The sequence below is a fragment of the Balaenoptera ricei genome, chromosome 17 (genome assembly GCF_028023285.1).
Source record: "Balaenoptera ricei isolate mBalRic1 chromosome 17, mBalRic1.hap2, whole genome shotgun sequence".
NCBI lineage: Eukaryota > Metazoa > Chordata > Mammalia > Artiodactyla > Balaenopteridae > Balaenoptera > Balaenoptera ricei.
Genome location: NC_082655.1, coordinates 34,047,064 through 34,119,152, shown reverse-complemented (window position 1 = coordinate 34,119,152; position 72,089 = coordinate 34,047,064). Strand labels below are relative to the sequence as shown.

Genomic DNA, 72,089 nt, shown 5'->3' with positions numbered 1-72,089 from the left:
TCAGCAGATGGTTCTAAGCCCATAAGGCTGGCAGTTTCTGGGCGGTGTGATCCGTGGAATCCATGGTCATGGTCCATTTCCACACCTCCTTTCCTGTTCAGTCGACCCCCTGGTCTGACACAATGTTATATGGGATCTGGTGCTGGTGAGTCACATCCTCTAAGTCCTCAGAGATAGTGCTGGATGAGGCTCTACAGGCAGGAAAAGAAAGCTTCTACCCAAAACACGTGGGAGCAAACTGCTCACCTTTCCAAAATGGAAGGGGCAAACTTGCCATCAAGGGCCAGTTGGTCTCAGTGAGGAATGGCGTCACATGGGGGGCTGGTATCGCCTCTGTTGCAGACAAATTGGACATTGGACAGTAGCAGTAGCTAGATCAGTCTTGGTAAGTGTTGAAAGGACATTTAGTCCTGGCTTTGCACGGTTCCAATATGCACAAACTTCAGTTACTATTATTTAGTTAAATCACACCAGTCCCCTAACAACGTGGTTTAAATTTCAGTTACAACATTGTATTAACCATGCATAACTGTATAGGGTACAAACCTCACTGTTAGCTCTTTAGTTCACAAGTCACTATGTAAATAGAAGATCCTGTCATGATCGATCAGTAACCAATCACATCACTTCTTTCAAAGTCGGTTGGTGATTGGTCACGGCACATCTTTGTTCAGCTCACACATAGCCAGGCGTCTAGTTGTGTTGCCTCTTTCTCTATGAATAAACCCATGTCACAGTTTATAAGAATGAATATTAGAAAGAGGAATTGGCCAACAAAGATGAAAATGCAGCAAAAAATCCAAAAAGTGATAACAACCTGGAAGTGAAATTTGAATGGAATAAAGCAGTAGAAAAAGCAGCTGACTGTGGGAACTTGGACATGGCTGCCCTTTGGGAGACCCTACATGGGCAGCAGAGGAACTCAGTGAAGGCAGACTTAGCGATGTAACTGAGAAACTGTTGTAGCAAAAAGATGAAGATGTTCCAGAGGAGGTGGACCTGGCAAAAATCTCACGTTGAAGCAACTCTTGGAGATTTTTCATGACATTGAAAGTACAAAGGATAAAATGTTGGAAGCTGATCCAGACTTAGTAAGGTATACAATTCTCCTTAGAGGCATAGAAAAGATGCTCTCTCCATATGAAAAATAGCATAACAAGACCAAGATAAGCACTGTCCAAACAATTCTTTTTACTTATTTATTTGGTTGCACAGGGTCTAAGGCTCGCAGGCTCCTTAGTTGTGGCATGCAAACTCTTAGTTGCGGCATGCATGTGGGATCTAGTTCCCTGACCAGGGATTGAACCAGGGCCCCCTGCATTGGGAGTGCGGAATCTTACCCACTGCGCCACCAGGGAAGTCCCTGCCCAAACTATTCTTGCTAAGTGTACTTAGATAGAAATCAACCACTTTAATTTTCAGTGTTTCTAATATTTTAAGTCGCAGTGTACTAACAAATATTAGTTGCACAACTGTTTTTCACTTCCCTATAGTAAAACTGTTTTTAATATTTTGACAAAACTTTTTTAAAGTCACAGAGCAATTGTAATTTTCCCCACTGATTACTAAGATTGCTTTACCTGGTCCCAGGGTGCATGGTCATTTGTACCATCCTGTTCTACTGTGCAAGGTGAGAACTGCCCTCGTGTGCCGTCGGAAGTATCTGCAGTGTCTATCTTGTCACCATGGCCACTCCATTCATGTGCCCAGCATGCCAGTCTGAGGGTGGCTGATGGCTTAGGAAGTACAAAGCCTGTGATGTGGAAACATCTGGGGACATCCACCAAGATGTCTTCATTCCATCTGTGAGGATTAAAGATTTTTCTAACCTAGGCCCTCACCTTGACACAAAGCTGCCTTGATTTTTTATGAAGTTCAGTATCTTGGCTGGGCAAGTCCAAACCTTTTTTTTCCCTGCCATTGCAGGGCCAAAGAAGCATCTTTGTATATCCTATGAGCCTCCTGGCTTTCACACCTGGTTTCATACTTGGCTTTCGCCCCCAGCTTCTTCTTATCTGTCTGTAGCACATCAGTGCTTCTTCTTATCTGTCTGTAGCACATCAGTGCTTCTTCTTATCTGTCTATAGCACATCAGTGGCACTTAACCATAGCTACTCAATCTTGTCATCCTTACATCTACCTTTTCCTTCAGAGTTGCACATACCTGATACACTGCACCTGCTAGTGTATTTGCTCTTACTGGTACACACGCCCAGATAACTCCCCATAGAAGATTTAACAGTTCAGTGGCCACTGTGCTACTGGCATCTGGACTCTATTTGCTTCCAGCTGTGGGATCCTCATGGCTAGCCAGATGGTGTGTGATCCACTTCCAAACCCTCACTTTATTGCCTGCTTTCTGAGACCAGTCCTGCAACCACTGCTGCAGGTTAGAGTCGCTGGAAGTTTGCGGTGCAAGATGTTATTAGAGATCCACTCCCGTAAAAGGATGAGAGAGGAAGCAGGATTGCGTTGAGGAAGAAGTTAACTATGACGTCGGCGCAGCAAAATCTTTGGCAACCCAACAGGAAAATCTGGAGCAGTCCCGCTTGTCAGGGTTTCCCCCGTTAGGCCAAAATGGTTATGCCTTTCTATCCCTACTTTCTGCAGTCACTGGATTCAGGCTGTCTTGGGAAGGGCAGGACCTGGGATGAGGCAGCTGAGGCCCACCTTGAAGGAGCTGACAGCTGGATATTGTTTGCTGGACCACAGTCCCACGGCTGGGCAGCACATCCTTCCTTGAGGGGAACCTGGGCAGCACATCTCTGTATCAACCATGCCATCGGGGTCACGTTCCTCACACCCAACTCTGCCTCAAATAACAGCATTGACAAAAGTTCATTCCAGCTGCAAACTAATTGAAGAATACTATAAAACTAGAGTACAGGCCTAACAGCATCAATCTCATCTGAGACTGAAAAAAAAAGAGTCACTTATTCATACATTTTGGGGAAAAAGCCCACTCTTTGCTATTACTTCATTATAGCATGGCTACTTAAAAAGAGAATAGTCATTTATGTCTCCCAATTTTAAATTCTCCTAGAAAAACAAATCTGGAATGATTTTTCCTTTCCAGTTTTGTTGGAAAATCGGAGTCATCCAGTAAACCCTGTTGCTAATATACAGTTAAACTGTACAAAATTAAACACATCTCACATGACTGTCATGGGTTCCCTCTGAAGAGCTGAATCATATATACAAAAGCAACCCCCCCCCAGAAGAATAACAGAAACATGGAAAATGAGAGGAAGTCTTGCTGTTAGAGACCCAGCAGGAAGGGGGCTTGGAGGCTAGCCACGAACTAAATTCCTACGGTGCTGAAATAATAAAATGATTTCAGTCAACCAACAAGCGTTTACTTAGAATCTTCAGTGTTGCCTCTAAGGTTGCACATGGTTCTGAGGCGAAGCTGAGGGTGTGCTGGGTATCCGTATGGAAATAAAACACAGCAAAATCAGAGCTGTATGTTGTTTCCTTTTATGATGCTGCTTCATTTTCAAGATCACCCTGGCAGATGCTGTCAGTGTGGTTCTGGGGGTGGTTTCCACCACCGGCCACAACTTCTCTGCCATAGCCCACTTTACCTGTGCTCCTAAGACAGCCAGATTTCCCTGGTGATTTTCCCCCCTCTACAACACGCAAGAGCAGCCCTTAATCAATGACTGACAGATATGGGGATATAAATGTTCCCATTCCCTTTCCTCTGATGGGACAACTGTGAGATGTGACCCACCCCCTCTCCAAATCACCTCTGCTTCATGTCATTCCCTTATTTGGTCCTCATTTCTTTCCGGCCCCACTTCCTATTTCTCCTAGGGTTCTTCCTGGGAACACTCCCTAATGCATCATTTTCCTATGGATATTCCTTGTCTCAGAATCTGCTTCCAGGGAATACACATGTAAAAACCACCAACTCTGTAATAATAATAATAATAATAATGATCATTATTTGTTATTATTATTATTACAATCACCCTTTTTTGACCACCTACTGTTTACAGATGAGCATCAGACAACAGCAGTTAAAATCCTGGATCCACTACGGACTCGTTGTTTGATTTTAGACATGTTATTGAGCCTCTTGTATCTAAGTTTCTTCCTTTGTAAAACATGGATAATAATCTCTCTCTCTCTCAAGGATATGAAGTGCCTCTTTTTATATGGATGTGTGTTGCAGGCTTGGCACTCAACTAGAGAAGTGGGTCAGGTCAGTGCTTTGGGATCCAGTGAGGCTGCAGCCAAATGACTTGCCGAAGTGTCTTTATCACTGATGCCTGGGACCACAGAGTGAAAAATGTTACTTCCAAACCTGGCTGATCAGTGGGGCCAGAGAAATGGTATTTTTCGGTGTCCCTCATGGGACTAGCGCCTTGAAGGGTTTGTAAGCACCTGTTGACAGACTGGGGAACGCAGCCAGGTTAGCTCCCGGAGGGGACGGGGTGTTTGTAGGGGACACAGTGAAGAGCAGAAGAAGCGGAAGGGGAGGGCGTGGAACAGGCACAAGATGGAGCATCCAGCCTGATAGAGAGGAGGAAAGGGGGCCGGACCGGCAGCTGAAGATTCCAGAGGAGGATGGGATGGGAGCAGGAAGGCCTGGGGGCATCACTGGAATAGATGGAACTGGATGGGGACACAGCACAGATAAACGCCCAAGGTAGAGAAGCTTCCAAAAACTTTCTAATCACTTACTAACTGCCAGGCAATACAGTTAGAGACTTATGGCTAAAAAAATTCACAACACATCCTGTTTGCGTAGGAAGAGTTTGCACTGGCCAGCTGCAGTGACTGGAATTGCTATGATTAATCAAGCCATTTGATTAAGGCAAGATTTCTTAACCTGGACCCACAGCCCAAGGACCTTGAATTCAGCGAGCCCGTGAACTTGGATGAGGAAAACATTGTACTTTTATTTTCACTCTCATCTAACCAAAATTTTAATTATGAATGTACAGAACAAAACTTAGCACTACCTAAGACTTGGTCACCAATAAAAATCACAGATATTTTCATATAACATTACAGTTGCTGTGACTATTTCAAAACATCATTTATACTCATCATACTTTGAAATTAAGAAAACTACTAGACCTGCCTCTAGATCTTGTTTTCTAATGTATTAATAAAGAAGAACATGTGTGTATTACTATTTCACATTTTAAAATATATTTTAAGAATGCTATTTCAATATGATTGATTTCCTTTCCTTATTTTATTTTATGCATTTAAAACCACTATTCTGGGCTTCCCTGGTGGTGCAGTGGTTGAGAATCTGCCTGCTAATGCGGGGGACACGGGTTCGAGCCCTGGTCTGGGAAGATCCCACATGCCGCGGAGCAACTAGGCCCGTGAGCCACAACTACTGAGCCTGCGCGTCTGGAGCCTGTGCTCCGCAACAAGAGAGGCCACGATAGTGAGAGGCCCGTGCACCACGATGAAGAGTGGCCCCCGCTTGCCGCAACTAGAGAAAGCCCTAGCACAGAAACGAAGACCCAACATAGCAATCAATCAATCAATCAATCAATAAAAAATAAATCTTTAAAAAAAAAACAAACCACTATTCTGAAGAGGGGTCCATGGAAGAAAAAAAAAAGGAATTAAGGTATTGAAAGTCACAGATAAAAGCTCACGTGAGTGATGGTTACAGTTTTCCTTTAACACTCATCAGATGAGCTTCATCCCCCAGTGAAGAAATGGTACAACAGAAAAAGTGAATATTGATGAGCAAAAGAGAAGAGAAAGATCTGCTGCAGAGGACAGAGCTGGGGGTTGGCAGTCTTCAGCACCCTGGAAGGACAGGCTTCAAAAAGAGAAAACCAGAGGATCTGTTACCACGACAAACAAACAAACAAATGACAACAGCCTTCTTGCTGCAAAGTGATTTTGGATTGAGGGATGAGTCAACCAAAACGTGGGTTTTTGTTAAAAATACAGATTCCCAGGCCTTGGATTGAGCATGGGGATCTGTACTTTTAACAAGCATCCCAGGTGATCTGGGGATAAAACGTTAAGTAGGGGGTCTTGCCTATATAAAAATGCTGGGATAGAAGAAAATGCTGTGACTTTCCAGGAAAGCTCGTCTGTCCTTGCCAAGCTAATTTATACTGGAATTCCCTGAGAAACGAAGATTGCATTCCCTGGGGGTTATAATCCAGCCCCCTGCTGGGGCAGGCAGGGGGGCGGGGGGTGGGGTAGGGTAGGGGGACATGACTCCATCTCTAGGAACTTTAAATCCTGTGTCATTCATAAATGTATGATGCCATACTTTTCAAAGCACCAGGTTAGCCTTTCCTTGCACTAGAAGAACCATTTTAAGTAGGTCTGAGTTCTAACTACACTTCCCGTCTCAGTGAAATATTTACTTATTAACAGATACTTATGTAAATTATAGCAGACACTTATGTAAATCATACTTATGTCCTAACCTTAGTGTAATTGAATGCAACTTGGGTTTTTTTTTGGGGAAGTGCTGAGGAGTAAGTCCACAGTAGGTTTCAAAGAGAGATTTACATTGCTAATTTCCCAGCGTTGGAATGTAAGGATTGTCACAGATTTAGCCTGAAAGCCACGTATTTAACATTCCTCTGTAGTAACTGTCTCTTAAATTGCGTTTTGGTTTGAGAGGCAGCAAGAACAAATTCACCATGAGGGGGAAATTTTGTTGTTTATTTTAAAGGAGATGAAGGGTTTCTGCTCACCGGAAAAGAGCTTTCTCTCTTTAGTGTCCCACATGATTTTGTACCTCTGGTCGCATCGGAAAGTTCTTTTTTTCTTAATGCTGTCTGAGTTCTGCATTTTGGTGCCCAGAACAAGGAAGTGAAGGGATATGTAAGACACACACACGTAACAGAAATGTAAAGAACAATCATATCGCCAGCCAATATATGCAATTTGCAACAAAGACATTTTTGTTTGCCTAAGGCTCAGAAAGGCGTGCTGGGATACTGTGAGGAACCAGAACTGAGTCTGTCCTTCCCTGATCCCAATGTTGCATCTTAGTCATTTCCTTGGAGCTCATTCTCTTTTGAGTGACCAAGACATGGCATTTTGACTGGGAGCAAAACCCCACTGTGGCATTTCAATGGCATAATTAGCGACAATTCAGCCAATTCTCATTGGGCATCTTCCACATATCTCAGGGTCTGGGCTCAGCCCCGTATGTACATTGACTCACTGGCTCCTCACGGCAACTCCATTAGGTAGTTTTTATCATCCACATTTTACAAGAATGAGATTTTACAGTGGCCGGAATAGAGTAAGCACTAATGAATGGTAGCTATTGTTTTAAATCATCGTTATTACTTTTATGAATAACTTCCATATGAGGTGATCAGGACACATTCAGACTCTTAATTGGGCCTTGGAAAAAGGGTTTAGTTTTGGTAGATGTAGACAGGGAGGAGGGAAAGAGCTGTCTAACAAACCCAAGGCTCAAGGAGGCAACTATAAGGAGTATGTGGGTAATGAGGTGTAAACTAGCTTTTCTGAGTTGAAGAATTTGTAGAGAGGCATATTTGAAACTCTGCCTGAAAGGATAACTTTGAGTCTAATTTTGGAGCCTTGCTAGGCTAGGGAGTTTGGGTACGAATTTAAAGGCAGTGGAAACTCAGTGAAGGTTTCTGACTAGGGATCTGTTCGGGGATGCGTAGGAAGTGTTGGGGGCAGGGCAGGGAGAGAGCACAGATAGGAGTGTATTTTAGAGATATTGCAGTGTTCCAGGTTTAAAGTGATAAAGTCAGAGCCGGAACCAGGATAGTGGCTGTAAGAACAGAAAGGAAGGCAGTGTGTGTGAGAGAAATTATGCAAGAGGACTTGTTAGGACTTGGAACTGGGTGAAAATTACAAGGAAGATGGAGAAAATCAAAGAGGATCTCAAGGTCTTCACCTTGATAAAATTATAGTATCATTTCCAGAAAAAGAAGATGGTTTTCAGATGTGAATTGGTAGGTCTGACTTTGAACACGTTGCTTTTGATTAGAGTGAAACATCTAGGTGAAACTGTCCACTAAGCAATTGCAAATGTGGGATGAGTAAATGGCTTAAACTCTAGTTGAATGGAAGAAACAGAGTTTGAAGAATTCATTCTTTGGAAAGACTCATCCTTTCTGGGTAGAAGAGGGAGGGAGGCATTGAAGGAGAGGGAGGACGGGTTGGTCAGGCAAGAAGAAAATTGACATAATAAGCGAGTGTCAGGTAAACCAAGAGAGGAGACAGAGTGACGCCAGGAAATTCGGGGTGGTCAAAAAAGGGAAAGGACGGTGGCGGCCGCCAGACATTTGTGGGGGTCACTCACCTTCTCCTGACCTTCCTGCTTCCTGATGGCACATAAGGAGACCATTGGGGCTTAGGAGAAAGAGGGTAGCTCTGTGCAGTAAAGATTGTAGGTCTTAACTTCCTTGGTGGTCCAGTAGTTCCACTTCCACTGCACTACACTGCACTTCCACTGCAGAGGGCGTGGGCTCAATCCCTGGTCAGGGAACTAAGATCCTGCATGCCCAGTGGCATGGCTCCACCCCACAAAAAAACAAAAGATTGTAGGACTTGCACCCTTATTTTTATTCACAGATAAATCTCAGCCATGGCTGGTGGCACCATCTTGGAATACGGCAAGTCTACCATTTTGTTTTTTCACATCATTGTCAACATCATCGTGAACTGACATTTCCTGAGCATCAGTGAGGATGTTTTGGCTGCAAGTACAGAAAGACAGACTCAAACTGGTGTTAACAATACATTGTAAGTCCTGAGGCAGAGTGAACATTGCAACTGGTTGATTAGTGGCTCAACAAATTTATTAAGGACCCAGGTTTTTTCCAATTCTTTCCCCTGCTATCCCCATCCCCAGTGGAGGCTTCTTCTTCAGGGAAGTAACAAATGGCTGTAGCAGTTCTAGATATCACAACAGAAATACATGTAACTATTTGGAGGAAAAGAGAGACCACCTTTTCCTGTCACTTTCTCCTGAGAGTGAGGAAACCTCACAGAAGCCCCCAGCTGACTTCTCCTCATGCCTCACTGGCCAGAATTAGGTCACATGCAAGTACATGATGCAGTCATTGGCGAGTGAAATGGCATTGCCTTCAGAGGCATCAGACCCATTTTTCACAATTTCCTCTAAAGTATTTGGCTGTATGAATGGGTCCCTAAACAAAACTGGATTCTCTTAGAAAGGAAGAAGTAGGAAATGGAGGCTGCGTGGGCAACTCTTGAATGGAGGGTATGTTGTCAGCCTCTGGGATTAAAAGGCAGTGTTTACTTAGTACGGTGTTGGGCACACACTAGGACCTAAAAATATTTGTTGGATAAATGAATACATACTAATACACCCTAAATGCTACATAAATAACATCGTCATGCCATAGAGGTTCAGAAGAAGGACTGCTAACATGTTCTAGTGCAATGACTGATCAAATTTAGTGAGGTTCTATTAAAGTGCAGATACCCAGGCCACGACTCCCAGAATTCAGATTGAGTGTTTTTCATGGGCCCCAGTTATTTGCCTTTTTCACGAGAACTTCAGGGGGCTCCAGGACAAGCTCCGTTGGTGTTAGGGAGTGTAGCTCTAGGCTGTGGTTGAGGTAGGTGGGTAAAATTTTTAAAAAATCATTTAATGAATCATCAAATTAAAGAACTAGCGGTTTACCTTCTGATATTTGTAAAGTGGTTGCTAGGATCTATAGTTCATATCAAAGAACCATATGTACAAAGGGAACTTGTGTAAAGTTTCCCTTCTGGGCCTAAACTTGCTGACTGATGAAGAAAAGGTGAATTATGGCTTAACAGTTAAACAGGGTTTCCAAGTTTGAAGATATTTGTTTATTTTAGAATACAATCACATAAAAGTATCAGGTTGCTTTTTAATAATGAATGGAAAACATTGGCTCATGTTTATCCTTCCCTAACACCAATTTTTCTACCCTAGATTTCTTTATAATTTATTGTATCCAGAGAACTTACAGGTGTAGGGAGAGACTATTATTTCCTCTTTGATTGCAAAATGTATGTTCATTGAAAAAAAAAACCTTAGTTTGCTACAGCTCTTATTTAACTGTCTAAAGTAAAGAAAGAGTCTAAATTCCATCCAGCAGCTTCACTCATGCTTGCTTTCATGTTGCCAAGGTCATTTCCATTTATATCCCATTAGTATTTATCTCCCTCTGTTAATTCACCCTTTTACTTCTGAGGTGTAATCACTCCCTTTGCTTGGGGTGTGTATGTGTGCATGTATGTATCTTGTTTTCTCAATGAAAACACTAGTATTGATACACCATTGGATTGGATACTTGTAAAACCTAGTTGGAAAATGTATATAATGATCACAATCATAACAAAAATGATATAGCAAGTCTGATTTCAAAGCACTCTCCCTTTCATTATCTCAAACGTCAACACTTATGAGGTGCTAAAATTAATCTCATTTAACAGGTTAGGAATTTGATATTTTTTCCAGGATCATGCAGGTAGTAGAGCCAGGGAAAAAAAATTTTATTTTAGTATGCCATGGTGGATTTGGTGGTATTATATAAACTGGATTTAATTTTATAGGATTTTTTTTTTAACTTGAAAGATCACCTCATATGCATTTATACAGTATTAGCTACAGCTAGGTGCTGTGTAAGTAAACTGATACTTTGGGGGTGTTATTCATGTCAGGGATTGTTTTGGTTCAAACTGGTGTTTAGTGATACTTTAACCTTTTTTTTTTGATACTTTAACTTTTAAATGTGAAAGTTTTAAAAGTTTTAAGTGTGTGTGTGTATAGAAAATAGGTTATGATCATTCATTTGCTTCTTTAGACACTGCTTGTGTTCAGCTTCTGAGGCAGGTTTTTTCTGGAGTCTCAAGGCTCTGTTCTCTTCTATGAGACCAATGCGTAGGGAGCGGATGCGAGGCCTTCCAGCTCCCCATGCTGAGATTCATGACCACCACCCTGTGCCTAACTGGTTACTGTTCCAGTAACTTGGCTATAGCCTTTTTGAGACTCAATCCCCTTCCTTATGTTCCAATTCTATTCATAAATGATAATGATCATTGTAGGGGAGTCACTGAGTGCTAGGTACTTGCTTAAATGCATTATCTCATTTAATCCTCCTAATAAGCCCATTGGGGTTTATAGATGAGAAAACCCAGAATCATACACAGAAGCAAGTGGCAGAGCCTGATCCAACTTAATCATTGCATCGAGTCCCTGCCTAATATCCAATCCCTCTAAGATTGTGCTTTACAACACTCCTTCCCTTTATCCAGCCCACGTTCACTCCTGATAGTCACAGAACTTTCATGGCCCCCAGAAGATCAGTTATGCCAAGAATATTTTGTCAGATGTCAATTCGTATTAAAAGCATTGTGCCTCCCACCCCAATAAACTGACATTATGATATTAACGGTACTTTTCAAGGTCCATCCCCACCGGTCTGAGGATTCCTATTTTGGAATCCAGGTCCCATATCATTCATGCCTTTGGGAGCTATACAGTTCAGGACTGAAATCCTACTGCTGAACTCCAGGCCAAGAGTCAAGACATGGAAGCAACCTAAATGTCCATTGACAGATGAATGGATAAAGAAGATGTGATTTCTTTTTTTTTGGCCACTCTGCACGGCATACGGGATCTTAGTTCCCCAACCAGGGATTGAACCTGTGCCCCCTGCAGTGGAAGCGTGGAGTCTTAACCACTGGACCACCAGGGAAGTCCCAAAGATGTGATATATTTATACAATGGAATATCACTCAGCCATAAAAAAGAATGAAATAATGCCATTTGCAACAACCTAGAGATTGTTGCAGATCTCTAGGTTGGATGGACCTAGAGATTATCATACTAAGTGAAGTAAATCAGACAGACAAAGACAAATACCATATGACACCACTTATATGTGGAATCTAAAAAAAAAAAAAGGATACAAATGAACTTATACACAAAAGAGAAATAGAGTGACAGACATAGAAAACAAACTTATGGTTACCAAAGGGGAAGGGGGGGGCGATAAATTAGGAGGTTGGGATTAACATATACACACTACTATATATAAAATAGATAACCAACAAGGACCTACTGTATAGCACAGGGAACTATACTCAATATTTTATGATAACCTATAAGTGAAAAGAATTTGAAAAAAATATATATGTATGTATAACTGAATCACTTTGCTGTACACCTGAAACTAACACAACATCGTAAATCAACTATACTCCAATAAAAATAAATAAATAATTTGAAAAAAAAGCTCAAGATCCTTCCAAAGGCTCATAGGCCTCACTGGACGTCTGCTGGGGCTGCCTGTCACGGTGCTCTACTGAGGTGGCTTACTGAGCATTACGGCCCTCCTCATGCGCCCTCATGACCCCATGACAGCAATACCTGAGGGTGGTTCCTGACTTCTCCAGACACCAGGTTTCATCAATTGGCCTATGCTTCCCTCACTCCTTAGCTCTTACCTGTCCAATTCTCCCAACAGTCCGCTTTCTCTCCCCCTTACTCTTAGAATTGCTTTACTCCCATGCGCCGGTAGAGTGTCTTCCATTGTCCTTCAGTTAATAGGCAAAGACTGACTGATTTGATCAAGTTCTATGCAGATAGCAGCCTGACCTCTGACCTCAAATTTATCCTACACAATTGTTAAAATAAATCATTAGCCCATTTTAGTTCAGTTCAATATATATTTATCAAACAGGAACTTGTTCCATGTCTTCAAGGAGTTGAGTTGGTGGAGGGAGAGGGGGGATTGTCAAAAATGTGAGGGGTTTGGGATTTTACCCCGCTTGCAAGCTAACAAGGTAGCCTGCTATATTTTAATGGATGTTGATATAAGACAAAAATCTCTTGGGTCAGAGAAAAGGGACTTTATTACTCCCCACACAGTAAGCAGCATGAGCATACTCATATTTATGTCAGCTCCCCTTGCCTCTGAGTCCCACAGTGTTGATTGATGTGGACAGACCAAGCTGGATGCCTGGACACACAGGGGGTTGCATCACAGGAGAGGATCCTGAGCTTAGGGAACCCACATCTTTCAGACTAAACAGTATAAAAGCTTACCTAGACAAAGGTACCATACTAAGATGATGATAATAGTGGAAACTGAATGTAGGGCTTATGGGAATTCTCTGCTATCTACACAACCTTTCAGTAAATCTAAAACTATTCTAAAATAAATACCTGTTTTAAAAAAATGCTTACTTGACCTTCGCTCTAGAGGGAGGTACTATTTCTACTTTCCAACACTGTTATACAAACATCCTTGGAAAAAGAATCCAGAACAATAGCAGAAATGCAAGAAACCCATGAAGCATTGTCTCTCAGCAATAGCCACCTGTTGTTTCTGGTGAATTTTCCCATAAATATGCCACTCCACTGGCTACTCTGATTAATTTAACTGACAGAGGCTAGGATCAAATCTGTTCAATTTGTCTCATACATCATCTTATTAAGGCTACTATGATCAGGAATTTAGCAACAGGAGTAGGCCATCCTGCAGCAATGACCTCAGCTATGCCTCCCGGGGTCTTAGAACCAACCCACTGAATAAATCCCATAAACTACCAGGGTCTAACTTAAGAAAAGTCATGGGGCTCTCTCCTTAAGTTTCTTTATTGATCTTTCCCCTTGGCCCAAGGCATTAATGCAGACACAGCAGGATTTATTAGTAATCCTATAAGCAATCCTATAGACTCTGCTGTGGCCCATGAGGAAGAAGTTTAAAGCAATTCTACCATCTATAATATCCCTGACCAGTAATTTGAGGCTGGCCTGAATGCCTTCCAGGGCCAAGGTGATGTTATTGATCACTTTAGCTAAAGTTAGGGACAAATTTTGTACTGTTTTTTCTAATTAGATGGCTTCCACTGGAGCAATAACTAGCCACAGATTGTGCATAAATTATGAGTCTGTTATCTCTTTGGGAAGCTCTTCCAGGTAATCAAAGGATGCTTCATTTGGGCCTCACAGTTATTTAAGAGCTATGTGATCTATTAGTGGCATTTCCTTAAATACTTGAAGGTCTCTTATGATCACCTATAAGGTGCAAGTCACCATGTTTGGGGGAATAAGTAAGTCAAGATAATGCTTGGCTTCCATGCAAGAATACATGGGAATTATTGGGAATGCACATGGTAGCCCTGGAAAGAAAGTGTTACTTACAACTGTCGGTGCCACTCAAGTCAGACCTATACTGTTCAGTGGACACAGGTTGGCAGTATCACCAACATGGCCTCTCCATCAGCTGTTAAATCTTGGGGTTCTCAGGTTGCTTTGAATAATCAAGTCTAGTCCTTGTTTATGGAGGAGTTGCCTAGTGCAGTCAGACTAAACTCTCCTGTTTGTCCGTGTCACCAGGTGGGTGACATTTTTCCACCCCAAGGAATGACTGAGCAATGGCTGTAGGAATGGGGGTGGGGAAGACATCCAGAGGTATGGACAGGGTTTTGTGTGTGAGGTGCAGGAGCTGAGGCATCCCTTGTTATTTCAGATAGACGTCTTGGTTAGCTTAAGGGGAAGGGGGATCAAACCTCAAATCCTGCTCAGAGCCATCTGGCAGGGGATGGCAGACCCAGCAGTGAGTTAAATCACGGTGCTTGCAACAGTTTAGGAGAATCACGCTAAGATGTTTTCCTTCCTGAGGAAGGCTCCAGGGACAACTGCAAAGGGCAAAGGTCCTTAAGGTCCTTGCTCCCCGACACTGGATGATCTGTTGAGGTCTAAGGTGTTACTTGCCCAGGTGGTGGGTTGTTGTTCTTCCATCATCCCAAATTCAGTGCGTCCTTTTCCAGTAGCTCCTTTCCGCAATCATTTCCTCCTCTCACCCAGACCTTTCATCTCTAAGAGTAATGCACGAGAGACAAGGCATTTTATAAACTTACAGTGACTTATGATGTCCCCACTTTGGCCCATGGGCCACTGAATGGAGACTTGGTGGGCAGCGTGCTCAACCAAGTGGTCATTACCCTTAGGATCTCTATAACTGTTGTTGGACAGGCTGTGGGACCTTCTGCCTACCCTGGACAAGTATTAGTACCAGTCATTATAAGGGGCAGACCTGAGGCTAACTGCCAGAATGGTGGGAAGAGAGTTAGTAGCGTAGTAACCATGGCCCCGTTTGGAGTCTTTGAGACTACGTGGACCGAAACCACCTCTCCAGTTTTCCTCATTAACAGCCAATATAGCAGAGGACCACTTATTGCTCGGCAGACCATACCGTCTAGCCTACAGCTGATTCCCAGGAACCATACAATTTGCCTTACTATCAATTTCCATGGACTTCTTGCAAATTCCATTAATTGACTTATGAGGTGCTCATGCTTTCTCTTCCAGAAAATTATATCTCTGAGATATTCCATCCTTGTCACCAGCACTATCAGGAACGGGAGTGGTTTGAGATTTTACCCGACAAGTTAGCCTGGCCTGAAAATGTGTTCATTATTTCTGTCGATAATTTTTTTTTTTTTTTTAAAGAATTGGCTGTTCTAATTTCCACTCATTTGCATTTTTTTTAATAGTAATCTTTTATTTATTTATTTTTATATTTATCTTTGGCTGTGTTGGGTCTTTGTTTCTGTGCAAGGGCTTTCTCTAGTTGCAGCAAGCGGGGTCCACTCTTCATCGCGGTGCGCGGGTCTCTCACTGTCGTGGCCTCTCTTGTTGCGGAGCACAGGCTCCAGATGCGCAGGCTCAGTAGTTGTGGCTCACGGGCCTAGTTGCTCTGTGGCATGTGGGATCTTCCCAGACCAGGGTTCGAACCCGTGTGCCCTGCATTAGCAGGCAGATTCTCAACCACTGCGCCACCAGGGAAGCCCATGTTGATAATTTTTTAAACATAGTCTCCCCTCAGTAAATCAGTTACCCTATGTATTATTAACTATTTTTAAAGATGTAAACTGAGGAACTAGGTCTAACAATAAATAGAATAATGATAAAATCTTTATAATTATTAAGTACATCAGTTTTGGTGGCATTTTTAAAAATAAATTTATTTATTTAATTTATTATTTTTTTGGCTGTGCTGGGTCTTTGTTGCTGCACACGGGCTTTCTCTAGTTGCGGTTAGCGGGGGCTACTCTTCGTTGTGGTGTGCGGGCTTCTCATTGAAGTGGCTTCTCTTGTTGCGGAGCATGGGCTCTAGGAGCACGGGCTTCAGTAGTTGTGGCACGTGGGCTCAGTAGCTGTGGCTCGCGGGCTCTAGAGTGCAGGCTTAGTAGTTGTGGCACACGGGCTTAGTTGCTCCGCGGCATGTGGGATCTTTCTGGACCAGGGCTCGAACCCGTGTCCCCTGCATTGGCAGGCGGATTCTTAACCACTGCATGGGGGCATGTTTTTTGCCTTTTTTCACCCTTAACTGATCGGTTCATTATAACTACTGAATAATAACTTCCTGTGCTATTACTTGTAACTAAGATGAAAATTAAATAGATTTAGTCCATAGGCAACTACTTCTCAGTACAGTAGTTCTTCAAAATCTTTCCCACTGTGTCATTTAAAGCTGGGTTGAGAAAATTAGAAGGTAGTAGTAAAGGGAGCAAAATCTTGAAATGAAGGTGACAGGGCAGAACTACTTTAAAAAATATGTTATCTTCCTACTTCTATAACCATTTCCTGCTCCCAAGAAGTTTTCATAACATTTCCAAGGAGATAATGACAAAGATGATAATTTCTATTAATTCAGGGACCAAGAATACAGGGAACAGAAGAAAGAAACTGATAGGTTTAATTACTCAGATAACCTCTTCCCTTCTCCTCTGACATAAAATGTTTGAAAATCTGGCCTTTCCTTTAGTTGTGAAATCTATTTCGTTATCACCTATTGAACGCTTACTATGTACAATGCACACTCAAGACTCTCTGAGCAAAAGGTATTCTTGGTAAAGTTGATAAAATGTAAGTGAAATTAGCTAAATGCCATAAAAGTGCCATGAGAATTCAGAGTATAAAAGGAGTGTGGTTAAGAAACAGTGCAAAGAGGGGCTTTATGCTACAAGGTTAAGAGCATGGACCCAGGAACCAGACAACCTGGGTTCAGAACTCCGATCTGCTGCTTCCTAACTGGTCAAATTATAATCACCCTGTGCCCCAGTTTTCTCATATGTAAAATGGGGATAATAGTAATACATGTCTCAAAGGGTTGTTGTGAGGATTAAATGAGTTATTATATGCAAAGCACAGAAGAGTGTTGGGCACAAAGCTAAGTGCTTTTGAAGTCCAGCTGTTGTTATCATTGTCCTATGTGATTCTGGGGTTCAGAGCGGCTTCATGTATGGGGAGGCATTAGTGGTGACCCTGGTCACCGGCAGGTAACTGGGGCACCAGGAGGACAGATGTCCTTGACTCCTGCTCTGGGGAAGGTTAGACACAGACCCTCTCCATCTGCTGCCCTGAGCCTGTGGCACAGGTGGCATACGTGCATGCATCTGAATAGAAATATTCTCGAAGGATGTACCCTAGTGATCTTGAGTCACAGAATAATGGGTGATGTTTTTCGTCTTTTTGCTTATCTATGCTACCTAATTATTAAATAATTAATATGTATTCATTGTTATAACAGAAATAAATGAAAACATGTTTTAAAAAGCCGTGATTCTGTAAATATTTGGCATGTATTGAAAAAAAATTTTCTGTTTCTATTCTTCCCAAGCAAGGGACATGGTACGTAGAAATTTGTGATTGTGACGAGTTAGGAGTTCACTGAGAGGCTGGCATACAGGAGCCAACCTCCTAGCTAGTGAGTGAGCCTAGCTGACATCTCAAAGCAGCAGTGCGACCATAACTTAGTACATGATTCCACGTAATTCTTACAACAGAGGTTAATATTGTCTCAGTTTCACAGATAAAAAACTGAGAGTATTATATACTACATTGTTTGTCAGGAATTTGGGACTCTGAGAACCTGTGGGTCTAGTACTAGGGTTCTCAGCCTCAGCACTACTGACTTTTTGGATCAGATAATTCTTTGCTGTGGAGCTGTCCTGTGCATTGTAGGATGTTTAGCAGCGTCCTTGATTTCTACCCTGATTTCAGTAGATAACAGTAGCATCTCTCTCCCCACAGGTTGTGACAAGCAAAAACGTCTCCAGACATTGCCAAATGTCCTCTAGCTGAGACACACTGGTCTACTGTATCCTACTCTTTTTTTTTTGGCTGTGCCGCATGGCTTATGGCATCTTAGTTCCCTGACCAGGGATTAAACCCAGGCCCTCAGCAGTGAAAGCATGGAGTCTTAACCACTGGAGCACCAGGGAATTCCCTAGTGTATCCTATTCATTAACCCTGAACATTATACTCTAAAAATTCCAGATATATACATCAAATCATTTTCAATGCTTCATCTTCATTGGGGCTTAGTTCTTCAACTAAATCTTTAATGTTGTTGATGATGAAAACAGACATTATATTGTAATGAATATATTTTGCATAAATATTTTCCTACTTTTCCATTATTTCCATCCTAATATGGATCAAAATGGAATAAGCATTTTTAAGGCTTCTCATCCATACTGTCAAATTGCTGACCATAAAATTTGTACCAGTTTACATTTCCACTAGCAGTGTAAGAGACCGTCTTATCACACCATCACCAGCACTGGCTATTATGTACATATTTCTATCTTTGCTAATACAGGTTCTTATTCATATTTATTTTTATATATTATTTACTTATTTTGATAAATATTTATATTTGCTATCTTATTTATATTTTTGAGCACTAGTAAGAGTGTACATTTCCCTATATGTTTTAGCCAGTGGTATTTCTTTTTTTCTCAATTTTTTGTGCTTTTTGTTCATTTGCATGTTGGGGTCTTAGTATTGTTCTGATTAATTTGTCTGAGATCTTTATATAATGTCACCTGGATACCATAAATTTCTACCAAAAAAAAAATAGCTCATTAAAGCGTTTGAGTTCATTAAACGTCTGGGCAGATGGCAATGGATTTACATCATAGCAAGTGAAGGGATCTCAAACGGGGTTCTAAACAGTCGTGTTTTTCAAGTTCTCTATTGTGTTGCTTTCTTCTTTCTCTGCTCTCTTCACCTTATGCCTTCCTCACATTCCAACACCGCCCCCACCCCATTTCTGTTCCTTTCCAATCTCTATTGGAAACTAGTTTAGTTATGTCTTTTGTTTCTTTGTCTCCATTTACCCAAGCTCTCAGTTTATCTTCCACTATGCTAGTTTATCAAAGTATTTTCCTAAACAAGGACATTTCCTTTTCTAAGAGGAATATCAGTACCAACTTTCAAGATATTTTTAATATTATAGGGGGGTGAAAAATGATTTTGATTCCTATTGTGCTAGTAGTTTCAAATACTTTCCCCACTTTGTTTCATTAAAACATTTATCTTTTTCCCTTGACAAAATTATGAGAAAAAAAAAAATCTTCTCTACGCATTTTTTCAGTGCTTTAAGCCTTAGAAGGTGCTTCCAGATGGGGAGTATTTAGATACCTGGAAATGAAGGAAAAGGTGTGTCATGCCTGTTACACATACTTAGATACCTAGGATGCTCCTATGCATTGTATCAAAAAGCGAGCTTCCCCACTCTTTGTAAAATACGTTCCCTAACTATTAGAAGCCATTAGAAAGCAATCATGCTCTGCTTATTTTAAACATGTTTGCTAGATTTTTAAATGAGATATGCTAGGTCTAATGATAATTAGAGCTAACATTTATCAAGCACTACATTATACTGCCTCTCAAGTATAACATGGTGTTTAAAACATTGGAAAGTGTCTGGACGTCAGAAGTAGATGTACTCGAGTTCAAAAATTAAGAAATGGACATGAGAATTCTGCTTCAGGGCCATATGCAAACATAAAGAAACCAAAAGGTTTTAAATGCAGACCCTAATATTGCACTGCCCAAAGCAGTTGTCACTAGCCTCCTCTGGGTATTTAAATTTTAATTAATTAAAGTGAAATAAATTTTAAAATTCAGTCCTTCAGTCACACTAGCCACATTTCAACTGCTCAGGAGCCATGTAAGTCTAGTGGATATGATATGGACAGCACAGAATACCATTTCCACCACTGAAGAAAGCTGTATTGGACAGTACAGATCTAACAAACCATTGCCTTTAGGCCCACCTTTTGTGATGCCAGATGAAGCCCTTGGAATTCCTGACAAGTTTCCAAAGTTGTGTTACAGAACTGGTTGTTGGAATTGCCTGAACATCACCCAAAACTGGTGAAAAGCATCAGGTTGGGGATAGGTTGGTTGGTTGTTACTTTTTGTCCAATGTATTACTAAGGCTCTAAGAAATTCTGTGGTGAATTTCTGCAGGGACACAACAGCAGAAAAGGCATAAGATAGGTCAGAAAACCTGGGTCCTATAATATATAGTAATAATGGCAACCATTTACTGGGTGTTTCATATGTGCCAGGCACTATGCCAAATGTACACGTCATTTAATTTTCCCAACACCCCTATAAGGGATGTATGATTACCACCATTTTACAGGTGAAGAAGCTGAAGTTTACAGGCCTGAGGTCACACAGCTGGTCAGCAGCGGAGCCAGGATTTAAAACCAGGTATGTCTATTCTCTTGTGCTAAACAGCTCTGTGACCTCTGGCTCTTCACCTTCCCCATTTGTAAATATAAAAGTACTGAATTAGAAAATCACAAAGTTCTTTACCATTTCTAAAACTATGTTCTAAATTAGAATAATACCACCTACCTTCCCCAGCCAATGAAATATGCAGGGCTCAAAAGAGCGGCTTGCTACCTTTTTTTTCCCCAAAGGACATGATTTCTCCTGTCCATGCCTTTGCCGTGTAACCTTCCTTGATTTCCCACTATCTAATGTGGTGCCAACTATTTATGATGTTTATCACACACTTCACATACCCCTGAACTAGATAACAGGCTCTCTCCTGCAAGGAGTGATTCACTCCAGCAGATAATCCTAAGAAAATTCGCACAGTCACTGTCGCACAGTAAATGCTCCATGAACATTTATGGAATTAACCTGAAGTGGACTGCAAGGAAAAGGTGAATCAGCGGCCGAAGTGAACTATTAAGGATATTACTCAGAAAACCGGGCTGTCCGAAGAAAACCCCGAGAGGAGAAGCCTGTATAGGGGCTGGAGACAAATTCCAAACTGCAGAAACCTGAAGAAGTGGGATAACCTTAGGGATGGTGGCATAAACCCTACCCGATCGCGGAACAGCGGCCGCCAGCAGAGACTCCCGGGTCTCCTTGGATCCCCCGGGAGCCTCCCCGCCCCTCCCCGCCCCTCCCGTCCCCTCCCTTCTTCCGAGGGCTCGGCCGCGGCGGCTGCGCAGTGGCGCGCGCGTAGGCGGAGCGGCGCGCGCCGCGGTCAGCTGACTGCTCCGGCTGGCACGTGACTTGCTTCGTGGGCTCTGGGGTCCAGGAAGCCGTGAGGCCGGAGCTTAGGTCGGGTAGGGATGGAACGCTGAGCCGTTAACGTCTGCCAGGCTGTACACCTCTGTACCTGTTACTGCTGCCACTTCCTCGTTTGACACTTCCCTGGGTCAGTGAGCGATGGCTACACCGGCTGGGGAGCCCCGGCCAGGCCGAAGCTTGCGCTGCGGTCGCCGCCGGGGAGGGATGGGGGCGGGCGCGGTGGCCGAGGCTGAGGCGTTGGAGCCAGTTGGGCGGCTGTGTCTGGTTTCTTGGTGCGGGTTCGTGTCCGCCTTGGGCCTAGGTTCTGTTTCTAGGGAAGAGGAAGGAGGGAAAAAGAGAAAGGGCCCCAGGGGGTACTCAATGGCAGAGGCAGAAATAAACACTGCGGGTCTGGGATATTTCTCCTTGGATTGGAGTGAGGGTCACAGCGAATGCTCGTCCCCTTGATTGAGGGGGATGAAAGGTGACTGAGTGGCCCAGATGAGGATCCGGGGTGGTGTGTGTGAGGTCACAGCGACCGCGAGAGCCTCCACTGGGTGTACGCGCTTGCGAGTATGGGGGTGGCAGTTTAAAGGGTCTAGGAGCCCCTCAGAGAGGATGCAGGGTCCCTGTGGGCAGGGGAAAGAACGAGAATCCAGAGAACTGAAACCACTTTTTATTAGAATGGGGGAAGGGTAGGCAAGAAACCCCTGAAAAGGAACTTGAGGGGAGAATCACACGGGCAAATTGAATCACCTGAGAAACAGAGGAGTAAGGGGAAGGAAAGTTTGGTTAGATTCTGTTTGCACCCTTCACTGAGGGTAGTTATAGCTACCGCCAAAGCAGTCCTGAAGTACACAGGGGAGACTGGATCATTTGGGGGTTGAGGGGAGACTCCTTAGCAAAGATCTGTTTTGGCCTTCCAAACTTATCCTTTGGTACTGTCATCTACTCCGGAACATCTTTTATTGAACAATAGTCACAGGAATTACCTTTCATGTTTATTTTGTTCTCACAGGTCTTTGAGAGAAAGTAGATGAAAATGCCATTCATTGTATAGTTAGGGACCTATCTAGACCCTTGGACCTAGAAATGGACATCAAGTGATGTGTCTAAGTCTAGCATAACTTCCATCATCTTCTAATTGCCGATTACCTGCACAGTACTTAACCACAATTACATCTAGAGAGAAGGGTGAGTTTTTTGTAGTGCACTGTAATCTTTGATTCAGCACTTTCGGTGAACTTTTTTGAGTAGGACAGCTTCAAAGGGATTTGGCAGCGGTGGTCAGTGCTTTAAAAACTGCTTTTCTGTTAGCTTGGGTGAAGCGGTTCGGTTTACAGTTCAGCTGGAGGAGATAATGAGCAACAAGGTGGGCAAAAGGCGCTCAGCTTGTCAATCACGGTTCTTTGGCAACAAGCAAGTCTCAAATTGTGCTGAAGACGGAGCCTCGGGTTTGTGTCTCAGAACTCCCGGATCTTTTTCTCTTTTGGTGTATCTTGCAGGGACTAGATAAAATCTAAAGAAACAGTACTCGGGATCTGACTAAAGTAAATGCTGAGAGCTAGGTGGTTAGTGTAATACTGCTTTTAGAACTGGGCAGGAAATGATCATTTTTATTTTTTGGCATATTAGTCTTAAGAGCCTTATTTACATTAGTTTTCTCTACCTAAAAAGAAACGTTTGGGCTTCAAAAATTTGATTCTGTAATTATTTCCACAGCTTGCGAAATAGTTGCATTGGCTAAAGAGCAAAGCTGGTATGCCAAAATAAACCTTTGCCAAAGGATCTTCTTGTGGTCCAGTCCCCAAGCGGTCAGTCTTCCTTTTGCACTTGAGCCTGTTTAGGTGTTGCTGCAGTTTTGACCAAATACCTGCTAGTTAAATTTTATTCTTGTATGTATTCTGATCTATGTGCTGGAGTAAACCTTTTTCACCCTTTGGATGTGGAATTTTATACCATTTTAGTTATAAACTAATTCATGTTCGGTTCGCATTTCACTGATGTTTTGAAGACATAGTAGAAACCATTAGCATGGTGACCTTGGAAAGATAGCTCAGGCAGTGAAGCAGGGCAGTCTAAAATTTCCCTTTGACAAGAGTGAACCTTGGAACTAGAAAATTCAAACTGTACTCTTGATAAGGAAGCAAAATCCTGTTCCAAATGTGTAGCAAATCCGCTATACATTTATTGAGTTCCAAGAGGAGCCCTGTGGGCAGTGGAGGAGATGTACTTTGGTTACATCATAGGATAGAAGATGGAGCCTTAGCTCTCTGTACTTGAAAATAAAATGCAGGTAAATGCAAAAATGATGTTTTATAGAAAGAGATTGATGTATCTTTTAAGATATTTTAAGCAAACTATCCATGAATAGGAAGTTATTTATAAATTAAGCTGGTTAACAGGTGGATTGACTTTACCAAGAAAGGTTTTCTTTGTGAACCAGCCTATAGTTTAGTGTTTCTCAGTGGGTGCTGTTGGCATTTTGGACAGGACTGTCCCTTGTTTGGTCCCCATCTGCTAATGGTGGTGGTGGCCCCCACGTTGGGACAACCTAAAATGCTCCCAGACATTTCCAAACTCCTCCTGGTGGAGAGAGGTACCATTTGGTTGTGAAACACCCCATGTGGTGCCATCCTTTATTTATTGGACACATATCTGAGTGCTTGTTAGTGACAGGCCCTCTACTAGATGATGGGGATATAGAAGTTAAGAGCAGTGTTTTCATAAACTAGCAAGTAAAATGTATGTAGTCACTAGCTCTGTGGCCTTGGGCAAGAAATTTCATTAACTGTTCTCTCATCTGCAAGTGGGGTTGGCGATACCATCTTCTTTGAAGGAATCACCTACGAAATTGCTTAGCATATTGAAGTGCTCATCACATAGCACATATTCAATAAGTGGTTGTCATTACCAGGAAACAGGATCTCAAGCTTACTTGAGTGATGAATTGGGGGCGACACGCTTGTTTTAGGTCTTTGGCTTGTTGAATTTCAGGCTAGAATACATTGTCTTAGAGATATCAGCACCTTCTAGTGGAAAATATGGTGTTGTGGTCCAGTCACTGTTATAAAATAACAGCCTGAAAGAGAAGGGAAGTAACGTTTTGGGAGCCGTGAGTGTAGAATCAGGGAGTTGCCTGGCATGGAAGTAATTGTTTGCTCCCTGGGTCAGTGTTGAGTTGCCTGTAACAGAGAGAAAGTCTCTGGGCCCTCAGAAGGTTCTGATGATTCCTTTAGTAATGGGGGTACAGTGCCCTCCTTGCCTATCGATTCAGCTTGCTTTAGCAGAAATTGCAAGAGATTTTTAACATTGTGTTATGAGTTGTTACCTTTCTAGCTGGTTTCAGTTTTTATGATCAGCATCTATGCCTAAGTAAGGCTTGGTTCTTACACATTTATTTCTAGCCAACTGTAAAATAAAAAGATGGCAGTTGTTTATAAAATACATTAAAGATTAAATTGTCTTTCATATTTCAGTATATTTATGGCATGAAATTCAGGTAATCCTTAAAAGGATTATAGAGCATTTATAGGTACAGTTTCAGTTGAAAACAAAACAACACAAAAGTTAAGATTTATTTAAAGAAGGTGTGTGTCCTGATAATTTAAAAATTTCCTTCTGTATGAATCACGAAAGTCTCTCTTGGAAGGTAAAATCCCCCATTGTTGTTGGAAACTTTTGAAACAAGTTTTATTGTGAGCAAGTCCCTCCCACAATCCCAGTTAAGATGCTTCTGTTTTGAAGGCTAGAATTTTAACATTCAGAGAGGAAACAGTTATTCTTACTCTTTATTTGTATAGTGTTAAAAATTTCTAGGGGAAGGATGTAGCAACTTTTTAAGATGAATGGATTGTGGTAAATGTTTTGCACTGATCAATTCTGTTAAAAGTTGATGTGTCACAATTGGAAGGCTATGTGATATTTCACTGATATCTGAGGTATGCCTTCTTGTGCTTGTTGAAATAAGTCACTTTAGTAAACAACTTGGTATTTTCAAGGACTGAAAAAGGAAGTTGTTTTGCATTTACACCACCTTCAGCCTTTATTGAGAAATTTAATTTACTGTGAAAGGTGGTTGCATTTCAGAGACTAAAATATTGGTTCCTTGAAAGCATTAAAAGGACTTAAGTATTGGAGCACTTATAGGGGTGCTGTACTGTTTTCTGTGGTTGCCCCTATCCTGGGTCAGGCTCATACCTTCATTTACAAAAGAAATGCTAGTTGCTGTTTGGGTTTATTGTCCCCACCTTTTGTGTTGTTGTGATAGTTACTACTTTACTCTTTTTATTTTACATTCAAATCGCTTGCGGTAGGAAAATAATCCACCGCCTTTAAATTCTCATAAGTGGGCAATACAGTAATGAAATAAACAGTCTCAGAGCTTTGGACCCAGGATTTCCTTTCTTCTCTCTTTTCCTTCCTTCCATTTTGAAAAAGAGTTGTTACTGCTTTAAAAACAAAAAAATACTTATTGCAGTCAGACAAGATAGAAGTGTTTAAAAATTTTGACTAGTGTTTCTCTTGTGCCTCCAGTGTATTCTGCCTTGTTTTTTTTTTTTTTATCTTGTCATCTGCATTGTTTTCCTCCTACCTTTCCCTGCACACACAGACCTACCTACTCGTAGAGACCTACACACACATACACACCCACACACACACAAGGATAAGCTCCTTCAAGACAGGGAGTACATTTTGTTTTGCTTCTTACCACAGTTCTGGGAATTTAAGCACCTAAAACATTTGATGAATGATATGACCCTAACTTGAAAGCAGTTACAATCAAACAGATATTTGGGCGGAAAAAAACGTAAAATAGATGTCTGCTTTAATGCAGTCTGTTACGTGGATTTCAGTGGACATGCGGGTTGAGGGAGAAATAATTTGGGATTATATGAATGGATTTGGTGCATGGTTGGACTTGGTTGGGGAAATCTTTTTGTTAAGAGAATTTTGAGTTGGTTGAAATAGGAGGAGAGAGGTTGCTTTCTGCAAAATGGACTGTTGAGCAGAGGCAAGTAAGAAAGAGACTACAAGCAGGCCTGAGGTAAAGATGGATAAAGGGAGGTCAGAACATTGTGAAAATAAGGCAGAAAAACTCAGACAAAGGACATTAGTAGTGATGACTGTGAAGAATGGGAGATTTGAATTTTATTTCTGAGCAGAAGCAGGACTAGGGGCATATGTTTTTGTGAGTAACTCAGCCTCCCATCACCTAGAGCAATGTTTTTAGTGCTGGAAAAGTTTTTAAAGAAGTTTTGGGAATGAATCCGGATTCTAACACTGTGGTCACAAAACCACCTATTTGTATGAAGGGCATTAAAATCCTCTGTCTGTCGTTCATAAATGAAATAAAATTGTGTATTTCTTGAGCAAAGCAGTAGTTTACCCAGATTTCGTATTGTTCTGTACGTGATTTCATATATTGCTTTTCACTTTTTAAGTTTGTAAGCTGCCATAGAAAGCATGCAAAAAGTGGGTTCATGTATTTAAGGTTTCTGAACTCCATAGAACAAAAATCATTCCTGTATTATAGAACTAACAATACTGCGTGATTCTTGATAATGATGGTATGACATTTAGCCATCTTATTAAGGAATATTTGCCATTTCTTGTAACATTTACTATGTAACTCACTATATAATCATGGAAATGCCTATTTTACTATAGTGGTTCTGAAACCTGTCCGATAATCTGATTTATTTGAGGGACTTAACAAGAAAATAGAAAAAAAAAAAAAAGAGTCCTGGGTCTTACCCAGTATAGATTCATGGAATATAAGAGCAAAAAAGATCCTGGATATGGTAATCCGTCCTCTCAGTTTACAAATGAAATTTACGCAGACAGTGATATGCAGAATTGGGATTAGATTCCGTCTTCATATTCTCAGTGCAGTGCTGTGGCCGTTACACTACGCTTCCTGAAGTTGGCATTTAAGTTCTTTCTGACTGAAATTCCCAGTGAGTTAAAAAGGCTGTTTACCAACCTTGATCTCATACTTCAGACACAGCTACTACTAACCAGCTTTACTAACCAGCTTTGCCTTTATCTTTTGTATTTATATCCAGGGTTCTTTGTTGCCATGCCATTTAACGGTCTCTAAACTTTTCAGTGTTTTCAAGTGTGAGGATATTGCCCCAGTTTTTTTTTTTTTTAATGAAGTGTGTGGGGTTTTTTTGGCATTTACCTGTAGTAATTCATTAATAAAAAATTAGGAAACGAATACGCAGAGAGAATGAAAATGAACATTCATAATCCACTCCCAAGAGATAATCTTTAATAGTTTTTTTTAACAATTTAATGTTTATACCTATATATAGTCTTCTTTCTTAAGGCTGTGTCAGCGTTTTTATGGCTTTTGATTAACATTGACAAACTGCCTTCTAGAAATTGTCCCTTTTTAAAAAAGTTACAGAACTTTTTTGGGTTATCCTGTGATATATAATTATTTTAGATTGAGGAAATATTAATGATGGCAAGTTATTGTATCTTTATTAATGCTTTTAAGTGAATTTATATTTTATCAATCATGAGAGCATGCTATACATTTGCAAAATTAATGACACATATGTGTAGGACATTTATTCAAGCTACATCTGTCCTTTTTTTTTTAAAACAGAAATGAACATTTCTCCACCTTACTGCCAAAGCAGTGCTGCATTCTTCCCACACATAGTATTATTACAGTCTTTCTTTCAGCCTAGACTTGTTATATTTCTCATGTTCATTGTTGTTAATCCTGTTTTCTTTTAAATGTTAAAGCATGGGGCTGAGGGGTTGGGAGGTTGTGGTCGAATCCCTAGCAAAACCAAAAACTCAGGAACAATACATACAGCAAAACTAGAGGAGACTTCAGCTTCTGGCCGGCGTGGAATAACTGGTACCCTACTTGCTTTCCCACCATAAACAACTAGAAAATTGGATAAAATATATGAAAAAACTGCTTCCAGTTATTGGACAACAGAGGTAATACAGCAACCAAGAGACAGGAAACAAATGAAATGAGCTCTATAATCCCTCTGGCTTTCTGCCTGGAGTCACTCTCTGGACCATGGTTTAGAGGAGACCAAGCAGAGCATGTTGGTCTTGCTGAGTTGAGGAGACTTGGAGTTGGGGAAGGCTTATCTGGCTAGAATTTGCAGGTTGAATTGGCTGACAGGGGGGAGCTAGACAGAAAACCCACCATCTGTAAAGGAGTCTCTCTCTGTAGGAGGCCCGGCAAAGAATGACTAGAGAGCTTTAGACAGTTGCCAGAGCTCATGGGGCCAGAAGGCATATGAATACCCTATTGAATCCCTGGGGCATCCCATGGAATCCCCGGACGGTCAGATCTTAGTAGAAGGGCTACATTAGCTCTAGAGTAAAGCTTTAGACGTAGCCTAACAAAGTATAAAAACAAGCCTTGAAATGAAGCATGCTAAAGCTCAAGTAAGGTAACCATCAGAACAAAGCACAACATTCTTAAAAGGAAGAAAACAAAATCCAGTGATCAACAACCTAATGTTGTGAATTGTAAATATGCTCAGTGATTTAACAGAAAACATGAACATAATGAGGAAAGAGAAGTTTTAAAAGATGGAACTTATAAAGGTGAAAAATACATCTAAAGCGAAAAATTCACTTCATGAGACAAATAGATTACTTTTAAAGAAAAGGTCAGCCAGCTAGAAGATGTAGCAAGAAAGTATCCAAACTGAAGCCCAGAGAGGAAAACAATTTAAAAAAGTGAATGCAAGCTCAGTGACCTGTGGGACAATATCAGGTGGTTTAATATACATGCCATTTTTGTCTCAAAAAAAAGGGAAAGAGAAGCAAGAAAGAAATTTGAAGAAAATAATGGATGAACATTGAAAACTATAAACACAGATTCAAGAATCTCTCTGAACTCCAAACAGGATAAATCCTTGTGACCCTGAGGGTAGGCAGATTTTTCTTATGTCAGAAATCATATATTATAAAAGAAAAAGTCAGTAAACTGGACATCAGAATTGAAAACTTCTACTCAAAAGCACCATTAAGAAAGGGCAAGACATGAGAAAATACGTAAGAAACACACACACACGCACCTCTCAAATTGTATCAAGATCATACAAAAAATTCCTACAACTCAGTAAGATCAATGCAGCTTTTTAAAAAATTGGGCACAAGATTTGAATAGAAATTTCACAAAAGATTTGAATAGAAACTTCACAAAAGAAGATATACAAATGGTTGATAAGAACATGAAAGGATCCTGAACTTTGTAGTCATTGTGGAAATGTGAGATTCCCCTGCAACCCCCTGGAATGGCTGAAAATAAAAAGGCTGACAGCACTAAGTGTTGGTGGGCATGTGAAACAACTGGAACTGTGTATCTTGCTAATGAGAATATAAAATATTACATCTACTTTGGAAAACAGTTTGGTGGCTTCTTATAAAGTTAAATATATGCTAATCATTCAACTCAGAAATTCCACTTCTAGATGGTTATCCAAGAGGAATGAATGTGTATTTTCACAAAAGCTTTGTAGAGGAATATTCATAGCACCTTTGTTGTTAATGGCCCCAAACCAGTAACCATCCAAATGTCTATCAACAGGTGAATGGATAAGCAAACCATTGTACATTCATGTCATGGAACACTAAGCAATAAAACGGAATGAACTGCTACTGATACACAGGCCATAGACAAATATCACAGACATGCTGAGCAAAAGAAGCCAGATATAAAAGAGTACGCAGCGTGCACTTCCATTTACAATGAAATTCTAGATCGGGCCAAATGAATCTATAGTGTGACAGAAAGCAGATTGGCATCTGCCCAGGGCCAGCAGTAGGGTAGGGATTGACTGGGCCTGGGTGTGAGGGAAGGCTTTGGGAAGACAGAAATGTTCTTAATCTTGATCTTGGTGGTGGTTATACAGGTGTGTATGTTTGTCAAAAACTCATCAAACTGTACTCTTGTAATGGGTGCATTTTATTGTATATAAATTATATTTCAATGAAATTGACTTTTTAAAAAATATGGAGGAAGTGAAGGGAGCGAACCAATTATAAGCCAGGTATTTTTAACTTTATTATCTTACTTAATCTTCACAGTTACTTATTCATTCAAGAATATTCAACAAATACTTTTTGAGGTTCTACATACCAGCCTCTGTACCAGGTACTGAGAGTACGGTTGTGAGCAAAAGCTATCATGGTTTCCACCTACCCTAATGCACAGTTTATTTGGTAGAAAGACATCAATAAAAAGTGTTGCTCAGGGAAATACTTAAAAGGTGCTGTGAGAGCATATAATACATTCATCCTTAGCATGTAATATATGCACTCATGATATATGACATGATACATATTGTAATATATATTTCATGTAATATATGAGGCATTTTCTGTGCCTTGGTTTCTTCATTTGTAACTACTATCCATGCGATATACCAAATGAGTTAATCCATGTAAAGTGTTTTGACTGGTGCTGGTAGATAAGAAGTGCACAATAAGTATTGGCTGCTATCTTGATGACATTTGACAATTCTATTGATAGTTGTCTAATGTTGCAGGGGTACTGTGCTAACTCAGGGAACACTGGAGTAGGACCAGGTTTGGGGGAAGCCATTAGGAGTTTGACTAGAAATGTTGGGTTTTTTTGGAGACATCCAGGTGGAGATGTCTTGTAGTCAGCTGTGGAGACTTGTTGGGTACAGCTCTAGATGCAGCAGAGGAGCCTAGGCTGGAGATACAATTTGGAATAGTGTTCAGCATCTAGACTGGAATTGCCTTGAGTATAAATAAGATCATCAGAGAGCAACTGTATACACACATATAAGAGAGGGACTTAAACCTTGATCTGAGTCTTGAGGAATGCTTTCTAAATCATTTTCTCTTTTGCTTAACATATGATTTGCCTATATTTATGCCTGACTTCCAATATACACGATGAAACAAAGGGAAATAATAAGGCATAAAAACAAGTCAGTTGAAGCAGTCAGCGGAAGTGGAGGTGTCCAGACTTTTGGTGAGATGATAACCAGTGGACACCAGTTTTGACTGTCTGTGTGGCTCAGAAAGGGAAATGTGTTTAGCAACAGGGATTTCATTTTTTGACCTCCCCCCACCCCCAAATATGTTCATCTGCAAAGATAGGGTATTTTTGGAACTGAGCGTAATTTGTACTTCAGTTTCAAAGAGAAATTTTTTATGTAACTTGTTTAAGTGACAGGATAACAATGGACAAAAAAACAGGGATTTTGCAGAAGACTTATTGATGCTCTTCTCATAGGCAGTTCTTACATTTATCCTTAGATACTTAAGTCGCTTGTCTTTCCCATCAGACTCCTCTTATATAGTTTGCTTTGACCAGTGGATAGAAGAATTGAGGTCATGGCTTTGCCGAAAGTACCAACAGGTTCTTTCTCAATCCCTCTCTTTTATATTTCTATATTCACCTGTAAAATAACGAAAGACAAAGGCTTAGTAATCTGCAGCTTTACTGATTTTTAATTTATATACTACTCTAAGGTTAGGATTTGTTTTCTGAAAGACTAAATTTTTAAAAAAAGCTTTATAAAACATTTAAATATTTTTCTTGGCCCTTATTTTTTTTCTCTAATCAGACTTTTTGATTGGTTCAGAGTCATTGTTATAATTATATTTCATTTATTCATAAAACAAGCAAGGACTTATTCATAAAGTCTCTTATTTATTCATAAAGTCCCTGCTGTTGGCAGGAATTGTATATGCTGGGTTTTTAGAGCATCAGAAAAGAAGGTATGATTCTGGCCCTTCAGGATTTCCCAGTCAGGTGGAGAGGAAAAGATGTTATGAAAAAAATGAGGCAGAATAGTGTGATAAATGCATAATTGTGGCATTTACAAGATAGTAAATAAACAAGATATTTCCTATGTGGGACACTGGGAGCAGCCTTTAGAGGCAGGATGGGACTCTAGTTTTGTTTAGAATTACCATGACATTATTTCATTTGATCCTGATGAAAGCTCAGTAGAGTCAGGCAGGTATTTATAAATGAGGAAATATGGTCCTCTTTCTATATTTCTTGAAATCCTTCGGAAACCTGCTGGCTGAAAAAGATTTTCTAGAACTCTAAGTGGTATGATAGTGACATCTACTGTAATAGCTCATATGGTTACAGTCTTTGAAGAAGCTGCAGTTTAGATAATTTAACAGTATCATAAGGAAGACCTTAACAATTGATTCTGTCACCTGCCGTTTTGCAGGGAGAGGAGGTGATCTGCAGGTCATCAGATACTGTTTTTCTGGCCAGGCTGAGTGCTTTGTCTGGGCTTACCATCACTATTAATCCTGTGTTTAGTTTGTTGGCCATTTGAGAGAGTGCAGCTCTTAGTGCAGCCTTTTTAGTAATGTTGGAAAAAATCATCTTAGAGTACAATTCTTGAGATTCATTTAATACCACCATCTGTATTTTCACCAGTTTAACCTTTCTGAGTATGTTTTTAAATCTGTTAAGTGGGGGACTTCCCTGGTGGTGCAGTGGTTAAGAACCCGCCTGCCAATACAGGGCACACGGCTTCGAGTCCTGGTCCGGGAAGATCCCACATGCTGTGGAGCAACTAAGCCCGTGCACCACAGCTACTGAGACCGTGTGCCACAGCTACTGAAGCCCGCACGCCTAGAGCTCGTGCTCTGCAACAAGAGAAGCCACTGCAATGAGAAGCCCGCTCACTGCAACTAGAGAAAGCCCGTGTGCAGCAATGAAGACCCAATGCAGCCAAAAATAAATAAATTTATTTAAAAAAAATCTATAAGTGGGGAGGATGATATGTATCTCGTAGAGGTGTTAGGAAGATTAATTGAAATAATAACGTATAAAACATTTAGAGTGGTACCTAGTACATGGTAGATGCTCTTGAAATGGAAGTTAGAAAAAAATAAGAATATTGAATGGCATATATGTTCAGGTCACCTTCAATTGTGTAATGACCTGGTAGGGTTACTTTATTTATTTTTAAACATTTTTTTAGAAACTATTTATTTATTTATTTATTTATTTTTGGCTGCGTTGGGTCTTCAGTGCTACGTGCGGGCTTTTCTCTAGTCGTGGAGAGTGGGGGCTACTCTTCGTTGTGGTGCGTGGGCTTCTCATTGCAGTGGCTTCTCTTGTGGCAGAGCGTGGGGTCTAGGAGCACGGGCTTCAGTAGTTGTGGCACGTGGGCTCAGTAGCTGTGGCTTGCGGGCTCTAGAGCGCAGGCTCAGTAGTGTGGCCCACGGGCTTAGTTGCTCCACAGCGTGTGAGATCTTCCTGGACCAGGGCTCAAACCGTGTCTTCTGCGTTGGCAGGCGGATTCTTAACCACTGCGCCACCAGGGAAGCCCGGTAGGATTACTTTAATTTCAGTTGCCTTTTGAAATTATGGAAGTCCATTGCGATTAACTATAATGCTTTACATTTTAAAGGAAATTTAAATTTACAAAGTTCTTTCACATTCATTATTTGATTATCAGGACAACTTTATAAGATCGTTATCTTCTACCTAAGACTCCAAATTTCAGGAAAGGTTAAACAAGCAGTGGTAGTAGAAAGTTTATGGTGGTTCTAATGAAAGCATATTGAAGTAGAAATAATGACACTATTATATTATGAGTTCTTCTGTGTTTGTGTGCTTTACCTACTTAGATTCTGAGTAGATTTGGTTTTGGATTTTCTTTTTCTCTGCGCACGTGCGTGCGTGTGTGTCAGGGAGAGAGGGAAAATGGGAGAGGGAGAAAGATTGTGGAAGAGGGTTGGTTGTGTCTTAATGGAACTCTGGAAAGGGAGATCCACAACCTCTTAATTCAGATCCAATAGTGTTGTATTATGCATCCCTCCCGCCCCAAGTCATATTTTAAATAAGAGACTGATTTACAAGGTTGATTGGCAAGTTTTTGTTTTTTGTTTTTGCAAATTTGTAAGCGTTTGATGGCCACTAAGTATATGCTAGGGATTGAGGAGATTCCCTTAGATTGAATATGGATGAAAATTAACCACCAATTTGGCTGACCTTGTAGGATTTGCTAAGCCAGATGTGGCAAATTTATTTGGTGGCTACTGTTCAAATGCATTGATTCAATTCTTTTTCAAAGGTAAGAGTTATGCATGTTTTTTTACTTCCTATTTTGGTTTTATGTTTTAAAAATTTAAGATAAACCTATAAATTTGTGACTCTCCCACCTTCTTTTGTGGAATGAAACTATTGGTGGCTGATATTTTGGGTAGTCTCACTTCTTGACTAATTCCCATTTTAGGATGTTTTGTAATTTAAAAAAATTATGTACTTCATGTATTAGGTCTTTATCATCTCTTTTTCCTAGTATCATAAATAAATCACCATTTACCATTTATATGGATTTACATCCAGGTAAGTAGATTTGACTTTGCTTAGGATTGTATGCCAGTGTTGAATTATTGATAGTTTTCCAACAGGCTATGCTTATCACTCTGAAGTAATTTAGAAACAAGTGATATTAAATGTACTTTTGGTTTGTTTTGTTTTACATTTCAGAGTCTCTATTGATTTTGGAAGAAATATCTGGTAACCAACATGACTGAGTTCTGGCTTATATCAGCTCCTGGGGAGAAAACATGTCAGCAAACATGGGAGAAATTGCATGCGGCAACTACGAAGAACAACAATCTTGCAGTTACTTCAAAGTTCCACATTCCTGACTTAAAGGTAAAACTGTGCTGTGCAAAATCGTTCATCATGAAGGAGAGGACAGTTGTCTCTGCTTACCTTTTGGTAGAAACGAGATATCCAGGTTCCTTCAAAAGAAAACTCTCATCTCTAGGGATTGGCATAATTTAAAACTTATCTTGTTCTTTCTGATCTTCAAATTTTAGATAATAAGGAAATTGAGATGTCTTGAAGGAAACTACCAAAACAAAATAACATTTTTCCTAAACTTTTGTGCTTTTCTAAATTGTAATTTAAATTTTAATGAGAAATCTTATGAAAATACTCGATGTATTACTTAAATATGATTTTTAGAAGTGAAAAATCTTGGGACTATGTATTCTTTTTTTTTTTTTAATAAATTTATTTATTTATTTATTTATTTTTGGCTGTGTTGGGTTTTCGTTTCTGTGCGTGTGCTTTCTCTAGTTGCGGCGAGCAGAGGCTACTCTTCATCGCGGTGCGCGGGCTTCTCATTGTCGTGGCTTCTCTTGTTGCGGAGGACAGGCTCTAGACGCGCAGGCTCAGTAGTTGTGCCTCACGGGCTTACTTGCTCGGCGGCATGTGGGATCTTCCCAGACCAGGGCTCGAACCCGTGTCCCCTGCATTGGCAGGCAGATTCTTAACCACTGCGCCACCAGGGAAGCCCCAAGGGACTATGTATTCTTAAATATCACAGTGAATCCATTTTTCTGTTATTAAATTCATGTAATACTCACTGATGTTGTAAATGTTTTACCATTGCACCTCTTTAATTATACTTGGCAAATCTATCCTAGTTATTTAATCTAGTTTATCTATTTAACATTTATTAAACATCAGTAATCTAGCAGCCTCTAAGTGAAGCAGGCTGCCAGTAATCAGTTGACTGAACTTTTGTAAAGAATGGAAAAGATCATGATACTTATATTTTTCTGGTTAACCAAATGAGGCAGTTACATACAACACTTGTTTAAGAAATACTTAAAACCACTGGTTCTTAGTATTTTGGGACTTAACAAATTCCTTTGATACACTGATACGGACTGTGGACATTTCTTCCAAAACACGCTCATTTACACATGCACAGTTTTGAGTACAACTTCGATTACAGGGAATTCCCTGGCGGTCCAGTGGTTAGGACTGCACGCTTTCACTGCGGGGGCACGGGTTCAGTCCCCGGTCAGGGAACTAAAATCCTGCGTGCCATGCGGCGCGGCCAAAAATAATAATAATCATAAAGTTTCCTTTAAAAAAAAAAACACCACAATTTCAGTTACAGACGCTCTATGCACAGCTCTGGACCCCTGCTTAAGAGCTGCTCTTGTAAACCATGACTTCAAATGATCCACTGCCACTGGGCAGGACCACCAGAGGCACAGGCCTGCTATTGTGGAATCTTCACATCTAAGTGGTGGTTGTGCCCATGAATTAGAGGATTATCTTGTACATATAAATAGCTTTGCAGTGTCTAGCAAACATTTTTTAACCACACTTGCATATTATGAAATAAAATATGGAGAACTTAAGATTTGCAGGCCCTTCAAATCAAGATGTTATATTACCTTGTTTAAAAAAAACAGGATGAAATCTCAGTAATGAAATGTTGTTTTTCCCTTCTAGGTTGGCACACTGGATGTCTTGGTTGGTTTGTCGGATGAACTGGCTAAACTGGATGCATTTGTAGAAGGGTAATGTATTTATATGCATAGGCTAGAGCAAAATTAGAGTCACTATTAGGCTACCTGGGCATTGGGTTTATTATCACATGTGTATTCTGCTTATTGGAATGGTTTTAGAAAACAATGACTTTTTTTTTCTTTGTAAATCAACTTTATGAAGATACAATTAACGTACAATAAAATACACCTGTTTGACGTGTGAAAATGGTGACTCCTTTTAATATTTTTATTGAGATATAATTTACATGCTAGGCAGTTCACCTACTTCAAGTGTACAATTCAATGATTTTTCGTATATTCACAGAGTTGTGCAGCCATCACCATAATCAATTTTAGTACATTTTCATCCCCCTGCCACTATCATAAACATCCTGTTTCCATTAGTAGTTACTCCCTAACCCCCACTGCCCACTAACCTACTTTCTGACACTATACATTTGCTTTTTGTGGACATTTCATATAAATGGAATCATACAATATGTGGTCTCTTGTGACTGGCTTCTTTTCCTTAGTGTAATGTTTTCAAGGTTCATCTGTGTTGTAGCATGGATCAACATTTAATTTCTTTTTATTACCAAATAATATTACATTGTGTGGATATACTGCATTTTGTTAATCCATTCATCAGTTGATGGATATTAAGGTTGTTTCCATTTTTTGGCTCATATGAATAATGCTACTATGAATGTTTGTGTACAAGTATTTGTGAGCTCATGTGTTTTCATTTCTCTTGGGTATGTACCTAGGAGTGGAATTGCTGGGTCAATGTAACTGTACTTTTAACATTTTGAAGAACTGCCAGACTGTTTTCCAAAGTGGTTGTACCATTTTACAGTCTCACCAGCAGTGTACGAAGGTTCTAATTTCTCCACATTGTTGACAATACTTGTTACTATACATCTTTTTGATTATAGCCATCCTGGTGGATATTAAAGAGAATTTCATTGTGTTTTTTTAAAAATTATTTATTTATTTATTTATGGCTGTGTTGGGTCTTCGTTTCTGTGTGAGGGCTTTCTCTAGTTGGGGCAAGTGGGGGCCACTCTTCATCGCGGTGCGCGGGCCTCTCACTATCACGGCCTCTCCTGTTGCGGAGCACAGGCTCCAGACGCGCAGGCTCAGTAGTTGTGGCTCATGGGCCTAGTTGCTCCGCGGCATGTGGGATCTTCCCAGACCAGTGCTTGAACCCGTGTCCCCCGCATTGGCAGGCAGACTCTCAACCACTGCGCCACCAGGGAAGCCCTTCATTGTGTTTTTGATTTGCATTTCCCTGATGGCTAATAACGTGTTAAGCATCTTTTCATGTGTTTGTTAGCCATTTGTGTTTCTTCTTTGGAGAAATGTCTGTTTGAATCCTTTGCCTGTTTTTTAATTGGCTTATTGGTCATTTGATTATTGACTTGTAAGAGTTGTTTATATATTCTAGATACAACTCTCTTATCAGATGTGACTTGCAAATATTTTCTCCCATTCTGTCGGTCGTCTTCACTTTCTAGATAGTGTCCTTTGAAGCACAAAACATTTAATTTTAATGTCCAATTTATCTCTTTTTTGTTGTTGCTTGTGTTTTTGATGTTGTATGGAAGAAAACATTGCCTAATCCAAGGTCACACAGTTTTATGTCTGTATTTTCTCTAAGAGTTTTATAGTTTTAGTTTTTACATTTAGGTCTTTGATCCATTTTGAGTGAATTTTGTATATGGTGTAAGGGAGAAGTCCATGTTCATTCTTTTGCATGTGGATATCCAGTTGTCCATTTGTTGAAAAGACTATTCTCTCTCCATTGAACTGTCCTGACACCCTTGCAAAAATCCATGGAACATAAATGTAAGGGTTCATTTCTGGACTCTCACTTGTATTCCATATTCCTGTCCTTATGCCAGTACCACATTGCCCTCTTTACTGCAGCTTTGTCGTAAGTTTTGAAATTAGGAAATGTGAGCTCTCCAACTTAACTTTGTCTTTTTCAAGATTATTTTGGCTGTTTGGTTCCTTTCATTTCCATTTGAATTTTAGGAACACCATGTCAAATATCTGCTGAAAGTCAGCTGGAATTTTAATGGGGATTGTGTAGAATCTGTAGATAATTTGAGCAGTATTGCCATCCTGACATATTAGGTCTTTGATTCATGAACATGGGCTGTTATGCCATTTATTTGAAGATTTATTTGGTGATGCTTTTGTCTTCAAAATTCAGTTACATTAGAAGATTTTTCTAGGCTACAGGTTTAGTCACTTGAAATTCAGTTACTGTGTATTTTAGCTGAAGATGGGTATGGGATCCTTAATAACTTTCTGAATTTTGATTAATTGACAGACTCAGTCTACAGTCCCTTTGACTCTTGACGTACAGAGCTTTCTAAATATTTAGGGCTTAGGTAACTAGGTATAATTTGTAAAAAACCAGAATTTTGGAGAATCTTAGAAATGTACATCTGATTAAAGCTTTAAGGGAACAGACCTGAATAGAGGGGAACTTATTCTCAAAAATCTGTGCAGAAGGGTTTTCTTGTTTATGCTGTTATGCTTTTCTGAATTGATAGAACCACCATAATGCAGTACTCTGGTAGTAGAGGCTGAGGTGTTGCAGAGAGATCTTTTGACATAACAACATGTGGTAAGTAAATAAATAGACCTAAAGATGTACTCATGAGGCAAAAGGCCAGTTGGGGGCCAGTTTTACAGTAGATTATGCAAGAGATATTGAAAACGTCAGCTAAGGGCAGGCACTAGGCAATAAAAATGGAAAAGAGAATGAAAGCAAAAGTAACAAACTGCTTTTAGGGTTAATAATTCCATGCATTCAGCAGAGCAAATGTGAAAATAATTTTTGATGATAGTCTCAGTTCTTACCATCAGTCAGTTTTTTGTCTCTTGGTTTCTTGATTATAGGTTTTTAATTAAGTAAACTTTTCATGGTCGCCCCCCCTGAGGTGATTGTCCTTTCTGCGGTCCCACCAGCCTCATTGCAATGTTAGGTCATGACAACGAAGAGCACAGTGAGAAGGGAGGTTCCTGAGAATATAATTATTAACACTTACTTAGATCCTTATTAATCACCTCAGTAGCTCTCTAGATCTTTCTTTAAATCATCAGTGGGATGTCCTGAGTATAGTTTAAGGTTTGCGCACATTTTTTAGGGAAGTAAGTATTTAGGGCAAATGCAGTTCATTTGGTCAGAAGCATTGCAAGTTGCCTATGCAGTTTGTCAGCTATTCTTTTCTGCACTGTTACGCAATCTTGTCCCTATCAGTCTTCCTGAAAGATATGAGGAATTTAAAAATCATATGGTTGTTACACCTTGGTAGAGTTGACAGATGCTAGCTTAATGACTGAGTGTTCCAGTTTTTAAAGTCTGAACATTGTGGTGGAGTAAATTATAGTTTATACTTTTTCAGTAATCTAATCATTAGAGCAGTTTGTTTGTTTTTTTTAAGGTCACCATGTGTCATGGATACTCCTCTAGAGATGCATAGGGAGATTGTCAAGGTCTGAGTTATGGGATGTTAAGTTGATAAATTTGACACCAGGCAGTTCTATACTCTGAACTATTTCTGTGGTAAACATGCACATTTTTAAAAAAAATTGAAGTATAGTTGATTTACAATGTTTTGAACATGCACATTTTTGAATGTTCATAGCAGATGGTTCTGTTTACAAGATGCTTGTCAACTTATATGGGAATAATGGTTTGTCTTCTTTGAAGGAATGGGTGAATTTTGGAGACACAGCCAAGTGTATGGACAAATCCCAAGTTAAACATGTTGAAGACTTACGGCTTACATCATTTTTTTCTGAATTTGTTCCACTTTCTTAGGTTTGAGGTCATTCTGCATAGGATTGTCATTCAAATTTTTCCTTCTGTTGCTTTTTTCTGGCCCTTATTGGTTCATGTTGCAGGAGTTTCTTAATTTGTCTTCCAGTTTACACTCCCGGCTGTTGAGCACAAAGTCATTGGAGAAATTGTCCCAAGTCCTGTTTTGACCATATTACACCTCTCCCTAAAGGCTGACATCAGAGGCAATCTACCTGCAGTCTGGCCCCAGCCGGCCGTCCTAGCACAAACTCCTTTCTCCTGAGCATGACACTCCCAGCAGTCTGGACCCCTCATCATTCGTTGCTTTTCTTATCTCTCTGGATCTTGACTCATATGATGCCCTGTGGCAAGAATATACATTCTTCCCACCTAATCAGCCTTTCAAAACCATTCCTGTCCTTCATTGCCCTGCTCCTGATCCATTATGCTTTTTTGATTACAGAAGCTGGAAGTGAATTCTTTTTCTTTTATGCGTTTCTGTCTGTAGCCTGGTCATCTCAGCTGGCGCTCATCACAGATGGCTTTGTGTTTAGTCATCCGTCTTTTTTGGTATCTCTCCATTTTGATTGTAAGCAATGGGAAGCTAGATTTTTGTCTGGTATACTTTTGTATCCCACCCACGGCCCAGAGGCAGGCAAGGAATGGGGGAAAGAACACCAGACTCCAGAGTCAAGACACCACGTTTTTAGTCACAGCTCTGCTGGGAACTGGTTTTGTGAGTTTTGGGGCTAAGTTACTTACTCTCTTTATACCTGGGGGTGTCTTTATTTATAAAGTGAAGGGATCGACAAGGTGATATGCAGGTGCCTCAGTAGTTTTGGCACCATGGTTTCCTCTTTAGCATTGTTTCTCTCAAATAGTAGATGCTCAATAAATAGTTAATGAATAAATAGTGTAGGACCGCATTCTTCATTGTTACCGTTGCTGTATTCTATTGCCTGTGGGATCCCTTTTGTCCTAAGGGGAAGCACATAACTGGTGAATGAAAGCTCCTGCTTCCCCCTTTGTTTTTGCAGTGCAGTGAGATCTGTTGCCCAGTTTTTCAGCTTATTCTCGGTAGCTTTCCACTACTTTCTTTCCAGACTTGGTAAACATGTTGCATGTGGTCTCCTTAAAACTAGTTACTCAGTTGAGTTTGACATATATAATAAGATCTTGGTGCTTTTTGTCCTTAAAACATTATTTTAGAAGTTAGGACCCATTTGTTCTATATTATACAGATAGTGTAATTGGAACAAATAGAGTCCAATTCGTGTCTTTATGTAATGTGTTCATTGTATAGCATGGAATTTAGGTTGTTTTCCTGAAAGTGATTGTTGATTTTTTTCCTCCCAAGGGTGGTTAAGAAAGTGGCTCAGTATATGGCTGACGTACTGGAGGATAGTAAAGATAAAGTTCAGGAGAATCTGTTGGCCAACGGAGGTAAGCTAATGTTTCATGATTTGAAATTGATTTCTATAAAGTGAACGACTTAAAAAAGGTTTATAGGTAAGGATATTAAATGCAATAGAAAGCCATTAAAATAGAATGATTACTACTGAATTTGGTGATATTGCCAGTTACATTCTTTCCTCTGAAACACAACCTCTCATAAGACAGTCCTACATAATATATAATATAGTTTATGATATGGATCCTTCCAAAAGCAATATTATAAAGATTTACCTTAGTTCTTTCCAGAATCTATTTGTCAACTCCCATTAACAACTGTGTTTCCAAGTATGTCTCTCAACATTGTTGCAGTTGAATACTTGTTTTCTCTAGCTTTTTGTGTTTAATAGCATCCAACTGCTAAAGCCTTAAAATAAAAATTATTAATTTTATTGCAGAGTAATGCCTCCTCCCTTCAGATTTGAATGTGACATTTCTTTAGTACCCATAGAATAGTCTACCACCAACCTCTCTATAGCTAGAAACTAGTATTTATGTAGAGTTTGCTCTATGTAATAATGGCTTTATAAAGATGGTTTCAACCGCATTGTTGTCATTTGTTGTTTTCTCCTGAAATATCACTTTAGCACTTGCTTCATTTTCAATTAGGCTGATCTTTAGTGATATGTCATTGTAATAAGAAACAACCCTTTCCTTTCTTTTTGTCCTATATTGCCTACTGTGATAAATAAAGGTCACTGATGTGACTTGGTTAAATTAACGTTTGTTAAGTAAAGCCCTGGGGTGTCATGGGTTGGTGAGCCACGGTTCAACAAAAGACCACAAAGGAAAGAGAAATAGAGAAGTTTATTACTCACAGGTCCTGGAGGAAGGGGGCAAGGCAGGGAGGTCAAGGCGGGGTGCCGGCAGAGAGAGAGCGGCGGGACCTGGGGCACATGCCTTTATTAGGGTCCGTGGGTGGAGTGCTTTGGGGTTCCCAAGCCAGGTCCAGGTTGGTCGATTCAAACCAAAAAGAAGGGTTTCGGTTAACTTCGAGGGGGTCTTATCTAAAGGGTACACTAGCAGGGGAGGCCCTGGGCAGCAGCAGAGAGCGCTTATCATAGGCTCATATCAGGGAAATCATATCAGGAGCTTACATCTACTTGTGATTGCAGGCTGTTATCTAGTATAGCTTCTAGGCCCCTGTAGGCCACTTGGCCACACAGAAATGGATGCTGAGGCAGCAGTATGGAGATGTGGCTAAACTCTCAACAGTCACTGTATTTTAAATCCAGTGTCTCTCTAATCTCATTTCTTCTCCTTGCAAATAATAGATGCTCAGAAGTACTTAATCAGTAAAAAAAAAAAAAATGTAATAATTTATTTTTGCTCTTTGCTAATAATAGCGATCCTGAGCTGCTTACTGTGTCTGTTAACGTGCGGCTGGGGCAGGACGAAAGTTAGGTGTGTTAACAACTTAGGTGCCTTCACTGGTCTCTAGGTACCTGATGAACTAGGGCGGTCAGTCTGCGAGGCCAAATGGGCGATGACAGTCTAGGGGGCATTGCATCCAAAACTGCTTTTGGAGATACCATCTATGTTGTTGACTCGCTGGTATTATGTAGGGAGAAGTTGAGGAGAGAAGATATTTTGGTATGAATTACTTTTGCCAGTTAGCCATAATTGACATTTGGTTTCCCTGACCTTGATCCCATCAGACTTGAGGAGTAAAGTCATCTTGACTACCACACTTCCAGGGAATTAGTGGTTGAGTGTCTCTTTGGCTCTGCATTTCTTATTCTTGTCATTTGAAAGTGAAAAGGTCCATGTTTTGAAGATTACTGAAATATAGACTCCTAGAAACAGTCATCACAAGGTTTTAACAGACAAGTTCATTTTCAATTTGTTTGGGTAAGTTGCAAAGAAAGAACGTACTTTTGTCAAATTCTACTTATTGAGGAGACAGTTTGACGTAGTTTTTTTTTTTTAATATACTATTTTTTAAATTATTTTATTTTATTTATTTTTGGCTGTGTTGGGTCTTTGTTGCTGCACGCGGGCCTTCTCTAGTTGAGGCGAGCGGAGGCTACTCTTCATTGCGGTGCACGGGCTTCTCATTGCTGTGGATTCTCTGGTTACAGAGCACGGGCTCTAGGTGCGCGGGCTCAGTAGTTGTGACACGCGGGCTCTAGAGCACAGGCTCCGCGGCATGTGGGATCTTCCCGGACCAGGGCTCGAACCCGTGTCCCCTGCATTGGCAGGCGGATTCGTAACCACAGTGCCACCAGGGAATCCCCTGAAGTAGATTCTTAATCTTTTTGTGTCTCTTCCTTCTACATATGAGGCATATCATGGGTATGTACATATTCCATTTATTAAGTCATCAGATTAGAAAGGAATATTTTAATATATATTAAATTTTGAGTAAGGAGAAGAGATCCAGTCAGATTACAAGGTAAAAATTTTTATTAATCCATGTTACTTAATACAGTTCCACGTTTACTTAACCAGGACTCTTCACAAATGATGACATCTTTACTGATTTTCTTAATGCCAGTTTCAGCACTAAAATCTATTACTGTGTAGCAAACTATAAAAAATTCTATTGCTTCTCCTCAGTAATTAATTTCTTCCCTTATTTCAGTTGACTTGGTTACTTATATAACAAGGTTTCAATGGGACATGGCTAAATATCCAATCAAGCAGTCCCTGAAAAATATTTCTGAAATAATTGCCAAGGTAAGATAAAAAATGATACAGGTAGGACACATTGATTTATAGTGGCTTTATTTATTTTATAAGTATTTAGTTATTAAATACTTTAATTTAGGTTTTGACAGGGCAGCTTAATTATATGTGACTTACTACAATTTTACTAAAAAAAAAAAAGCGTCAAAAAAGGATAACACTTTCATGTGTACATTATCCAAATTGTGTAGTTTATTTAGGTAGTTAAGTTAAATGTTGCATCAACAATGTTTGAATAAGAAAAGTAACTTTAAAATTTTATAGTTATTTATATAAATTTGAAGTGTAATTGAGATCACATAGAACAGGAAGTTGGAATAGATAAGAGATTTATGAATCATTCAGATGTATGATAATGGTCACTTAAGTATGTTTATGTACAGTACTGATTCAGATTAAACTTTATGGGTTCTCTGACACCTTCCTTTCAGATGTTCAGTATTGATTCTCTACCCAGAAAAATTGCCTGTATTCTTGTACCACATGATTTTATGTACAGTTTCAGGGAGTCCACAGGTGTTAAAGCCCATCCATGAATTCACTGAATTAAGAGCTCCTTTTGTGTTTCAAAGTCCTTGAGCTTGAGAGAAAAATGTAAAAGTCTTACCTGAAACTATAATGAGGCAGTAGACAAAGACCTATTAATTGTTTGACAACATTTCTATGACCTGGCTAGGATGAAAAGTATGGTTTAAATCATCTGGACAGACTTCCTTGGCTCCCACTGGCTTTATTTGTACGTTGTGCTCTATGGTTAAATGTAAATGAATAGCCTATCAAGGATTTTAACTCAAGTCATCATATAATTTAATGAAAATGAGTAGTCAGATAATATAAAGTGGTGCTCTTACTATGACTGAGCCTTGTTTTCTTTTGATCCTTATCAAGGATTTAGTCGTCTTCTTCCTGATACTATTATAGTTGAGGAAAGAGGCTCAGAGAGGTGAAGTAGTTTTACCCCAGTGCTACACAGCTGATGATGGTAGAGCTGAGTTGAAATTAGTTCTTCAAATGTTAAATCTACTGCTTTGTGTTTTCTCCCTAAGTTGTTAGTAGTTTTAATCATCTTTTTGAAAAATCAGCTTGTGTAACATTTATAAATAAATTCAAACATAATTTTAATTTTATTGCAAAAATATTTTGTGGAAGAGTAGTGGTGTTGTGAACAGCAAAACTCTATGTGATGTAGTTCCTTTGGAAATTAATCCTTGAAACTTGTGTTTTAAAGCCTTTTAATTAGTCATCTCTGTAACCAGTGGCCTAGATTCCATTTACATGGTTTAAGAAGTGATATAGTAACAATAATTAAAATACATGTAGACTAAAACATTATCTTTAATAGAAAAGATTATATGAAAATTACCATAGTTATTAAAAATGAAGTAGGTTTTTTTTAATGACCTTTAAAGCCATGCTTTTAAAATAATAGAGTATTTTTACATCAGGAACTAGTGGTGTTTTGGTTTTTAAAGTTTAAGCACAGCTACTTTGATTGTATTAGTAGAGGCAGGTTTAGGAAAATTTTCCCTTTTTCTCTTTTTCTCTTTAAAGGGAGTGACTCAGATTGACAATGACCTGAAATCTCGAGCATCCGCATACAACAACCTGAAAGGGAATCTTCAGAATTTGGAACGAAAGAATGCGTAAGCATGTCAAGTATATGTAAATAATTAAAAATTGGGAGGGACTTCCCTGGAGGTCCAGTAGTTAAGACTCTGTGCTTCCACTGCAGGGGGTGCAGGTTCAATCCTGGTCAGGGAACTAAGATTCCGCGTGCCTCATGGCACAGCCAAAAAAAAAAAGAATTGGGGAAGCACTCTAGCATACACTGAATGAACTATTGTTAGGGGTTGGTAAGTTCCACTTTGTGCTGTTTCTATAATCAAAATGGTGTTTTTTTCACTTCATGGAGAAAAGCTCACTAATTCAGGCTAGTCAAAACAAATGTGAGGCTGATTTATTATACTCGTTTCATACATAATACTTGTGAGTTGGGTCCTGGTTTATCCCTTTATCCATCTGGTTTTTCACTGAAAATGAGCTAAAGTTAATTGTTTTAAATCAAATGATAGTTTAATTACATAGCAATCATCTGCTGCTTAAAAGAATTCTATAGAAGAATCCTTTTGTAATGTAATACTCATTCTTTAATTTTTCTGTTTTCCAAGTTTTGATTTTTTACATATTAGGTTTTCTTAAAATAGACCACTCTTGTTTTGGTTAATATCACTGTAGTATGACTACTACAAGTGTAGCTTTAAGCACTTAACTCTTCCAGTTATGCATTCATATCCCAGAAAGAAAGTTGGTTGGATACTGTCAGTGGTGCAAACAGGGCAAGTCATTTTCACTGTGAAATGTACTAGGAGACCAAATGAAGACTGTGTTAAAAGAGTTGATTATTGGGTTAACTAACCAAAATTGATACCCAGGGAGAGGGAGGATAATCAAAGGTTGTGCTTAGATGATACGATTTCATAATTATGATGAGGTAGACTGTAATTGATACCTAATGAATAACACTTTCTCAGTTAAGATACTATATATGTAATCAAGAGAAGAGCTGAGTTATAATAATTAAAGCAAACACAAAGGGAGACACTAGAGGCAAATTCTGATAAAATGTTTACATTTCTTTGGGTTTGGATGTGGGAAATATTCAGCTAAATTTTGACTTCTTATAAAATAAAATGTTAACTCAGGCTAATCCCTCTCTTGAGATGTATATATAGTATATGTGACTATAATTAGCCTGCTATTTCTTTACTTGTGTTCTGGAAGCACATAATTATCCAGCCTAATGATTTTTTTCTTATTCCTCAGAGGAAGTTTGCTAACTAGAAGTCTAGCAGAAATTGTGAAGAAGGATGACTTTGTTCTTGACTCAGAGTATCTCGTCACATTACTGGTCGTGGTTCCCAAGTATGTCTTTTTATTACAGAAGGTTTTTACCTGTTAAAATACAAGAAAAATATTAGTGTCTGATATTGTAATTTGAAGTTTTCCATAAACCCAAGTGTAAAGGGAGTATCACCTTGTCATTTATTCTGTCAACCAACATGTACTCATATGGCACATACAGTAGAATTTAGTTCATAACCTGGTAATAGAGCTGTCAATTATAAATTGATATTCCAAATCAAAATTTGCTTAGTAGAGTTGGCCCATTAAAAAATTAGATAATGCTAAATTATTGGATTTAAAAAAAATATTGTTCTTAGATTTTTCAAAACAGGGAGCTATTTGTTTTTCCGAAAAATATTTGATGATTGGTTAGGATGAATTAAGCCCTCTAAGAAGCAAAGGATGGATTAGATCAAAGCTTGGCATATTTTTTCTGCAAAAGGCCAGATAGTAAGTATTTTACCCTTTGCAAGGCATATGGTCTCTGATACAACTACTCAGTTCTGCCACTTCAACTTTGTGGTTGTAGCTGAAAGCAGTCACACACAGTGTGTACATGAATTGACGTGGCTGTGTGTCAGTAGAACTTTATTTACAAAGACAGGTGTACAGGTTATGGGCATAGTTTGCTGGGTTAGACCATCCTTTGAAATCTCCTGTAGGTTAGGCCTTCTGTTTTAATTAATATTTGGTAATCTTGGTAAAATGAAACCTTTGGAAGATGAGAACTGTGTGTGTGTGTGTGAGAGAGAGAGGGAGAGGGAGAGAAGGAAAGAGACACTGTTAATGGTTTCCCTTCTGACTTACACTAAAATCTCACTATCAGGGAATCTTCGGGGGATCCAAACTGGGATGGGAGATTTGGGGACTCTTCAGAGCGTTATTCATGAAATCTTTCTTTGCTGTGCTCTCCATTTTTGTCTGGTTAGGACACTGGGAATATTAGAAAATGATGCCTCCTGGAAAGGGGTGGGAAAGGACCTCCATTGAATTTCAGTGGCTACAGTATTACCTGACTTCTGCTTTTCCCCCTTACTGCAGAATACTAGAACACTGATTATTTCTAAAAAATTTCTGTGTCTTTGTGTTTTTATACTATGCAGGAAAATAACCTTTGCCCAGATAAAAGATTTGTCTCATGCAACCTTTATTTAAAATTTGTGTTTAAGACCAGAAGTTTTCATAGTTTTCTGTGCACTGTACTTGAAACCTCGGATAGGACCTAGGATACATTGTATAATGGATTATTCACTATCCTGGCTATAGATACTACAATTCTTTATTTTGTACTGCATATATAATCATCTCTTGCCACACCCACAAAAGCCAGTGGTCTCTAGAGAAGGTTGTTGCACAGTTATCTGTGGCAGCTTGGTTTACTGTCACTTTGTTTACTCAGCACTTCCTGGTACTCTGTGCTTTTGGTAAATGTGGTTTTACCCAGCTCTTCATAATGGCCACTGAATAGAAATGTTAGTGATTCCAGCATGGCTTCTCTCTCTCCCTCTTTCTTTCCTTTTTTTCTTTTTTTAGTGAGGTAATAATGTATATCAACCCTGAAGTTGGAAAGTAATTTAGAATCTGTATTTTGCTTTGCTGCCTTTCCAAACTTAGTTCTAGAATGTGCCTCTTTTGCAATAGTTACTGGATGTAAGAGATGGTGAGCTGTATTTCCTGCTTTACCACTCAGTGTATTTGAAATTCATTCTCTGTAGAAAACTTGATTTTTTTATTGTTGTTGTTAAATAGATTTGAGGTATACCTATTATAGTTGGATTTCCTATTTGTCTCATAATTTTTTCTCTTTCTGGGCTCGGCAGGAAGGTAGGACTTGTTTTTCTCTTCCAGTAACTTAATTGTACCTTTTCTGCAGGTTAAACCACAATGACTGGATTAAGCAGTATGAAACACTAGCTGAAATGGTGGTTCCAAGGTCTAGCAAGTAAGTAGTAGTCTTTGTAAAGCCTGTTTCTTTCGTAGAATTCCTTTGGTAGTTTGGATGTTGGAATAGGAGATATCTTTATCTTTCCTTTGTGGTAAATTTTACAGTTTTGGAGCCATCATTTTCACCTTAAAAATAAGTGAGTTATATTAACTCTAGCTACTGTAGACCTGGAAGGGCCTTTGTACAGTCTGATCAACCCACTCATGTTTATAGATGTAGAAGTTTGAGGCCACAGAGGTGACGTGGTTTGCCCAGAGTCACACATCTCATTAGTGACAGAGCTGTAACTAGAACCCAGATCTCTGGTGTGGTACTTTTTCTGCTGTGCTATCCTCTCAAAATTCTTCCTTCAATATTTATTGTATACCTACTGTGTGTCTATATTTCCTCATTTATCTTGCAAAGGAAGTGTACCAAAATGACTACTAGGGTACTCTGTTGATCTGCAAATGTTTACCATCACTTTCCAGTAAGCATAGATTCTACTGAATCTGTACTTTCCTTTAAAAAAACACCCAAAACTTTTATTAAGCAATTTTAAACTTATGGATTAATATTCACTGTCTAATTTGATATGTGCAGCAATTCCATGAAGTAGTTTTGGCAGTTATACTTTTTCTCATAGATGAAGAAATAAAAATGCAGAAGAGTTAAGTCATTGCCTAAAGCATATATGGCTGTATAAGTGTGCAGTGGCAAAGTTAGGACTAAAACTCAGGTCTTTTAACTCCAAGTCCTGCACTCTTGACACTACATAGCATGTCATTTTTTCCTGCATTCTGCCATTCTACACAAGATACTCTTCAAGAAAATATTAAGTACAGTGTATATGCACCCCCAAAGAATTGTTTTGTATATACATATATATCCCTCAGCGTGTATATATATATATATACCCTCAGCATGGTGAAAGAAAGGTCTAGGAGGTAGTAAAGAAGTGGTGTTAGTAAGGCCAGGCCCATGAAATATTTTCTTTTCCAGTTTCATTGTGTCATATGGGAGGTAGCTTAGTATAATGGAAAGAGTCCTGGACCCAGGGATCTGAGTTCTATTGCTGGTTCTGCTACCAACTTGCTATGTGACCTGCGGTAAGTCTTTTAACTTCTCTGGGCCTCATTTTCTTTGTAAAATGAGCATCGCACCTTCCCTGTACACATTATGAGGTTCTTTTAAGGCTTGATAAGATATATAAAATAGAAGGTAATATGATTATTGTAGTTTCACAAATGTTGATTTTTTGAGAATGAAACCACAAACCTGTGCTCATTGTGAATTTTTTTCCCATTTGGGGGGAATACTTTCCATTCACACTGGCCCTTCACATGGTAAACTGAAGATTGAGGTGTGTCTTAATGCTGGTTTTCCTCCGAAGCTGTTTATCCTGACAGATGACGCCTTCTTAGACCTTTGTGCTCTGGAGACCGTAAAAGTCACAGAGGTTGTCTTTACGTTTGGGGGCAGGGAGAGGAGGAGAGTAAGGACCCAGTGCGCACACAGTGTCCTCCCACCCTGTGGTGTGTGAGCCTAGTCCAGGGGAGTGGCGTGTAGGCCCAGGTTTATTCGGAAAGAAGGGCTTTAGAAATATTGCTTCAGACTTACATCTTTTGAAAAATCACTTTAGTAGTTAAAAGGAAAAAAATTTCAGATGCCAACAGTTGAGTATAGGCAATACCTGTCCTCTGCATGACCCCTGAGCGCTCACTGACCACCTGAGAGTCCCCAGCCCTTCCTCACTCAGTGAAAACATCTGTTCACCTATTTATCAGTCTAAAGACTTTTGGAATCATTGACTTCAAAAGTTATTTAAATTTAGTCATTGAGAATAATGCAGTAGCTCAGCCAGCACCTGAAGAGGATGCTTAGTTCACGTGGGGCAGACAGGTTTTAGTGGGTTAGTCTGGAATTTTGTACTTCTGTTTAGGAAAGATCTCTATGACTTGATGTTGGATTTTTCACTTATCATAATAACTAACATTTTTGAGTGATTACTATGTGCTGGTCATTGTTCTAAGTGCTTTATTTTAAAGTGAATTATAAGTAGTAATACTGTCACTTGTTGCTTTTTGGCACAATACCTGAGTGGTTACTCTTGGAAGCAGTGAAGATGAAAGTGGACTTTTGAGGAAGAAGAATAGATTGAAAACAACCATCTTTAAACCTGAAAGAAATAATTTCACCTAAAAAACACACAAAATCTAACTATTTGCAAAATATTCTACATAAATCTTGAAAGATTGGACCATGTGAAATATTGCCATCATTGAGTGGTTAAGTGCAGGGATGTGTATAAATGCCAAGTCAGAGTTAAAGGCCAAAGAAGCTGAGAGGCTGAGCTGCTGTTCGGCTTCTTTCTGTTGGAAAAACTGTTCAGAAAGAGGTGATTTTCACTTGTACTTTCAGAATTACCACTTAGCTTTTTGTCTGCCTACTTTTGCTTGTTAAGATAATCTGGTTGGGTTACGTCACTGGTTGACTTCGGCCTTTTCTCTGTTGTTGGAAAAACAGCACCACAAACTCATTGGTGCTTCACAGACGCTTTTGTTCAGGGAGCTGGAGTTCCAGATGAACCAGAGGATCCTAGCAAGGAAGGCCTAGAAAAAAACGACACTAGCCATTGTTCAAAGAAAAGTTTCTTTTGTGTTTTGGAGCAGGGGTTGCAAAGATAACTTTTATGAAGAAAAGCAGGAAAGATGCCTTGGCAATGAAGTGGGTAGGTTGACTGGGGAGCAGAGCAGATGGCAGGACTGAGTCTTAGGAGAGAGGTAAGAAGTCAGAAGCAGCAGGAAGAGCTAGTAAGCTCCAGAAGCACTGCCACTCGCATGGGAGACTGAAAATGCCGTGAGGCAGCCGGAAAGCATTGACTTTCAGTTTCCTCTCGGCCTGGTTGCGGGTGTGAGGAGGTAGCATTACTGTTTCTACACAGCAGTAGAACTAAACGAAGAGAGTGAGTTTGGAGACCCAGCCTGCAGCTCACAGACTGTCATCTCCACTTGATTTCTGTAGCTGTTCCCTTGGTCTCACCCTCAACCTCTAGAGAGGCTTTACGTCTGGAATCTTAAACTGTAACCCAGCTCTTGAACCTGAGCCTTCTTTCCATCTTTTTCACTGTCATGGAACCTGCTGTTTGACATTGGCCACATCTCTGTTCCCCACCCCTTTGTTTGCATGGACCTTCAAAACAGCAAAGTACTAAAGTTAAAAAGATCAATTAAGGTTAAGATAAGTTTAAAAGATGAATATGATAGTGGTGGAATATTGTTAGGATCTGAGATAGCCTGTCAAGTTGGATTTGGCTTTGTTGTGTTTTTTTTAACAAATTTATTTATTTATTTATTTATTTTTGGCTGCGTTGGGTCTTCGTTGCTGCGTGTGGGCTTTCTCTAGTTGCAGCGAACGGGGGCTACTCTTCGTTGCGGTGCGTGGGCTTCTCTTGTTGCGGAACACGGGCTCTAGGCGCGCAGGCTCAGTAGTTGTGGCACACAGGCTTAGTTGCTCCGCGGCATGTGGGATCTTCCCGGACCAGGGATCGAACCCATGTCCCCTGCATTGGCAGGTTGATTCTTAACCACTGGGCCACCAGAGAAGTCTCTTGGCTTTGTTTTGATCCCAATCAGTTTGCACATTACTGAGTCAATTCTGGCAAACCTGAGGATCATTAAAGGTTTTTTATCGAGTTCTGTCCACTTTGTAGCTACCTTGCTTTAGATCTGATGGGCACTGGGAACAAGAACGCAGGATAATAGTTTTGAGAGGGCACAAGTTAAAAGGGGTGGGCCAGGACTCATGGGTCAGGGCTGGACTGGAGAGAGGAAGAGAGAATTCAGTCACCAGAAGAGAAGAGGGTGTTTAGCAAGGAAGTAATGAGAGTCTGGAAACCAGCCAGGTGCTGGACAATTTTTCCTCGGCTGGCCTAGTGCTGATACAGATTGAAAAGCATGATTCTTGAGTTTGGATGCTTTACTTGATTTAATGTTTAATTTTGTTGGTTATGAAGAAATGCACTAGGGGGCTGTTAAGGCACCGTAAATGAAAACATCATAAACACTGAGTGTCTTCAGTGTTGAGGCAGTACAGATGAAAAGCACTGAAGTGGTTTGGGAAGGGCTGCCATACCCTCCTCTTCCTCCCCCTGTTTCTGAATTCTGCCCACAATATGAACGTGAGCAATAAATATAAAGCTTTAAATGGACTTGGTCTTTCTTTCTCTAGTGTTCTCTCAGAGGACCAAGACAGTTACCTGTGTAATGTCACCTTGTTTAGGAAGGCAGTTGATGACTTCAGACACAAAGCCAGGGAAAACAAGTAAGATTATTATTTTTTATTTTTTGATTTGTTAGATCACCTATACATGGTGTGGACAATTTTGGTTTTTTCCCCCCCCAATTTAGATTCATCGTTCGTGACTTCCAGTATAATGAAGAGGAGATGAAAGCAGACAAAGAAGAAATGAACAGGCTTTCTACTGACAAGAAAAAGCAATTTGTATGCGTTTTTTAATACTTAGTATTATCAGTGTTAAGCAGAAGAAAAAGTGGTACTGCTTTTCTTTAATTTAAAAGAAAACAAAACTTTTCTGATTTTGCTTTTAAGACATTTGATTCTAGCTTTTTTTCCTACTAAATAATCAAAATAAGTTTTCTCTAAGCAAACTGAGATCTGTGAATCCTTATCTTAAAATATATTATCTTAAAATTAATCCCCCTAAGTCCATATCAGAAATTAATTTTAAATGCAGTGTTTTGATTAATACCCATATAGTGAGGGGTTATTTTAGTTAAGTAGTAGTTCTCTCTCTTCAGTAAGAAATTTCATTTTTTGAGGCAGATTTTTTTAATGCTGCATGCAGTGTTTTATTGGAGGAATTTGTATTTAAACCATTGGTGAGTTAGTATGTTCTAGGCACAATGGAGAACAGGGATGGAATTGTGAGTGAAAGATGGTGTTGACTTTCTTGCCATCTCAAGTGCAGGATTATTGTGAAGACTGAAGCTTGTATGGAAGGGGAAACATGATGAGTGAAAATGTATTTCTCTTGTAATGCAAGAGGAAATAAAAGCAAATTCCATTTAAAATTATTTCCAAGTACTTTATAAGCCATTGCATCTCAGTTGGGAGAAAACTAACCCTAACCAAGTAATGTCGAATAAAACCAACTTGTTAGGGAGGTCCGGATCCCTTTTAAAGAACAGATAATTTTAACCAAAGACTTTCACCTCGTTGTATTATCCTTTTTGCGTAAATTGATTGTTACATCCAAATGAGCCTAATAATGTTACCTAAATAACTATTAGCTGAACTGATCATGTGTGTCCTTTAAGTATGGAGAGGTGGTAATAAGTTATTTGTAATTTGTTTCTTTAAAGAAGTGTTTTTATTTAGAAGTACTGAATAACTAAATTCAGAAAGAATTTATACTACATAATAGAACCATTAAAAATTTAGAACATGATGAACAGCTTTTAGGGATCTAGATCAACCCCCTGATTTTACAGATGAGAAAACTAACACCTAGGGATATTAAATGACTTACTACATAGCTATTTTTCGTTATTTCTGAGAAGTTGTGTGTAATTGAATTCTATTTTAAATGTATAAAATGTTTAAGAGTATTGGATAGTAAATTTAGATTTTTATATTTTGGTTTTCAAACCTGTAGAAGGACACTTCTGTATTCTGTGTCACTTTAAATGACTTTCATTAAAACATAGGCCTTTTTGGGATTTCCCTGGTGCTCCAGTGGTTAGGACTCTGCACTTCCACTGCAAGGGGCGTGGGTTTGATCCCTGGTCGGGGAACTAAGATCCCACAAGCCACTTGGTGTGGCCAAAAAAAAATATATATATATATATACCTTTTTCTGTGTAGTGAATAGATTCAATGGATTTTTGTATCTACTTAGGTTACAGAGTAGTGGCTTAATCTTTTCATCTAATTTAAGGTAAAGTATCCAAGATAATGAGAATAATGAAACATTTTTAAAGTGAATTATAATGTGATTTAATGCTCTTAAAGATTCTTACTGGATAGTTGCTCCTTTAAAAATACTTGATTTATCTAATTTCTAACTGCCATTTTCAGGACCAAATTTGTGGTGATTTTTTTTTTTTTTTCTTTCTTTCTCTAGGGACCACTTGTACGGTGGCTGAAAGTGAATTTCAGTGAGGCGTTTATTGCATGGATTCATGTAAAAGCGTTGAGGGTTTTTGTTGAGTCTGTTTTGAGGTAAAGGAAGTTAATTGAGAAACTTCAACTAAAGAATTTATAGATCCCTTTACATTGGACCTCTTTATTAAAACACACAGTCTACTAATAGGAAATTGATTTGGAGAAACCAAAGGGCCAATCGTGAGGGAGAGATTGTCAGTGTCATACTGCTTATTACATGCACGTTGGTCTTGTCCCTTAATACCGGGTTTGAAGAAAGAGATCACGCTGCTGTGCTCTCTGATTCTTTTCTTATTATGTACTTAAGTTAAATGTAGATTATGAAATATTAGCCAGTGTTTGTTTAAAAAAAGATCGTTCAAATATTTTACATGTAGTTTGGTACGCAGTATACCTAACGATGCCTTATTTGAAGTCCTCATTTCAATTAACCTAAAATATTTTTTTATTTTGAGGTACTTAAAATCTCAGTCATCTTGTGATCCTCTGTACATGTTGCTCATATTAGAAATATTTCAAAATGCTTATCTGCAGTCATGCTCACTATTTGTAAATTTCTTTGAATTTTCATAGTAGATGTGGGTAGTAATCTCATGTTGTTTATTATCATGAAAGCCCTCCATGTTCTTGGGTTCCGAATCCATGGATTCAGTCAACCGTGGATTGAAAATATTCGAAAAAGAAACTCCAGAAAGTTCCAAAAGGCAAAACTTGAATTTACTGAGCCCTAGCAACGATTTACATAGCATTTGCATTTTACTTACAACTAATTACATAGCATTTACATTGTATTATAAGTAATCTAAAGATGATTTTAAAGTATACTGAAGGATATGTGTAGGTTATATGCAAATACTACACCATTTTATATAAGGGACTTGAGCATCCGTGGATTTTGGTATCCACAGGGGTCCTGGAGCCAATTCCCTGCAGATACCTAGAGACACTGTACTAAGTTTACATATTACCACTGTCTGCTGAGGGTATTCATAGATTACCTTAAAAATTGAAGAGTAATTAAAAGTAATTCCTAGTAGACAGTTGGCTCTCATCCTAAAGAAAGATTTCTAATGGACATTGAGGACCAGGGAAGGTTTGAGTTTCTGCGTATATTAGCTGAACTTGTAAACATGGTCATTAAAGTGAGGTACCCTTTCCCCATTAACTGTGATTAAAGAAGAGTATGAGAGTATTTGCTTTAAAAAGAAAATCTCTGCATATGTTTGCTTGTGTTACATCCTGTATTTCTGCTTATTTATAAGGTATGGCTTGCCAGTGAACTTCCAAGCAATGCTCCTTCAGCCCAATAAGAAAACAATGAAGAAACTAAGAGAAGTATTATATGAATTGTATAAACATCTAGATAGCAGTGCAGCAGCTATTATTGATGTAAGTATTTATTAGACAGCCTGGTAGAAGAGGAACTGGATGAATTTCAGAAAACATTATTGGAAGCAGATAAGATGTTATTTAACCTTTTGAAAGTTGCTTTAAGAGTCTCAATTTGTTAGTAATTAATTTACCTGATAGCTTAGCAAATAATTTACCTTGTTTACCCCATTTTACTAGTTGCTTCTTGGTATTTCTAAAAGCCAGTTATCTTGCTGTAGATCCGATGTTTATAGCTGCAGAAATACACACACAACCAGTGATACTAGTTATTTACAAAAGTTATAAATTGCAGAGAGCAAGAAAATAAGTAGTTATTGTAACTTTATTTGGTAGAAGTAGTGGAGTCAATAGATGAGCATTTTAAAGGGAACTATCATTTCTCTAAAATGGTATGTGTTTATGTGTTCTTTTTAAACAGAAAGATACAAACAGTATGTGTGTTTTTCGTTGTTGCTGTTGTTTAAAATTGTAATAGGCTTTTATGTTTTTGATTTCAAATATCTTGCTGATTTTTTTCCTCTTTAGTTTAGGATGGCAGTATTTCACATGTGCATTAGTTAGAACCCATGAAAAAAATCAGGGTTTTTTGATAGAAGAAAATGCAGGAAATGACTCTACATTTTGTAGAGTTGATAATATGTGAAGTCTAACTGTTTGATACATAATTTCCTACCAGTAAATTCTTATAACATGCATATGTAATAAGTGGTTTCTGTAAAAATCACACTTGGTTTATTTTTATCCAGCATTTTATAAGCCATGTGTCTCCTAAACTCAATACACCAAGCCTGAGATTAAAGAAGTAATTTTATACAGTATGCATAAGAAAGGATGGTGGGGTGACGGTTAAACACACACAGGCTTTGAGGGCAGAGAGTGCTTCAATCTGGCTTTACTACTCACTCTGTTTCCTAGGGCAAGTCAGCCTTTATTTATTTATTTATTTTTAAAGATTAATTTATTATTTATTTATTTTTTAAAATTTATTTTTGGCCGCATCAGGTCTTAGTTGTGGCATGCGGGATCTTCTTTGAGGCATGCAGGATCTTTCGTTGCGGCGCGTGGATTTTCTCTTCTCTAGTTGTGGCGCGAAGGCTCCAGGGCCCGTGAGCTCAGTAGTTGTGACACGCGGGCTTAGTTGCTCCGTGGCATGTGGATCTTAGTTCCCTGACCAAGGATTGAACCCGCATCCTCTGCATTGTAATGTGGATTCTTTACCACTGGACCACCAGGGAGGTCTCAAGTCAGCCTTTCAGAGATTGTTTTCTCATTTGCAAAATGGAGTTAGCAATGCCAAACTCAGATTAAATTAGCAAAAATGTATAAACTTAGCCCAGAGTAGATGTTCATTAAGAAGGTACAGGCATACCTTGTTTTGCTGTGCTTCACTTTATTGAACTTTGCAGATACTGCACTTTTCAATTTACAAATTGAAGGTTTGTGGCAACCCTGCGTTGTCAGATGATGGTTTGCATTTTTTAGCAATAAAGTATTTTTGAATTAAGGTGTATGTACATTGTTTTTCAAGACATAATGCTGTTGCACACTTAATAGACTGTAGTATAGTGTAAACATAACTTTTATATGCACTGGGAAACCACTCGCTTTACTGTGGTGGCCTGGAACAGAACCTGCAGTATCTCCAAGGTATGCCTACGAATGGTAATACTTTTTTTCTTGTTTAATTTCTTTAAGTACTTAGTTGAATAATCATCTGATTTTTCAATAGGCTCCTATGGATATTCCAGGCTTAAACCTGAGTCAACAGGAGTATTACCCCTATGTGTACTACAAGATCGATTGCAACTTGCTGGAATTCAAGTAAAATGAGCCCCCCAGATAGCCCTGCCCTCGTGTCGGTGTCGGTGTTTGCTAACAGACATAGATTGTAGTTTGGCTGTACTTTTAACTCTCTCTTACCCCTTGCTTGCTTCTCACCCCCTTTCCTAGTCGTGTTCTCTCGTAGTGGTCCATTTGTCAACATTTTGTTTTTAAAAGGAAACTATATGTCTTGTTTCTTTTTATTGATCAGGTCTGTAAATGTGTGCTAAAAATAAAATCAGAGTTTATTTATAAACAGAATAGTTTATTTAAAAAGAAGGTCTTACTTCATCGATATTGTGGTATGCATTAATTCCATTTGTTACTGTTGTGACAGAAGCCTTGTGTACAAGGGAATGGTGTAAACAGTTATACCATTTTGTTCACTGTATTTAGTAGACCTAATTGTTTAATAGTTATTGAATCATGATGTAAAGAAATGTGACAATATTCAGGTATGTGCTTTCTGAATGTTTCAAATTACAATCTGTGAGCACTATTGACACCCACAGGAGAGAATAAAATTACCTGTGCAAAGGTGGATTGTGGTGTGTGTAACTTCCAAAGATTACGGTTCAAGTTTGAAGATTATTTTTGAACACGTGATGGGTATTTACATTTGGACACTAGACTTTCAGGTCTCTCAATTAGGAGGTAGGGCCAATTTTTGAATAAAGTGTAGTAGAACTCTGCAGTTTTAGTCATTTGTTTTGTCTAAGTATTTTACATGTTTCCTTTTTAAGACTTAATTTTGCCTTCATCTTGACATTGATGTCATTTCTGATGTAGTCTGAAAAGAGACATTGCTAACCTTACAAATCTCTGAAATGAGACTTAGGTTAGCATCCTGAGTGAGCTTTTAAAAGAGGATTTTGTGGCAGTGCTCCCCTTCCTGTGCCCTCACAGGCTTGTAAATGGGAGAAATAAATTTACATTTTAAGGGCATTTCTAAACTACCGTATTCCATCTAGAAAATTAGCCTCTCAAATCCGTTTTATTTCAAAATTGTATACTGTTATGTCAAAAGTAATTGTTAACTTCAAACAAATCCCGACTTCTATGAAGTAAAACATGAGAGACGAGCCCTCTTACCCCCTAAGTTTCTTCTTCGCAAGGAAGTTACATAGTTTTTCAGGCCTTTTCCTGTATCTCTACAACATATATATCCACACACAGTTTATTTTTAAATAAAAATAGGATCATCTCGCACATATTCTGTCACTTGCTTTTTTTGCTTACTGGTATAGCCAGGGTATCTTGTCAATGTGTCTAGAGCTACCTCATTCTTTTAACTGGCTACAGTGGTTTTCTATCATGTATTTGTGTCACAGTGTAGCTAACTGGATGGATATTCACCTTGTTTTTGGTTTTGCTCTTACAGGCACTGATGCGGTAAACATCCTTGTATACATGTCTTTGTGTATTCGTAGTAGTATTTCTGTAAGAAAGATCCTGGAAGTAGGGTTGGTAGGTCATAGGGTATATATATTTAAAGTTTTGACATAACTGCCAAGTTATCGTCAGAATTCTCAGTTCAAGACATGATTGGAATGCAGTTTTATTTTCAGTTTTTCTTTGGATAAGAGGAAGCTGAAAAATTTTGGTTTTGATGTCAACAAATTCTGGTTCTGTCTTCTTTTGCAAGTGTTCTTTGAGTCTTAGTGTTTGTAAAACGGGTATAATCTCTATCATGGGGGGATGTGTTTTGATGATTAAAAGATTGTTAGGCCCACACGATGACTTGAAGGCTCTTCTTAGACTTTAGTATTATTGTGATAGGAGTAGGTGGGGATTGTGTCAGGTTTAAAATTCCAGCATATGTTTGGAACTATGGGACTTTGATTATCATTTCTCCCTGGGACGCAGAGCAGCTGTGTGAGTAGCTCTGCAGCCAGACCCCAGCTCTGCTACCAGTTAGCCCTGTGGTCTCAGCGCTCGCGCCCTCCTTGGTAGAATGGGGTAGCTAGAGTGCCCACCTCCTAGTCTGTCGGGTTGAGTATCCAGCGGCCCATCCAGTGCTTGGAGTGGTGCACGAGGAGAGCTTGATTCATGGGCGGACAGTCCTAGAGGAGGGCCAGTAGCTCCTTTTCCACCTGTGTTTAACCTGGGAATTTCAAGGCGTGAGTCACTGTGGAGTCTGAAGGTTAGAAAGAAGTAGTGATGTGTGTGTGGGGGTGGGGGGGGTGGGGTAAGGAATACAGTCTGTGTCTGTAGCGCAACGTTAAAGCAGTTTGAGAGTCTCTGAGCTGCAGTCCATGTTGATGGCAACTATCATTTCTGGGAGGGCCTGCTCCTGTTGCTTGCCGTGCTTTGTTTGCTCCGGCGTCTGCTGGTTCTCCCCTAGGATGGAGCTCAGGTAACTCTGAGAGTCATTGAACATTTATCGAGTGTCTGACAGAGACCCTTCTCCTGGTGCTCTCACCCCCATTACCTCCTCCCTTCCCCATGGTGTTGGTGCTGGGAGGACCCGCAGTCCCCGTGGTACCAGGAGAGGCTTAGGGTCAAAGAAGTTTAAGTGATTTCTTCATTAAAACTCACAAATTTTGAGTTGGAGTCAGAATTTGAACCTAAGATTTCCGATTGCTGGGCTCTTTCCTTCCTGTCGTGCCTCCCATCTTTACTAGGCGCTGAACAAGTGAGGCAAACACGTTCCTTAACCTTAGTCCAAGACAGACAGTGATGTAGAAAAGGCATGGGGTGTGGGTCATCAGATACCGAATCGTGTCAGTGTTTGGCCCAGAACATTTTGTCAGTGAGCGGTGACGACATCCCCAGGTATTCCGTGCTAGTTTCTGTAGACTACGTTATTCGACCTGGAAGATTTCCCTGCGTGCTGGAGCTGCTCTTTTTTTTTTTTTTTTTTAATGTCTGAAACATTTATATTAACATATTTCCATACATATTTCCATACAAATACAAATATGATTTTTAGAAATTTCATGTAATGTCTGAAACATTTATATTAACATGTTTCCATACAAATAACCCAATGAAAGTTTAGTATTAGTTGTTTTGTTTGTTTTTTTATACTGCAGGTTCTTATTAGGCATCAATTTTATGCACATCAGTGTATACATGTCAATCCCAATCGCCCAATTCAGCACACCACCATCCCCACCCCACCGCAGTTTTCCCCCCTTGGTGTCCATATGTCCATTCTCTCCATCTGTGTCTCAACTTCTGCCCTGCAAACTGGCTCATCTGTACCATTTTTCTAGGTTCCGCATACATGCATTAATATACGATATTTGTTTTTCTCTTTCTGACTTACTTCACTCTGTATGACAGTCTCTAGATCCATCCACGTCTCAACAAATGACTCAATTTCGTTCCTTTTTATGGCTGAGTAATATTCCATTGTATATATGTACCACAACTTCTTTATCCATTCGTCTGTTGATGGGCATTTAGGTTGCTTCCATGACCTGGCTATTGTAAATAGTGCTGCAATGAACATTCGGGTGCATGTGTCTTTTTGAATTACGGTTTTCTCTGGGTATATGCCCAGTAGTGGGATTGCTGGGTCATATGGTAATTCTATTTTTAGTTTTTTAAGGAACCTCCATATTGTTCTCCATAGTGGTTGTATCAATTTACATTCCCACCAACAGTGCAAGAGGGTTCCCTTTTCACCAGCTGTACGGAGTGTGCTCTACCCAGAACACACAGCGCCTGTTTAAGAGCAGCTCCAATCCAATTGGATTGGAGCTGCTCTTAAACAGGCGCTGTGTGTTCTGGGTAGAGCACACTCCGTACAGCTTGTTGAATGAGCACGTATCAAGTAGTACCTTTAAAGTAATGCTCTGTATGTAACGAACACTCGGCAGATGTGAACTTTTTCTTGCTCTCACTTTAAAATTAAATAGTCCCAAGTGTTGGAAATAAAAGAAGTTGATCGAGATATGAGCTTATTCTCCTTCATTCTTGGCTGCCTCTTTAAAAAAAAAAAAAAAAAAAGACGAAATTAAGGTAACATGCACAAGGTTAAAAACCATATACACAAATATTATGAAGCAGCTTATAATGAAAACCTTGCTGACCTTTAGAAAAAAAATGTGGTTATTGTTTCCTGTTAACATCAGTAAGAGATGGTTTGTCCTAGAAAGTCTGTAATAGTATTATGTTCTAGAGGAAACGTGTTGAAAACTTTGCTAATTTAGTTCTTGTCTCTAAATTGAAGTTCACCCATTTCTGTAATATAAACTTATTTATGGTCTTTATTTTTCTAGCATAAATAGCTTTAGATTAATATATGAATGTAGTTCTAGCTTTTTTTTTAAAGTAATATGACACATCAGAACTATTTTATTTACTGGCGGATTATCCTTATAATATTCTTAGATCCGAGCCCAGTGACTTGTGAGAGAAAAAGGAAACAGAATAAAACCATGGAAGTGATTAGCAGTAGAGAATACCCCCTGGGATTGTTTAGCTAGAGAAGAAAATGAAACTGAGGAGAAACAGGACAACACGCTTCATACCAAGAATGGTCAAAATAATGGAAGAAGAAAAAAGTTTACAAGTCCTGTTTGTGTTTGCTTGAAGCAAAAGGCAGTCATCAAACACAAACAGGACATTTCCTGACAGTTGCTCATTATTGAAATTGAGTATATCCACAGTAGTTCTTTACTTGCAGAATTTAAGAAAAATGCAAATTCATTGCTAAACTGTATAGAGCTGTGCTTTACATTCTCGAGTACATCTGAGGAATACTCTATAAGGACAAACACCCAGGAGGCTCAGATGCTAGTGTCAGCCAATTGCAATCTGAGACTGCCTTTTAAAGATCCTTCTTCCTACCTCCCGCCCCCATATGGGGTTGTTGACTTAGAATTTGTGAGCGTCTTATTCAGGTCTTATTCAGATAGTGATTTTTCTCTATTTCACACGGACCACACTTAATAGGATCATCATGGATAAGTCACTTTTTCCTACCCTGTCACCCAAAGAAGCATCCTACATCATTGATCAGTAGAACCAGAAAGTTCTGCCTTGGCTGGAACTGACCAATGTAGGTGTCCTTTACCCCTGCAAGGCCACAAAGTATCAAGTTGAAATTTGCAAAAACCATCTAAAATGATCAAAGTCACATTTTTATCTTTTAATTGAAAACCCACTTTGGGTGTGATTTATCACTGCCTATAAAGTGTAAAAGCACAACCATAACACGGAGTTTTTTTTTTCTTCAGGTTTTTATTATCTGTTTTATGCATATTAGTGTATACATGTCAATCCCAATCTCCCAGTTCATCCCACCACCCCCCCCCCTCCCCCCGCTTTCCCCCCTTGGTGTCCATACGTTTGTTCTCTACATCTGTGTCTCTATTTCTGCCTTGCAAACGGATTAATCTGTACCGTTTTTCTAGATTCCACATATATGCGTTAATATATGGTATTTGTTTTTCTGTTTCTGACTTACTTCACTCTATAACAGTCTCTAGGTCTATCCACGTCTCTACAAATGACCCAATTTTGTTCCTTTTTATGGCTGAGTAATATTCCATTGTATATATGGACCACATCTTCTTTATCCGTTCATCTGTCGATGGGCATTTAGGTTGCTTCCATGACCTGGCTATTGTAAATAGTGCTGCAGTGAACATTGGGGTGCATGTGTCTTTTGGAATTATGATTTTCTCAGGGTATATGCCCAGTAGTGGGATTGCTGGGTCATATGGTAATTCTATTTTTAGTTTTTTAAAGAACCTCCATACTGTTCTCCATAGTGGCTGTATCAGTTTACCTTCCCACCAACAGTGCAGGAGGGGTCCCTTTTCTTCACACCCTCTCCAGCATTTATTGTTTGTAGATTTTCTGATGATGGCCATTCTGACTGGTGTGAGGTGATACCTCACTGTAGTTTTGATTTTCATTTCTCTAATAATTGGTGATGTTGAGCAGCTTTTCATGTGCCTCTTGGCCATCTGTATGTCTTCTTTGGAGAAATGTCTATTTAGGTCTTCTGCCCATTTTTTGATTGGGTTGTTTCTTTTTTTGATATTGAGCTGCATGAGCTGTTTATATATTTTGGCGATTAATCCTTTGTCCAACACAGAGTTTTAAAGAATGGTTTGTATGAGGAAACAACAGAAAAAGGATATTAATATAAAAGTGGAAAATAAGTTGGATGCGGCAAAGATTATTGTTGATGTTAGACCAAAAGAGGAATAAACTGTATGTACAACACTGCCTTGAACTTGAAAGTAGGGATTTTTAAAACTAGAGGATAAACAGAAACTCCAGAATGTCAAATCCAAAGAGCAGTTCTCATGACACTATTTCCTAGGTGTGTGGATGACCCCTTTGGATAGTTCTGTGATAAATCATTCTTAATTATCTTTTTCACAAACACAACTTGCCAGATTTTACAGTTAACTATTGACATACATATTTGGGCTGATTCTCAGAGTAATTACAGGTCAGTACAGGTTTTAATGTGTTATTAGAAATGTAAAGTAACTTGTTTTTTAAAATAAAAATTGTGACCACACGGGTACTTTCTTTTACCACAAGAGGGCACTCTGGTGCCTTTGAAAAGCAAACAGTTTCTTCCCCTCACTCCACCCATGGTTGGTTATGAAATATACAATTTAGAGAAGCCTATTGTGATTTGTAATATTTTGTTACAAGTCTTTATTAATATAAAGTTCTCAGAAAATGTTAGATGACTCATATATTCATTTTGTGACTTAATCCAGCCTCGTGTGTGCACGTGTGTGTGTGTGTGTGTGTGTGTGTGTGTGTTTGTAGAACCCAAACACCTTTCAGGTGACTGGTGCCAGTCAGTGACAAAGTTTTCACCAAAAATAAAATGAAAAAAATAAGTATGTCTGTCTATGTGTGCATGTATAATCACTTATCTAGCAAATAATTATTGAGCACATACTATGAACCAGGCATTGTTTTAGGTGCAGGCGATATGATGCTGGGCAGTAAAAAGGCACGATGTGTGCCGTGATGGGCCTTACAGGCTAGTAATCTGGTGGCAGCCTTACTTGACAAAATGTTAACTTGGCAGCCCCTAATGAGAAAAAGTATTTTACTGATCTGTCACATCCAAAGTCTGAAAACATACTTAAGGATATCTGTCCAGAAAAGTCAACCTATAATATCAGTCAGTGGGTACAGAATAGACCCATGTTTTTTTCAGATCTGACCACATGGCTGGTCTGGCTCAGCACTGTCTGAGAGATTTTTCTATGGTGGTGGATATTCTGTATCTCTGCCACCCAGTGTAGCCTCTGCCACATGTAGCCATAGATCACTTGAAATGTGGCTGGTGTGAGTAAGGGATTGCATTTTTAATCTTACTTAACATTGATTAATGTGGATAGCTACAGGTGGCTAGTGGTTACCACACTGGACAGCGTGGGTCTGGTTGGACACATCGCAGTAATGAACTGTTCTGCCCTTGAGTTTCCAGTATGCCGCATATCCTTTGGCTCTCTTTGTTTCTTAACTGGCAGAGCCAGCCTAGCTTCTTTTCACTTTGATTGCCAGATTTAATTTCCCAGGAGAGGAAAGGATTGCTTTCTGAATCATTGTTGATGGGCCTCAGACTGCTGCACAGACAGCTTTCTCTTTGATCACAAAAGACAACTACATATACTTTGTGCCTTTATGTGCACGAGGGTAAACCAGTTGCAATATTGAAACACCACAAGCTGTTTCTGATGGGAAATATTGAATCAGCGGAATTGAAAACACAGCTGTGCGGCTCTAATGGGAATGTAATTTCTTCTGTCAGTCTGTGCTCACTTAGCGTTCATTGTGTGCAGGGCAGTCGCCGTGCCAGACCCTGCAGGGAGACTTCAAGGGGACCATCAGTACATGTATGTTGAATGACATTTTTTGTCTCTATTGACTCTTTTAGGAATTTAAGAGGTTCATAAAACAGTGAACAGTTCAGGTCTCCAGCAAGAAGTCTAGCACTTTACAGAGCAGCCTTGGAAAGAGGCAAGTTGTGTACGAACGGAAGGGCACCCTGTGCGTTGGTGGTTTTCATGAGTGATGTGTTGGCAAGGATCTTGCCTCATTCTTGAGCCCAGTGGCAGGACAACTGGCCACAGGAGGTAGGGGTGACATCCAGAGCCAAGCTCCTCCCTGCCCCAGCCTCGTGCGCACACCTCTGCTCTGTGCTCCTTGTCTCCCTCATCCTTTGCACCCAGGCACTCCAGCATTCTCGAAGTTCCTCTTCCTGCGCCTCCACTCCCAGCCCTCCCTTTCCCCAGCCTGCTTTGACAGCCTCCTAACTGGCCTTGTCCCCAGCCCTGCTCACCCTCAGTCCACCTGAGCACCGCTGCCAGAGGAATGTCCACTCACTGCTCACAGATCTGAAGAGCTCACACACCCACAGAATAATGTCCCTTTGTGCACATTGGATGTTTTCCTTCTTTTTAATTTAGCTTCTCTACATGTTTTCCAAAAGCAGAATATTGTTTAATGTTTGTTTTTTAATTTGACTGGAGTCTCTTTGATGGGGAATTTAGACCATGGGTGCTGGTAAGGAATGTTCCAGTGGTCTGCTGTCCCTGCTGGCCCCTCGGACCCAGACACACCTGCCATATTCAGATCTGTGCTCTCTTCTTGCGTGATCTTGGGGAGCCTGACATCCTGGGGTCTGAACCCATTTCTTCATCTGTAGAAGAGAGAGAATTATAACTGTAGGGTTATTGTGAGGTTTAAACCTCATGGTATGTACCAATTTCCTAGTAAGATACATGGCACAGAGGAGGGCGCATGGCAACATTGTTAACTGCTCTTTTTATTGTTAGTATTATCCCTTTTTTTTAAAAAAATAGTATTTGATGTTTGTTTCTTCTAATGTGAATTGAAATCAGTTTCCCTTTAGCTACATCTATTTATTTTTAAAGTACATTGCTCTTTTTTTAAAATTTATTTTATTTTATTTATTTATTTTTGGCTGTGTTGGGTCTTTGTTGCTGTGTACGGGCTTTCTCTAGTTGCGGTGCACAGGGGCTACTCTTCATTGCAGTGCGTGGGCTTCTCATTGTGGCTTCTCTTGTTGCGGAGCACGGGCTCCAGGTGTGCAGGCTTCAGTAGTTGTGGCACGCGGGCTCAGTAGTTGTGCCTTGCGAGCTCTAGAGCGCAGGCTCAGTAGTTGCGGTGCGTGGGCTTAGTTGCTCGGTGGCATGTGGGATCTTCCCAGACAAGGGCTCGAACCCATGTCCTCTGCATTGGCAGGCGGATTCTTAACCACTGCGCCACCAGGGAAGCCCAGTGCGTGCATTTATTGAGAACATTCTATGCTAGCAGGTATGCCAAACTGTTCACCCCAAAGCTGTCCACCCCGTCACTCTTTAAGAGTGCTCTGCAAAGAGACTTGGTGCTCTCCTGCAAAAGTCAACGAAGATCCAGGCAGAATTTAGTAATTTGTAAACTTTGACTAATTTCTCTCGCAGCTGCCCTGATTTCTTCAAAATCCTAGTCATCACGTGTTTATAAAATTAATTGGCAGTTTAAATCCTATTTGATACATAACGAACAAACCCTGCAGCCCTTTGACAATAGCCAATAGATGACAACAGGGGTCTTGTGGTGGGTGGGAGGCCCTCTGGTTTTCTTCCCATTTCCCCAGTATGTCTGTATGGCTCATTTCCACATTCATGACGGGGGAAAGTTGTCCTTTTGCTTCAGGCTGTTACGGCCTTTTGCTGGGAGACAAGAAGCTGTGATCACCGCTCATTAATTTATTAGATAAATCTATCATATAGATTGTTGCTACTCTCACTTCTCTCTTGCCTCTGCCTCTTAAGTCAGTTAAGGTATTCATTTGGCTCAGCTATTATCGAATTCCTAACATTCTTTCAGGAGCAGTACTGTAACTTTGCAGAGGTGTGACCATCGTGATATATGAATTGATTGCTTGAGAAGTGCTAGTGTTAGTTCTGGAGTGGGGCCTGTCTAATTAGGTACTCAAGTTGAAAGGAAGTGTCAGGTTTTCCACAAAGCTTTACAGATTTTAATGGGCTGCTTGCCCCTCGTGTCAGAATTTCTTTTCTGAAATAAATGATTTGGAAAGGTCTTATCTTTACACTCAGGCACACAGCTTCAGTTCCTCCTGTCTGGGAAAGTTAACTCTCCTGTTCAATCAGTCTCCCACAACTCCTCAAATCCCACATTGAAATTGTAAGGCCACAGTAACGTTTATTAGACTTCTCCTGTTTTCCTTCTTTGATGCCTTTGCTTGTCGACAAGTTCATGCCTTATTTTGTTTGGTCACAATCTTTTAACATTCTGGATCCCTTTTGACTGTTTCACCTTGGTGATTCTTCTGTTTTTTATTCTGTCTTCCTTTTTTCTCCATTTCAGTACCCCTTTCCAATGAACCTGCTTTTTTCTCCTGTAAGGACTGCAGTTTGCAAGTTGAAAGGCTTACTTGCCCAAAACTTCATGATGCTGAGCGACCATTTCAAATCCTCTCTGAAGCTGAGGTGGATGAATGGTAAAATCATGCAGCGAGGCAATGGAGTAGTTGGGATTCTCCAGAGAAACAGAACCAATAGGATACTCACATAGATACTCTATGAAGAGATTTATTATAATGAATTGACTCACACAATTATGGAGGCTGGACAGTCCCAGATCTCCAGAGCTGATGTCCTAGTTTGAGTCCAAAGGCCATAAGCTGCTGTAGAATGAGGAAGAGCTGATGTCCCAGCTCAAAGGCCATCAGGCAGGAGAATTCTCTCTTACTTGTAGGAGGTGAGCCTTTTGTGTTATTCACGCCTTCAACTGATTGGATGAGGCCCACCCACATTAGGGAGGGCAGTCTGCTTTATTCAGGTCCACCCATTTAAGTATTAATCTCACCCAAATACACCCTCAGAGAAACACTCAGAATGATGTTTGACCAACTCTCTGGGCACCCAGTGGTCCAGTCAAGATGATACATAAAATTAATCCATTATAAGCAGCTCTTCCTTTCTCAGTAACCACACAGTCCTGGGCTTGGTGTTATTTGTTGTTTGATATGTACAGAAGTTGAACCAAAATAAGGACTAGAATCTCAGTCCAGAGCTGGAACATTATTTTTAAGTTTTACAACCACTCTGGTTTCACAACCTGGTTATGTACCCTTTCCCATGTTTTGTACATGCTCTTTTTACTGGTCTCTGTCTCCCATTCTTCACAGGAATTGTTCCAAATTTTCCTATTTTTCAAGGCCCCTTCCCAACTCCTGCCCCTTTGATTTCTGCTTAAGATCTGGTCTCTTCTTTCACAGATGGGAGAAACTGAGACTCAGAGGTCAGTTGCTTTGCCTAAGGCCACACAGCCACTGAGCGGTCAAACCGGGTTTACAGTAAGCCCTACGTACACACGAGTTCCGTTCCAAGAGCATGTTCGTAAGTCCAGTTTGTTCATAAGTCCAAGAAAGTTAGCCTAGGTACCCAGCTAACACCATCGGCTGTATAGTACTGTACTGTAATAGATTTTTAATACTTTTCACACAAATATACATAAAAAACAAACACAAAAAATAGAGAAAACATTTTTAACCTTACAGAACAATACCTTGAAAAGTACCAGCTACATCACCGCTGCTTTTACACTTGCTTCTGGACATCCTGGGCTTGAAATAGGCACTGTACTACTGTACTCTCTACAGTACTGTACAGTAAAGTACACAAAAGCACAACCACTTGTAGAGGATGCACACACGTGACAGTGTACGCCAGACACATGAACTAACTTTCGTGATAGGACATGTGAACACACGTTCGCATCTTTGAAAGTTCGCAGCTTGAAGGTTTGTATGTCGGGGACTTACTGTAATTTGAAGTGATTGGGCTTGTTAGTCCTAAGAGCATGCTGGGTGCGAGGCATCATGCCAAGTGCTAAACACCGTTGCTTTTCCAACACCTCCGGACTTCTCTCTGCCTTTGTCCTTCCCATTTCTGGAAAGGTATGTCCTGTTCCAACCAGTATTTCCCTGCCCCGGCTACATGTAACACTCTGCTTGATCTTACTATCCAGTCACAGGCATCTGGCACTTTGCTCCTGTAATGTTCGCTTCTTTCTTGTTTATTTTTCCCCTTGGTATTATATAAGCATAATTCTGTTCTTTCATCCTAAAATCTCTCCCTTGATTCTATGTCCCTCTACAGCTACTATTGATCTCTCCTTTTCTTTTTACTCCCCCCCCCTTTTTTTTTTAAAATTCCAGATAAACCCTCAATTTTCCCATCCATGAAAAAACTATTCCTGGCAAAGTCATTGAGAGCATCCTGTTTCATCAGATGTGTTTCTGCTCTGCTTGACTCCATTGCATTTGTCACCATTGACCACTTCTTCCTCCAGAAACTATCATTTCTTCTCTTTTCTTGCACTGCTTTCCTCCATTTTCTGCCCAACCCTTCCTTCAGTGGTTCTCACGCTTGGTTATGCATCAGAATCACCCAGAGGGCTTGTTAGACCACAGGTTGCTGGCCTCACCCCAGCCATAAAAAGAATGCAGTGTTGCCATTTGTGATAAGGTGGATGGACCTAACTGAAATAAGTCAGACAGAGAAAGATAAATACTGTATGATTTCACTTACATGTGGAATCTAAAAAACAAAATGAATCAAAAAACATAACAAAATGTAAACAGAGTCATAGATACAGCAAACAGGTGGTTGCCAGAGGGGAGGAGGGAGGGGGGAGGAGAAATAGGTGAGGGAGATTAAGAGGTATAAACTACCAGTTGCAAAATAAAAACATTCAATTTTGGATTCACTCTTCTCATGGTATTTTGCTAGTGATCGTTCTGATCGCAGGGCCTGAAGTGGCTGAGAGCCTTCCATGTTCTAGTGTGATCTGGGCTGGGGAGGCCTTTGTGTCCTGGCTTGAAGGGGTAGCAAGGAGTTGAATCCTGAGCAAGTGCTCCCATTAGCCTCCAGGTACAAATGTGGAACATTTCCCTCCTCCAGTGCCATCACCTTGACAAGTGTCTAGGGACCTCCTCTCCTTGAAGAGGCTTTATGGCTGTCCTGGGACATTAAAGTGTAAGTGAAAAGGACCAAGTCTTGGACACAGACAGGTGCCCCCTGTCTAATGGTGGGGTGGAGGATGGCTAGTGGATGACAGACAACCTGGTGTCAGGGAGGTTGTGGCTTACACTGTTGGTTGTCTCTTCATAGAGCTGTTCAAATTCCTTTTCCCTTCATACCCTGTTGGAAGAACTCACCTCCCACAATGGACACTGAATATGCCAGACATTCCCAGCCTCCACTGCAGCTTGGGGAGGGCAGGTGACCCAGTCCTCA

At 39.8% G+C, this 72,089-nt stretch overlaps 1 protein-coding gene across 3 annotated transcripts; it reads left to right on the top strand.

Moving 5' to 3' along the window:
- Positions 1 to 21,312: 21,312 nt before the first annotated feature.
- On the top strand, positions 21,313 to 59,362 carry ATP6V1C1 (ATPase H+ transporting V1 subunit C1). 3 transcript variants are annotated; one of them, XM_059901238.1, is made up of 14 exons: positions 21,313 to 21,479; positions 34,333 to 34,407; positions 34,827 to 34,997; positions 36,600 to 36,667; positions 41,812 to 41,897; positions 44,491 to 44,585; positions 46,146 to 46,237; positions 47,418 to 47,516; positions 49,372 to 49,440; positions 53,653 to 53,745; positions 53,832 to 53,925; positions 55,568 to 55,665; positions 56,871 to 56,997; positions 58,730 to 59,362. In XM_059901238.1, exons 3-14 carry the CDS (start codon positions 34,866 to 34,868, stop codon positions 58,823 to 58,825), a joined length of 1,149 nt encoding a protein of 382 aa, XP_059757221.1. In that variant the 5' UTR covers positions 21,313 to 21,479; positions 34,333 to 34,407; positions 34,827 to 34,865; the 3' UTR covers positions 58,826 to 59,362. The 3 variants fall into 3 exon arrangements, with proteins under 3 accessions (XP_059757221.1, XP_059757222.1, XP_059757220.1); XM_059901239.1 differs by lacking the exon at positions 34,333 to 34,407 and adding an exon at positions 22,350 to 22,525; XM_059901237.1 differs by lacking the exon at positions 34,333 to 34,407.
- Positions 59,363 to 72,089: the final 12,727 nt, after the last annotated feature.

Coding starts and splice junctions, on each gene's coding strand:
- ATP6V1C1 (XM_059901237.1), top strand. CDS start 34,866: ATGACTGAGTTCTGGCTTATATCAGCTCCTGGGGAGAAAACATGTCAG. Junction 34,998..36,599: donor TCCACATTCCTGACTTAAAG/GTAAAACTGTGC, acceptor TTTCCCTTCTAG/GTTGGCACACTGGATGTCTT. Junction 46,238..47,417: donor AATTTGGAACGAAAGAATGC/GTAAGCATGTCA, acceptor CTTATTCCTCAG/AGGAAGTTTGCTAACTAGAA.